A 72,089-nucleotide genomic window follows, 5' to 3' on the forward strand; every position below is an offset into this window, starting at 1 on the left:
GAGAAATGACAGAGGTGAATGGTTAATTGACTTCTGCAGGGAAAGGCAGCTGATAGTGGCAAACACATGGTTCAAGAACCATAAGAGGAGGCTCTACACTTGGAAATCACCAGGGGATAAATATAGAAACCAAATCGATTTTATACTGGTAGAAGAAAGATACAGGAATGGAATCAAGAAGGTGCACACATTACCAGGTGCAGATATTAATAGTGACCACAACTTACTTATGGCAGAAATAGAAATAAGAATGAAAAAACTGAAAAAGGCGACAATGGTGAAGAAATGGGATCTAGAGAAGATAAGGTCCAACAAAGAACAAAATACAGAAATGCTGTCTCGGGACTTTCTAAACACATTACGAGACAAAGAAGCACCTGATAATGCCAACGAGTACTGGAATATGCTGAAAGAAGGAATCATTAAAGCAGGACAGCAAAATATAGGATATGTAAAAGGGAAAAGGTAAAAAAAAACCCTGGGTCACACAAGAAATGATTTCCAAGATGGAGGAGAGAAGAAAATTGAAAAACAAGAACACTGAAGATGCAAGAAAGATATACCGAAGGTTAAATAACGAACTGCGAAGAGAAACAGAGCAGGCTAGGAAAAAATGGCTAAAAGAGGAATGTGATGAAATTGAAGAACTGGACAGGAAAGGAAGATACGACTTACTATACAACAGAGTAAAGACTATGACATGGGAACAAAACAGAGCAGGAAGTGCTACTATGGAAATTTTGAGTAAAGACGAAGAGGTAGTGTATAAAGATCGTGACGATGTCCTCCAGAGAGGGGAAGAATATATAAAAGAGCTATATGACACAAATAGCAAACCAGAAACTCTGGAACTTGAATCACACAACAGTGTAAGTGATGAAGAGAAAGGACCGACCATCGTAATGGAAGAAGTAAAGTCTGCTATTGCTGCAATGAAAAATGGCAAAGCAGTAGGTACAGATACAATACCGGGAGAAATACTAAAATGCTTGAACCACAATGGAATAAGAGAAATATTGAGGTTATGTAATAAAATATATGACAGTGGTGAATGGCCTGAGGACTTTTTGACAAAGGTAATGATTCCATTGCCGAAAAAACAAGGAACCAAGAAATGCAGCGAGCACAGGACAATCAGCCTCATTTCACATGCAGCCAAAGTGATGTTAAGAATAATTAATAAAAGACTTGAAAAAGTAATAGAGGAGAATCTCGGCGAGGAGCAGTTTGGCTTTAGACGGAATACGGGCACCAGATATGCAATAGGGCTCCTACGAATCTTAGGAGAAAGGTTTATTGAAAAAGGAAGAGACCTATATATGTGCTCCATCGATTTAGAAAAGGCGTTTGACAATGTGGTTTGGGACAAGCTGGCGACTATTATGAGGGAAAAGAGAGTGGACTGGAAAACCAGAAGACTTATAAACTCATTGTACCTTAATCAAAAAGTTTCAGTTAAAGTGAGAGGAGAAAGTACAAACTGGATCAGACTAGGGAAAGGAGTAAGACAAGGATGCTGTTTATCACCTACTCTTTTCAACCTGTACTTGGAAAATATGATTGACCAATGCTCATTAGATGACAAAGGAGTAGAAATTGGAGGAAGAAGAGTAGGGTGCTTGAGATTTGCTGATGACATGGTCCTTCTAGCCACAGGGGAAAAAGAATTACAGGATTTGGTGGACACCATTGCAACTAACGGACAAAAATATGGAATGAAAATTAACACAAATAAAACAAAAGTATTGGCAATAGGAGGAAATAAGGAACTAAAAATTGTGCTGAATGGAGAAAAACTAGAACAGGTGCAAAATTTTAATTATCTTGGAAGCAGGATAGACACCGACTGGAAGTGCACCACAGAAATTAAAACAAGGATAGCAATGGCAAAAGAGGCGTTTTATAAGAAAAGGAGAATCTTCTGCAGCGGTATGGACAGAGAACTCAGAAAGAGACTCATAAAATGTCTTGTATGGAGTGTTCTTCTATATGGCGCTGAAACATGGACTATGAGGAAAAAAGACAGAGAAAGGCTGGAGGCTTTTGAGATCTGGACATGGCGGAAGATGGAAGGAATAAGTTGGATGGACAGAGTAAAAAATGAAGAGGTACTGAGAAGAGTGGGAGAGAAAAGGCAGTTACTAGATGTAATAAAGAGAAGAAAAAGAAATTGGATTGGACATATATTAAGAAAGAATGACGGACTGATAAAAACAGTTTTAGAAGGTTATGTAGAAGGGAAAAGGAAGCGAGGAAGGAAGAGATTCCAGATACTGGATGACATGATGGACGGTACAACATACAGCAGCCTTAAGAAGGAAGCAATGGATCGCAGAAAATGAAGAGGCAAAGGACCTGCTAATATAGCAGATAACTGATGATGATGATATGCTTTTGTTTTACATGAAAAATCCTTCATTTTTTTGTCATTATTCTTTTTTGGCATCAGTTATCCTTAATACTAAATACATACAAGTTACATAGCTTTGTTTACACATACATTTTTAAACATGAAATTTAAATATCTTATCCTAAAGAGCTGAACTTTTTCCACCTTTGATTTTTCTTTCTTATTTTCTCTCTTTTAGGGTGAACTCCTGTTGTACATAAGTTCCATTCTCAAGGTTCAATTGCTACTTCGCTATTCACAAGGGTCTTCACCACTTCTTACTGCAAGTCGTGTTATTTTTACACTACAAGTAGAAAGTGAAGAAATATGATAAAAACTACCAATCTACAATACCCACAAAGAAGAACTTTTAACCATAAACATTTACATTCACTCCACATTTACTCTTTGTTTCTCACTTGTACATCAGTGATTTCTACAAGTTGTGTCAGTGCAAAATCAGTCTCTCAGTATATCTGAGTTCTGCATTTTACTTTAAGCAACGTTTGTGTATCAGCGTTTTTTCGTGTTACAAGCTTGAAACTTACCTAAATTTTACTCTCCATGCTTCTTCTATTAATGTATTATGTACACTCTTAACAAACAATATTTAAGTAGGTATATTTTCAGAGCTTCATGCTGTGCATGGCTATCCATTGCACGTTTCAAAAATCATGTCGTATTCACTGCTATGGCTATGTACAAGTCCTTCACGTGTGCTTCCCACTATAATGTGTGTGTGTACATGTATATAGTTTTGGGTGTAAAAGGATTTGTAGCTTAATATTGCTTAAACATTGCTTTTGCATATTCTTCCTGTTAACTGCAGATATGTCATACATTCTCTTAGTATTCCTGAGGTATTGTTTGCTTATTAACTTCATAGGTTAGTTACTAGTTTACAGTAAGAGCAATAATCTTATTCAGATATTAGTGGTTCTTTAGGTTTCATGTAGCTTATCTTATGATGTTAGCTAGGCTACAGAATGTTAATTTGTTGTTTTCTCAACTACAGATAACTGTGTGTATACACTTAATAAATGTTGCAAAAATGCATATTGCTTCTTGTGTTATTTTGTACCTTGAGGTGGACACTACTGAGTTGGCTTCAAATTTGAGCTATTCTCAACATAAGTGTGGTTATTTGTGGTGTATTCTGTGTTTTTCTAATGGAAAATTCTTTACACTTGCCATTGCTTATTATCATAACGTACCTGTATCATAACATACAGGTTCACTGTGGCTTCATACTCTCACACATATTCTATTCTCATTACATACTCATTCACCTTAAATCTACAATATTTGTGTGGCCCTCTCGTTAGGTACCAACACCTCCTTTTCCTCAATACTACCATTATTGATGTGGGCTGGGCTTTATCCTCTGGTCCCACTGTCCTCCTTCCTTTAATACTTAAAACTAAGTTAAGGCTCCCTGTAGGATTGCCTCAGCGTTCACTCACATACAAAATTCTCACAAAAATCCAAGTTATATCTCTCCCTGACAGTTACCATGTGTATGACATAAGTGTTGACTATAATAGTTCAACAGTTTGCCTTTTCCTTACAACAAGATATTACTCCTTGTTATTCAGCTTTCAGAATACTACCTTTTGCTCACACTTCAACTTATGTTACCTTTTGTGCTTTTAATATGCATTTATCGTGTCTTTATATTGTTCCTTACTTGCTTGGCACTTCCATCTGAAAGAAAAGCAGTGTATACTATATAGTTTCAGCTTTTTCCTCTCATTTACTGTAATCTGTGCTTAATATTGCTTCAGTTTGCCTAGGCTTTACCTTGCAAGTGTTTGTGTATAATGTTATCTTGAGATGACATTTGTTTTCAGTGTTAAGTGTTTTCCCTTCTCTTACTATCTGCTTTTTATACAGAATTAAGGTGGGTTTTGTAAATATTGTACATCATGTTCATAGCTATAGCTTCAGTGTTATGGTGGTGGGTTTTCCTTTCTCTTGTAATTTGTCATCCATCTTTTGTACATAGCTTTCCTTATTCCTATTTTTGGCTGTACATAGTGTGAACTTACTGTCTAACCTTGACTTGTTATGTACATGAAGTGTTTAGAACATGTAGTGTGTGTCTCTAGCACTCCACTATTCCTCCTGTTCTCTACAATACCTTACTTAGTCTACTTTCTTACTTAAATGTAACTTATTGCCTAAAGTAAAGTTTACTATTTACTCATGTGTCTTTTCCCTGATAATGTCATAGCTTCCAAATCAGATTATTCTTTCTCTCTCATACTAGGTTCTGTGTGCCTTAAATACTTCCTTAAATCTTTATGTGGATATAATCCCTTTATTTTTCCAGTTTTTGGATAGCTTAGTAAGTATGCTCCAGGGTGTGGAATTTTACTAATTTTAAATGGACCAGCATAAAGTATCTGCCATTTTTTGTTCAGTTTCTTAACCGTGGTAGACTTAGGGTGTGTCCTAAGTAGTACCTCCTCTCCTACCTTGTATTCTGTTCTGTTTCTATGTCTGTTGTCAAATGATCTCTTTCTATTTTGACCCTGTTCTTTTAAGTGTACCAGTGCTTCTCTGATCTTTTCTTCCAAAGTAACTTCATGATTGGTTAACTTAGGTAAAGGGTTGATCCATTCATTTCTTTCCTGTTGAGAAAACATTAGTTTGGCTGGTATATAGCCTGTAGATGTGTGTGGTAGATTGTTAAAAATTTCTTCGAATGGTGTAAGGTACTCTAACCATTTAGTCTGTTTATGTGGGATGTATGTTCTGATGAACCTGTTCCATTCTTTGAATACCCGTTCTACCAGATTTGCTTCTGGGTGAAATCGTGAAATGAGTATGTGTCTTATGTCTTGTTCTGTCATAAAACTCTTCCATCTATGGCTCGTGAAAGTCGTTGCATTATCAGTAAGAATTGCCTGTGGTTTTCACACTCGTGTAATGTAATCTTCTTTGATTCTCTTAATGATGCGTTGTGAGGTAACTGTTTTTGTGGCAAACAATTTCAAATATTTTGTGTATACATCACATAATCCAATCACATATTTAGTTCCTCCTTTTGATGTGAGTAAGGGTCCTGCAGCATCTAAAGCTACTATTGATGAAGGCCTCTCTCGTATTATAGGATGTAACTCTGTTCTTGTGTCCTTGTTGTCGTGTTTTACCTTTTGACAAATGGTGCAATATCTAAGTACTTGCTGAATGCGCCTACGCATGTTTGGGAAGTAGCAATAATTGGATATCTTACTCATGCATTTGGAAACACCATAGTGCCCCCAAATCCGATGAGTGTATTGTATAAAGTTCTCCACATGGGCTTCAGGTATGCATACACACCAATGCTTTGAAGTGGGTGTACGCCTATAAAACAAAACTCCTTCAGATAAACAGTAGTGTGTAGAGATCTTGTTGTTCTCTCCCGTAATTAGTTGTTCTTTTACTGACTTCCATCGTGGGTCTTTCTCTTGCAGGAGTTTCATATTTATGCAAAGTTTTAGATAATATGGTCTGTAATTACCATCACACATTAATAGGATTCTAAAGTCTGTTGTCTGTTCTGTAAGTTCTGTAAATTCTGTTAAATTTTGAGGTAACCTCGACAAAGCATCAGCTATAACGTTTTGCTTTCCATCCATATGGACTATTTCAAACTGAAATTCTTGCAAGTAAAGACACCAACGAGCTAACCTGGCATGTAATAGTCTGCATGTCAATAGAAATGATAAAGCTTGGTGGTCACAAAAGACTTTAGTGCGATTACCCCACAGATAGTATCTAAATTTCCTGAATGCCCATACAACAGCTAGTGCTTCTAATTCAGTGACTGAGTATGACCTTTCACATTCAGTTAATGTCCTGCTAGCAAAGCTTATAATACATACAGTTGATGTGTTGTCCATTAAACGTATCTGAAACAAGGTAGCACCAAGGCCTTGAAAACTTGCATCAGTGGCTAAACAGAAATCCTGTGTCATATCTGGGTGATGTAATAAGTCTGCATTTACTAAAGCTTATTTGATAGCATCAAAATCTTTCTGACATTCCTGTGTCCAAATTCATGTGTTGTTTTTTCTCAATAGGTTTAACAGAGCTTCACTATTTAAAATTTGGTGTGGCATAAACTTCCTAAAGAATGATGCTAATCCTAGAAATGCCTTAAGCTGTTTCTTTGTTTGAGGAGTAGGACAATTCCTGATTGCATCTATTTTACTTGATGTGGCCCAAAAATTTCACTTCCTGCCTGGCATATTTTGGCTTTTTAAGATTTACAGTAACTCCATACTCTGAAAATTTTGTTAACACTTCGTTTAGTAAATCTAAATGTTCTCTCCAAGTGGCTGTAGCAATGAGTAAATCATCTACATATACTGTTCCACGACTACATAATTCAGGCCCAAGTACCTGATCCAAGGCTGCTATAAATACTCCCGCGCTGACATTCAGGCAAAAAGGTACCACACAAAATTGATAGCTTCTCCCGTCACATACAAATGCTGTGTATTTACTGCTATCTACATGCATTACTATTTGCCAGTACGATGCTTTCAGATGGATAGTTGATAGAAATTTTACACCATAAAGCATTGGTAGTTGCTCGTCCAACTTACCTGGTTTTGTTCTTACCGGGATAATAATTTTATTGATGGCTCTAGCATCCAAAACAAGTCTTACTGCACCGTCAGATTTGGTAACTGGCAAGAGGGGACTGCAGTAAGGTGACTGAGATGGCTCTATAATTTTCCATTTCAGCATTCGTTCTATCTCTTTGTTTACTGCCTCCCTCTTGGCCCATGGTATAGCGTAAGAAGAATGGCAAAAGGTTTCATGTGGTTTAGCGTCCATTCTGTACACGTAATCCTTCACTACTCCTGGTCTTTTACTAAATACTTGTTTACGTGTACACAGTACATCACAAAGTTCACGTTGTTGCTCAGGTGTTAAGCTGTTGCACTCATGTACCTTCTTTATAATTTCGTGTGTGCTCACATGCTCTGTGTCACCTCCAGGATAGTGTTGCTGTTGATTTGTAAATATAATTTTGGGTAGTGTTAGATCGAGATTAACCAAATGACAATATCTACTATGCATTGCAGGTGTTCTTATCATGTGCACAGAAAATACCTTTCCCTCAAACTGAAATGTGCATTTACCTATGGCTATGTCCAGTGGAACTTGGTGTTGTCTGAAAAATTCCATTCCTAGGATACGGTTTACTATGAGCTTTTCAACTACTAAAAATGAGGATTTTATTTCTGTGTTCGCCAGTGTAACAGGTGCTAGTGTCTGTATTTTAACTCCCTTTGACTTATTTCCCATAGCACTTAATATTTTGCAATTCTGCACTAGAAAGGTAGACAACACTGTTGTCTTGTTAATCTGTTCGAACAAGCTGGTTGAGATTACATTCACGGATGCGCCTGTGTCCATAACAATTTTCACAGGTACGCCTCCTAGTGTCCCTTCAACCAACGCTTGTACGTCATCTTCTTGTCGATGTGTAAAAATTGTTCCGTCAAAACACAAATCTTCCTCCATCTCCGTGTCCATGTCATATCTGAAAAGGTTTATTATTTTCGTGTTATTGCCCTCTACTCCGCTGTCGACTACTGCTGCAGGGGTGAGCAGTGTCGCGTGCTGTTTTCCGCGGTGTTGGCAACGCTGCCGTTAGCTAGTACGGGTGTACCGGCTGTGTTGTTGTCATTCAATTCAATAATATTTACACTTGGCGTTTGCACTTGCCACGCATTGCCAGTTGCTGGATATGTGCCTGGCCTGTTTCTTCGGAAAGTCTTGTTGTTTCTGTTATTGTTCAGTGTGTTATTATTTTGCCAATGTGGATTTGGCTGAAATCTGTCCCCGTTCCTATTTCTGCCGCTTTGATACCTTATTCCACTACAACTTGAACCGACACTAATCACAAAAATGCGGGACATTTCAGCGTTTCCCAAAGATTTAAAGGCTAGAGGGACATTTTCGAAAAAAAAAAAAAAAAAAAAGCGGGACTGTCCTGCGAGAAACGGGTCAAATGGACACCCTTCCTCAGAGGGACCACTTTATCCCTCCTTTCCCCCATAATAAATATTGGCGCACTGTGGCTAACCGGTACCGTAATATGACGATCCTAAAGTAGAATGATGAATGGTGTAAACAGCTGAGAGAGAGCTTGCGTTTCAGAGACAGACCGAGTTAAGTGATAACTACGTAACTGTGGAGTAATATTCCAGCACTGAAGTATTACAGGGATACATGTGACACATATGGGAGCCGTGTCGGCTTTGACCGAAACGTAAGCCGAGGGTAGAGGGTAGGAGATGTTGTAAGTAGGCTGTTTAGGTTTTTATGTTGGTAACGCCACGCAGCGCTCTCTATTAAAATCGCTGATTGGGCTGTGTGCAGTCTGGGTGGTTGGACTCGTTGTTGGAAGTTATTCGCCAGTGTAGTGTTGGGCAGTTGGATGTGAACAGCCGGTAGTGTTGGGCAGTTGGAGGTGAGCCGCCAGCAGTGGTGGATGCGGGGAGAGAGATGCCAGAGTTCTTAGATGTTAGTATGAGCGGACGATCTAGACGTGTGTCCGTCAGAAAAAGAAATTTGTTAAACTGGATGTCAAAATGACTTTTGAACACTAGTAAGGTAAATACATTGTTTGTTCAGTATGAAAATCTTTCATTTGATAACTATATGCCTATTAGTAGTTAGTGCCTTCAGTAGTTAGAGTCTTTTATTTAGCTGGCAGTATTGGCGCTCGCTGTATTGCAGTAGTTCGAGTAACGAAGATTTTTGTGAGGTAAGTGATTCATGAAGGGTGTAGGTTATTGTTAGTCAGGGCTATTCTTTTGTAGGTATTATTGAAAGTCAGATTACGTTGCGCTAAAATATTGTGTGTCAGTTTAGAAATGATCAGGATAAGCAAAGAGAAAACTGTCTCAGTACGTTCAGTTTCACTCTGGAGTTTGAAAATAATGTAACGTAGAGGTTTTACCAGCACAGTCATTCTTTACATTCAAAGGGGAAGTTTCAGCGAGAGTGGCAGCCAGTGGCTAGCAACTGGTGTCTAGTGGCCGGAGAGTTATCTGCAAACAGCCACACGTGGCCGGCACCACTAGGAGTGGGTGGTGGGGGCGGAGAGAGGGGCAGGCAGGCTGGGCGCCCACTCCGTCGGGCCTCCCGTATAAAAGACGCCGCCGCACGTCCGCCAACGACTCGTCGTAGACGCACAGCAGTAAACGACGAGCGCCATGAAGACCTCTGTGACTTTGGTGCTGGCCGCCGTGGCACTGATGGGCCTGGCCGCTGGACACAGCCGTGAAAGACGAGACACAGGTGAGTTACATCATGAATAACTGTGGTGATGGGAGTGGAAAGGATACAGGATGAGAAAGAGATGGGAGAGAAGTAATGACTACCTATCGCACGGAGCGTGGTAACAATGCAAAGTCAGGAGCTGAAAATTTGTGCCAGCCTGGGTCTCGAACCCAGATGCTCCGCTTGTCTAGAACAGTTGCTATAACCGCCTCTGCCATCCAGACACACTTCCCGACACACACAAAGTCCCATCTTCCTGCTCGTCCCACCGCAACGTTCAAATGTTCAAATGTGTGTGAATTCCTAAGGGATCAATCTGCTAAGGTCATCTGTCCCTAGACTTACACAATACTTTCACGTATGCTAACAAGGGAACCTCCCCATCGCACCTCCCTCAGATTTAGTTATAAGTTGGCACAGTGGATAGGCCTTGAAAAACTGAACACAGATCAATCGAGAAAACAGGAAGAAGTTGTGTGGAACTATGAAAAAAGTAAGCAAAATATACAAACTGAGTAGTCCATGTGAAAGATAGGCAACATCAAGGACAGTGTGAGCTCAGGAGCGTCATGGTCCCGTGGTTAGCTTGAGCAGCTGCGGAATGAGAGGTCCTTGGTTCGAGTCTTCCCTCGTGTAAAAAGTTTAATTTCTTATATAATCAACTTCGCTCTCCAAAATTCCGGGACATGTTCAGATTTGCTTGGACATATGCAGGTTTTGACGGTCTACGCAAGGAAAAATTTGAAAACGTTAAAAACATATGTTTTGACAGAGCACAGGGAAAAATGTGCGACTGTGAAACTGTTGCATTCCATTGTTGCAGTTTATGTGACAAACTCTTATGTTTTCATCACTTTTTTGGGAGTGATTATCATATCCACAAGAAAACCTAAATCGGGCAAGGTAGAAGAATCTTTTTACACATTCGCCAAGTGTACAAGTTAGGTGGGTCGACAACAAATTCCTGTCATATGACACACATGCCGTCATCAGTGTCGTATAGAATATATCAGACGTGTTTTCCTGTGGAGGAATCGGTTGACCTATGACCTTGCGATCAAATGTTTTCGGTTCCCATTGGAGGGGCACGTCCTTTCGTCTACTAATCGCACGGTTTTGTGGTGCGGTCGCAAAACACAGACACTAAACTTATTACAGTGAACAGAGACGTCAATGAACGAACGGACAGATCATAACTTTGCGAAAATAAAGAAAATAAACTTTTCACTCGAGGGAAGACTTGAACCAAGGACCTCTCGTTCCGCAATTGCTCACGTTAACCACGGGACCATGGCGCTCCTTAGCTCACATTATCCTTGATGTTGCATATCTTGCGCATGGACTACTCAGTTTGTATATTTTGCTTATTTTTTCGTAGTCCCACATAACTTCTTTCTGTTTTCTCGATTGATCTGTGTTCAGTTTTTCAAGGCCTATCCACTGTGCCAACTTATAACTAAATCTGAGGGGGGTGCGATGAGGAGGTTCCCTTGTAAGAACAAGTAGTCCGTGACAAGGCGTCTCAGAGCGCACGGCCACTCCACGCGGCACAGCAACGTTCCCGCCCATTAAACCACTACTCCCAGATTTCGGACATTTATTGTGCATCTGGACTGGAAGATTTTGTCAAACAGAGCTACAGATATGAGTGACATCTTTTCTGTCGCACATGTGTGACAGAACAGACACTATCCATGTCCATCATGTTCGACAGAACAGACACCACTCATATCTCCATCGAGTTATATCAAGGCATGGCTCTCACCCACATGTTGTTAGAAGTACCTGCCAAAGGTGGACGTGTAAAGCGGGTTTTAAGCCTATGTTAAACGATGCACCTAAACCATATACTTATGCACCAGCGCCCCAAGCTTACATATCTGTAACTACATGCTGGTTCACGTAGACCTATTACACCATCCACTTGGGATATACCTGGCGCACCTGCCCGGTAGACAGTGATAACGCGCAAAACGCAAACAGAACCGTCTGATCTCTTGTTCTTCTACCTCGCGAAACACAAGGGGGACCGTGGGACATATTGGAACGTCATCCATTCGTATTATTTATGTGACTCGAGGCTCCTATTTCATAAGAAATTGTTTTTATCATTATTTGTTAAGTAATTGTTATTCTCTTATGTAGGTAACTACTGTTCGGAATTACAGACTTAACAATTAGTTTTATTTTAAGACATTTGGTTAAACAGGTATATTTATTTATATAGCATTTTGCACATGGAGGACCCACTTGTTTTTGGAGCTATTGCCCTGGCAGTGACAGTAAATCTTCGGATTAGGGCAGAACGACGACGAAAGCAAAAAGCCAGACGTTGCTCAAATAAATGGTTCAAATGGCTCTGAGCACTGTGGGACTTAACTTCTGAGGTCATCAGTCCCCTAGAACTTAGAACTACTTAAACCTAACTAACCTAAGGACATCACACACATCCATGCCCGAGGCAGGATTCGAACCTGCGACCGTAGCGGTCGCGCGGTCCAGACGTTCTTGAGTTCGATCCTGGCTGAAAAGAAGGGACAAAGGCAGGGAATTATATTCACTGCTTATGAAAGAACTGAGGCTCGAAGACCCGCATGAATTTAGTAGCTTCGTGGAGATGGACATGGCCTGTTTCGAGAAGCTGCTGTCAATGACAGAAGATGGAATTAGCAAGTGTGACACAGTCTGTCTCACATTCTCGAAAGTAAGAATTAAATCGTATGTTTAATCGTTTTGTGATCACACCAGCCTACATTATGAATAAAATACAGATAAATGCGCTGTTACGTGAACCAGTATGTAGTTATAGATATGCCCCTTTGGGGCGCTCCTGCATAGATGTACGGTTTAGGAGCCTCGTGTAATAGGGGCTTAATATAATACACATAGTACTCTTTCGTATAACATTCGCCATATATTCCTAGTCCAATGTCGTTCTCTTCGTCAACTTTTTACGGACGCCTTTCTTTACTTGATACGTCCTTATATTGGTTTCACATCCTATTTTCTACAAAAAAATCTTCCCTGCCCTTTTACTACTCCCACCAATTTTTATAATCTGTTCTACATCTTATAGCTTTTGACTGTGCTCCTCCAGTGCCGTTAAACTATTCCCAAATATTTTCCTTGTGTTCTTAATACGACTTTCCCCTTAACAGTTCTTTCTACGGGATACTTTTCTTCCCAGTTCTTTTTCAGTAGCATGTATTTATTATTTCCTCCAACTACATCAATTTCAAGTTGTTCTACTTTCTTCAATATTGATTTCCGTAGACAATGATTCACTTACAACATTCTCCTCCGATTTACAGTTTGCAGACACACACACACACACACACACACACACACACACACACACACGCACTCAAACGGACAGTGTGATTCAGCTGCCCCTACTCTTGGTTTGATGCAACCTGCAGTGCATTAAAATACCACATTCGGGATTTCGTATTCTCTCACTCGCTACATGCTAACTATTAGCCCTTCAGAAAATATGAACATGAGCTTTTTATAGGAAATGTAATGTAGGCAGAGTACTGGGTTGCGTTTTCGATTGATGACATAATTTTCAAATAATTCAAGAAAAACGTACAGAAATGACCTTCAAAATGTTTTTTCTTTAATAACTCGAAAACCGTGGCTCGCAGTGAAAAGTATCCCAGTACAAAATGTAACAATATTAAATTCGCAATAAAAAAGATCTTGTTCGTTTTATCTGTAGGAATAACAGTACGCGTGTAGCGAGTGAGAGAATACGAAAATCTTGCACATGGAATTCGAAGGTGTTGCCAGGCTGCATAAATCCCAGTGGTAGAGGCAGCTGAATCACCCTCTGTGATCAAAAGTATAAGGACACCTGCCTGAAAATCACTTATACGTTCGTGGCACCCTCCATCCCTAAGGCTTGGGGAATGGCAGCCCATTCTTCAGGGAGTGCTGCACTGAGGAGAGGTATCCATGTGGGTCGGGGAGGTATGGCACGAAGTCGGCGTTCCAAAACATCCCAAAGGTGTTCTACAGGCTTCAGGTCAGGACTCTGTACAGGCCAGTCCATTACAGGGATGTTGTTATCCTGTAACCGCTCCACCACAGGCCGTGAATTATGACAGGTGCCCGATCGTGTTGAGAGATGCAATCACCATCCCCGAATTGCTCTTCAACAGTGGAAAGCACGAAGGTGCTTGAAACATCAATGTAGGCCTATGCTGTAACAGTGCCACGGCCGGCCGGAGTGGCCGTGCGGCTCTAGGCGCTACAGTCTGGAACCGAGCGACCGCTACGGTCGCAGGTTCGAATCCTGCCTCGGGCATGGATGTGTGTGACGTCCTTAGGTTAGTTGGGTTTAATTAGTTCTAAGTTCTAGGCGACTGATGACCTCAGAAGTTAAGTCACATACTGCTCAGAGCCATTTGAACAGTGCCACGCTAAACAACAAGGGGTGCAATTCCCTCCATGAAAAACACGACCTGACCATAATACCACCGCCTCCGAAATATACTGTTGGCACTCACACGCCGGCAGAGGACGTTCACCGGGCATTCGCCATACCTACACCTTGCTATCGGATCGCCACATTGTGTACAGTGATTCGTTACTCCACACAACGTTTTTCCACTGTTCAATTGTCCAATGTTCACGCTCCTTACACCAAGCGAGGCGTCGTTTGGCATTTACCGGCGTGATGTGTGTCTTACGAGCAGCCGCTCAACCATGAAATCCAAGTTCTCTGACCTTCCGCCTAACTGTCATAGTACTTGCAGTGGATCCTGATGCAATTTGGAATTCCTGTGTGATGGTCTGGATAGAAATCTACCTATTACACATTACGATCCTCTTCAACTTTCGGCGGTCTCTGTCAATCAACAGACGAGGTCGGTCTGTACGCTTTTGTGCTGTACATGTCCCTTCACGTCTCTACTTCACTATGACATCGGAAACAGTGGTCTTGGGGATGTTTAGGAGTGTGGAAAACTCGCGTACAGACGTATGACACAAGTGACACCCAGTCAGATGACCACGCTCGAAGTCCGAGAGTTCCGCGGGCCTCCCCATTCTGCTCTCTCACGATGTCTAATGACTACTGAGGTCGCTGATACGGATTACCTGGCTGTAGGTGGCAGCACAATGCACCTTATATGAAAAACGTATGTTTTTGGGAGTGTCCGGATACTTTTGATCACATAGTATTTATATAGTCCATGTTCTGAGAGGTGTAGTATGGGCCAAAACAAAAAAAGTAGTCCAGTAAGCATGGACTCTAAAATCACACCGTAAATGCTATGAGCACTTGTTCAGTAGAACAGATGGATTTCACAATAGCGAAGATGGATAATGGCTCATAGCTCTTAAAGTAGGCATTTCAGAGATGTAGTTTACAGGACAAATTTTGTTTGTTTAAATCCATACTACTACCTTTCAAAATAAGGAATACTTTTTTCTTTAACACTCCGTATACGTGATGAGCCACGTAACACCCCTTTTATTCAGTGAACCTACCAGGTATCAGAGCCAGGTATCAGGATAGTACGCTAATGGGTGTGCTTTTTGGCATGTGATAAAGAGTCTTAACTCCTGCTTCGATCGAGATATTGAAGCAAGTATTGTTTTTTGAAACACTATAACATACTTTCTTTAATGGCCTCCGAAAGCGCTTGAGAATACGAGTACTATGCTTGTTACTGCTGATGTTGAAACTCGTCGCAAAAGAATTCGAGAAGTTTTGTAAAACTGAAAGGCAAGTCGGCCGGAATTCGCTATTGCACTGTAAATACTCTCATGCCAGTCTAAGTCGTTGTATCAAGCCTTTAGTCTGTTTACTTGTCTGCATTGTAGACCTAGCAGTAACTGTGCTGTCTATCGGCAAGTTATTGCTGTTTCAGCTTTCCTTGTATCCACTTGTACACCAATGAGAAGAAGTTATACATGCTACTTTTATACGACGAATGGTGGCATGAGACGTATTGCCAAGGAATGTGGGATCAGCGAGAGGAGTGCCATTCGCTTCTTGCAGAGACATAAATTCTACCCCCACAGTCTGTCACTGCATCAGGCACTCTGAGGACGTGATTTCGATAGTCTCATAGAATTTTGTTGGTTTTCTCTGCATCGCTTGAGAGACGATACTACGTTTTTTCCAGCGTGTGCTTTTTACCGACCAAGCAATGTTTACGAACCATAGTAATGTAAATTTACGTAACATGCACTACTGGGCAGCAGAAAGCGCACGCTGTGTTGCAGCGTAAATCCTGAATGAAAAATTTCCTGACCGTTGGATAAGATGGAATGCTGCAGTATAGTGACTGGCCAGGCCTCCTCTTGATTTCGTACTATGGGGAGTACTGATAGATGAAGTTTATCATGAAGCCCCAGCTACACCAAATGATATGCGTCGTCGAATCAAGGCAGCATGAAACGACATATCGTCCAATGTCCTTTCATCTGTTTATCTATCTCTCGTCCGCCCCCGGTAGCTGAGTGATAGCCGGCACAGTAGCTCAACGTGTTCGGTCAGTGTTTAACTGCCCTCTGCAATAAAAAACTGAGTTAATCGATTAACAACCAATTTAAAGGGATGCCTTACGACGTCCGCCCCGAGCAGATGCAACGAACAAAAGAGAAACAAAACGAGATAAAAAAAAGTAAAAAAAAAATGTGGTCAGCGCGACAGACTGTCAATCCTAAGGGCCCGGGTTCGATTCCCGGCTGGGTCGGAGATTTTCTCCGCTCAGGGGCTGGCTGTTGCGTTGTCCTCATCATCATCATTTCATCCCCATCGACGCGCAAGTCGCCGAAGTGGCGTCAAATCGAAAGACTTGCACCCGGCGAACCGTCTACCCGACGGGAGGCCCTAGTCACACGACTTTATTATTATTATATATCTATCTCTCGAGATGCGATTGCAAATGTGCCTTGCAGTCGATGGTAAACACTTTGAACGCATACTTAGGTAAAATGTAGAACTAAGTTAAGAAATGTATTTATTTTTTAGGTAACATGTCGTTAGTCACTCTGAATAAAACGTTTATTTAAAGTGTTTTATGTCTAATGACAGTTAAGAGTAGTATTTGTAGACTTTACTTTAAGAAGCATTCAGGAGTCTCCAGGCAAACGCAGGTTAGGTATTATTTTTTTTCAAATTTAAGAAAATTAATGTAGTAGTTTCCATTTTCTCTTGAATAGGGCCGTTTATCATTAAGAAGTATGAATGACTGACGTTTCTGATTCGGCTTTGACAGGTATGCAGCAATGGGGAGAGTTTAAATGAAAAACAGGCTGACGAAACTGTAGTTGTTTACACAATAATATGGAAACATAGAGCAATTTGAAATAGATGGTACTAAGCCCTGTCTGATGCGCCAGAAACTAGCATATACAAAATCATAGCTTACTCTGTATCTGTGTCCTATAGGAAATGAGAATTTGCCATACGAGGAGTAAGCGGCAAGTGCCATCATCACCCGATTTTCCAGGAACTTCACTCAGTGGAAGAGGAGTCAAAATAAGCAAACACCTGCCTCGGCTTCTCCGTAGATGCTCGACCGTTTCTGAAATAACGACAGTCAAAGTTTCCAATGTATTTTCGATATACTTTTCGTGCATTTTACCACCACGCATACTCAGACGGAAGGATAACTCGGTGGTTAGCATCGCGGATTCTTAATTTTGTGACCTGCGTTCGAAACCCGGTCATTGTTTTTATTTATTTCATTTTCTATTGATTTCATTTATTTAGCTATATCTTTAGAAGGTTACTACACAAATGTTTCTCGTCAAATTAGGGAATACAAGGCGTTAAATTAATTGTATAATTACAACTGGATTCCGCAATAAGTGTCACACATTTATTACACTTGTAATATATCTCTGTATGGCCACGCATTGCCGGGGTGGTAACACCAGTTCCCGTCGGATCACCGAAGTTAAGTGCAATAGGACTTGGCCAGCACTCGAATGGGTGACCGTCCGGTCTCCCGAGCCCTGTTGGCAAGCGGGGTGTACTCAGTCCTTGTGAGGCCAATTGAGATGCTACTTGTTGGGGAAGTAGCGGCTCCGGTCACTAAAACTGACAACGGCTGTAAGAGCCCCTCTATATCAGGAATCGTTAGCGCCAGGAACAAGTCCCCCTAGTCACTGGGCTGCTGATGACACGGCAGTCGGTCGGTACCATTAGGCCTTCATATCCTGTTCGGACGGAAATTAGTTTTGTATGTTGTATAGTAAGTTGAGCGGTTACAATCTTTTTAAATTCTAATATTCCTATATTTCATTCTCATATAAGTTATTAGATTAATTCTAATACACAAAAGCACCAAAGAAACTGGTATGTATAGGCAGGCGTATTGAAATACAGAGATAGGGAAAATACGGAGCTGCGGTCTCCGACGCCTATATAAAAAAACAAGTGTCTAGTGCGGTTGTTAGATCGCTTATTGCTGATATAATGACAGGTTATCGAAATTTAAATGAGATTGAACGTAGTTTTATGGGACATAGCATGTCCGAGTTAGCGATGAAGTGGGGATTTCCCGCGCGACCATTTCATGAGTGTACCGAGAATATCAGGAGTCTATAACACATCAAATCTCCGATATCGCTGCGGGCGGAAAAATATCCTGCAAGAACGGGACCAACGACCACTGAAGAGAATCGTTCATCGTGACGGAAGAGCAATCTTTCCGCAAATTGCTGCAGATTTCAGTGCTGGGCCATCAACAAGTGTCAGCGTCCGAACTATTCAACGAAACATCATCTATATGGGCCTTCGGAGCCTAAGAACCACTCTTGTACCCTGGATGACTACACGGCACAAAGCTTTAGGCCTCACCTGAGTCCGTGAGCACCGAATTTGGACTGTTGAAGTTGGTCGGACGAGTCTCGTTTCAAATTGTATCGAGCGGATGGACGTGTACGGGTATGGAGACAAGTTCATGAATTATGGACGCTGCAAGTCAGTAGGGGAATGTTCAATCTCGTGGAGGCTCTGTAATGACGTGGGGCGGCTGCAGTTGGAGTGGTATGGGACCCCTGATGATGACAAGTGACACGTACGTAAGCATCGTGTCTGGTCACCTGCATCCATTCATGTCCATTGTGCATTCCGACGGACTTGGGCAATTCTAGCAGGACAATGCAACACCACACAAATCCAGAATTGCTACAGTGGCTCCTGGAGTACTCTTCTGAGCTTAAACACTTCCGGTGGCCACCAAATTGCCCAGATATGAACATTATTGAGCATATCTAGGATACCTTGCAAGGTGCTGTTCAGAAGAAATCTCCACCCCTCGTACTCTTACGGATTTATGGACAGCACTGCAGGATTGATGGTGTCATTTCCCTCTAGCACTTCTTTAGACACTAGTCGAGTCCATGCCAAGTCGTTTTGCGGCACTCCTGCGTGCTCGCGAGGGCCCTACACGACATTAGGCAGATGTACCAGTTTCTTTGGCTCTTCAGTGTATTTTATTGATATGTTTATTCTTCAGGAAGATTTGGTGCATTTCCTTGGATGATGCCGATCGCAGACACTTTCGAAGCACAGATATTTCGAACATCACGACCGTCGGGAAAAGACGGGTTTGCCACAGTGACATTTCTTAGAATGAAACGCCGTTAGGATTAGTGAAGATTTCGCACATCGGAAATAATTTCGTGACAAACCATGTATAACGGATCACTTTTCCGATGCTTTCAGTTGATTTTGTACCTAGATACACTATAGGAATTTCATCGAAAACAATTTCAAATAATTTTTTCTTTCTTTCTTTTTTTTTAATTCATTCATTTGACCTACAATTAGTAGACGAATAATGCCAAGGTTGTATCGGTATACAGAAGAAAGAATTCGTGTAGCAATCTTCTTCAGACATGGGTAAATAAACGCAAAACATAAATGGAAGTAATATTCCGGTTTCAAACACGAGGCGCAAAATGATGAACCTGCGACGTTAACCACTGTGCCTCTAGCTCGGCTGAGAAAAATCATCCGGTAAAACGCACAATAAAATTCCTAAAAATACTACAGAAACTTTGACAGTCGTTTTTTCGGAAATGGTCGAGAATCTAAGGACAAACCGAGACAGATGTCCGTTTATTTTGACCCCTCTTCCATGAGCGAAGTTTCTGGGAAATCGGGCGATGGCCTTGCCGTGTTCTTCTCTAGGGTGGTCATGTCTTGCTGCATATAACGATGGAGCCACGCATGAGAGCTCTGCCTGGCGCTGTGTGCATCGTAATAGCTGACACTGGACGCATTGACTTCCAATTACCATACATTTCTCGAATTCCTTTACGAAGAGTTTCAGAAAATGGCTCAAATGGCTCTGAGCACTATGGGACTTAACATCTTAGGTCATCAGTCCCCTAGAACTTAGAACTACTTAAACCTAACTAAACTAAGGACATCACACACATCCATGCCCGAGGCAGGATTCGAACCTGCGACCGCAGCGGTCACGCGGCTCCAGACTGTAGCGCCTAGAACCGCTCGGGCACTCCGGCCGGCGGGACACCACAGGTGTCGCTAACTTCGACCACGTACTCTGCTACCAAGGCACCTACTAGTGTAAGCTACGCGGAGGATCTGTCCTCGCAGCAGTGGCAGTTGGAGACCTGTTCGCGTCGCTCGAGATGGAGGTCCAATTTGGAGACTGGCCGTCTGACCTCACCTCTTGGCTCTGTGAGTGAACATGTGGCCGTTCCTTCAGCAGGGTCCGAGGATGCAAACGTGGACAGGTGTTTGCTAGTTATCGACAACGCCAACTTTAGTCGCGCTGTGGATCCCTTTAGGAAGATAGCGTTCAAAGCTGGAAAGAAAACCAACGTGCACTCGGCATGTTTGCTGGAGAGCCTCATCCGAGGTGTTGAGGCGGCCTTGCCTGCAGTTATCGATCACGCAAGATGCAGTCCTCTGAAGATTGTGGCTCACATCGGTACCAACGTAGCCTGTCCATGGGCCATCGTCAGTTCATACAGGTGGCTGGCGGAGATGGTGAAGGCCGCTAGCCACGTGCGCGGGCTGCAACCACAGCTTGCAATTTGGAGCATTGCTCCCAGAGTTGATGGGGTCTTTTCGTCTGGAGCCGAGTGGAGTGTCTCAACCAAAGGATTCGTCGATCTGTGATGGTCTCAGCTGCAGATTTTCGGATCTGCGTTATGGGCGAGGAACTGTAGCACTCCCCTTGACAGGTCAGGGTGCACCACACAAAGGAAGCAGGTATTCGGAAAGCAGAGTACATGTGGAGTGTATGTGGCGCTTTTTTAAGCCAGACGGTAGTTCGAAATACTCTCACCAATCGATACGTGGATAGCGAAATCAGAGAGCGCTCAGAGCAAAAACATTTGACTGTCAAAATTATAACAGAAATTGTCGAACTTTTCACAACAATGTTACCGAGTTTGCTGCCCTCCATTTCACATTAGTCTTCGGACGAGAGCTGGCTGAAACCCGAAGTAGAAAGCTCTGAGATATTTAGCGAATCATGGAACATATATCGGAAAGACAGATTAGATATAATGGGAGGGGGAATGTTCGTTGCAGTTCACAAAAATATTGTCTCTATTGAGATCGAAAATCAGTGTGACAGTAAAGTTATCTGGTCGCGTATAAAAAGTCTAGGCGAAACCAAGTTAACTGTTGGATGTTTAGCCGGCCGGTGTGGCCGTGCGGTTCTAGGCGTTTCAGTCTGGAACCGCGTGACCGCTACGGTCGCAGGTTCGAATCCTACCTCGGGCATGGATGTGTGTGATGTCCTTAGGTTAGTTAGGTTTAAGCAGTTCTAAGTTCTACGGGACTGCCGGCCTGAGTGGCCGTGCGTTTCTAGGCGCTACAGTCTGGAACCGAGCGACCGCTACGGTCGCAGGTTCAAATCCTGCTTCGGGCATGAATGTGTGTGATGTCCTTAGGTTAGTTTGGTTTAATTAGTTCTAAGTTCTAGGCGACTGATGACCTCAGAAGTTAAGTCGCATAGTGCTCAGAGTCATTTTGTCTAGGGGACTGATGACCACAGATGTTAAGTCCCATAGTCCTCAGAGCCATTTGAACCATTTTGTTGGATGTTTTTACCGACCATCCGTTTTTTTGTTCTATAGTCATTCAAAGATAGCCTTCGGTCAGATCATACAATACTAGTTGGAGGCGACTTCATCCTACCGAGTAAAGACTGTGACCTCTAAGGATTCATTGCAGGGGGTTCAGACAGATAGTCTTGGGAAGTACTTTTGAACACGTTTTCTGAAAACTGTCTTGAGCAGCTTGTTCGGCAGCCCACTTTCAATAGAAACATCTTAGACCTTTTAGCTACGAAGGGGCCGGATCTTATCCATGGCATCGGTATACAGACTGGTATTAGCGATCACCATGTCATCATAGCTACCGTGCTAAGAAAGTTAATAAAACAGCCAAGAAGGACAGTGTTTCTGCAAGAAAGAGCGGATAAGCAATTGTTAGCATCTCACTTAGACAATGAATTGACAACATTTAGTTTCAGTATGAGAGGCAAAAGTTTAAATAGATTGTCAATCGTCCTCTGGACAAGTACGTGCCTAATAAGTGGATTAAGGACGGAAAACACACGCCGTTATTTAACATCGGAACTCGTAAAATGATGAGGAAACAAAGAATGTTGTACTCTCGATTCGAAAGACGCACAAAAGGTGACAGCATAGGATCATAGAGATTCGTACGTTTGTAAGAACATCTATGCGTGAAGTATATAACAACTACCATCATCATATCTTAGCAAGAGATTTGGCCAAGAATTCGAGAAAATTCTGGTCTTATATAAAATCGCTAAACGGATCTGAGGCTTCCATCCAATCACTCATTGACCAGTCTGGTCTGGCAGCTGGAGATAGTAAAACGAAAGCGAAAGTTTTAAATTCTGTGTGAAGAAATCATTCGCATAGGAAAATCGTAGGAACATACCTTCGTTTCATCATCGAAAAGAGTCCCGTATGGACGACATAGTAATAAGCATTACAGGCATATAGAAGCAACTGAAAGAGTTGAAAACAAATAAATCGCCAGGTCCAGGTGGAATGTCAATTCAGTTTCGCAAAGAGTCCTGTACGGCATAATCTCTTGCCCGACGCAAAGTTCCAGGAGACTGGGAAAACGCAGGTTACTCCCGTACATAAAAAGGGTAAAAGAACAGACTGCAAGATTTCAGACCTATATCCGTAACATCGGTTTGCTGCAGAATTCTAGAACATATTCCGAGGTCGAATGTAACAAATTTCTTAGTGACGGAAAAGTTTTGTGTCCACGAGTCAATAAGGATTTATAAAGCGTCGCTAGTGCGAAACTCAGCTTAACCTTTCTTCAAATGATGAAGGGCTACAGGCAGAATCCATATTTCTCGAGTTCCGCCACGTGGGGTAGCCGCTAGGTCTGGGCGCCTTGCCACGGTTCGCGTGGCTCCCCCCATCGGAAGTTCGAGTCATCCATCGGGCATGGGTCTGTGTGTTGTTCTTAGCGTAAGTTACTTTAAGTTAGATTAAGTAGTGTGTAAGTCTATGGACCGATGACCTCAGCAGTTTGGTCCCATAGGAACTTACCACAAATTTCTCGATTTCCGGAAAGCACCTTCACGGTGCCCCACCACAGACTATTAACAAAGATTCGGGTACGTGGAATATTTTCCCAGGTATATAAGTGGCTCGGACACATCTTAATTAATAGAACAGGTATGTTGTCCTTGACGGCGAGTGTTCATCAGAGACAAGTGTATCGTCAGGAGTGACCCAGGGAAGTATGACAGGACCTCTATTACTATCTATACACAAAAATAATCCGGCGGACAGGATGGGCAGCAATCTGATGATGCTGTGGTGTACGCGTAGGTGTCATCATTGAGTGACTTAGACAAAATTTCTAGTTGGTGACATGAATGGCAGCTAGCTCTAAATGTAAAAACATGTAAGTTAATGTGGATGAGTAGGAGAAACTAACCCGTAAAGGTCGGATACAGCATTAGTAGTGTTCTGCTTGACACAGTCACGTCGTTTAAATATCTGGGGGTAACTTTGCAAAGCGATATGAAATGGAATGAGCATGTGAGGATTGTAACAGGGACGCCGAGCGATGGACTTCGGTTTAATGGGAGAATTCTAGGTAAGTGTGGTTGGTCTGTAAAAGGAGATCGCTTCTAGGACGCTAGTACGACCTATTCTTGAGTACTGACCTTGTCTTTCGGATCCGCAGCAGGTCGGATTAAAGGAAGACATCGAAGCAATTCAGAGGTGGTCTGTTAGAGTTTTACCGGTAGGTCCGAACAACACGCAAGTATTACGGAAAAGCTCTGTGAACTGAAATGAAAATACCTGGAGGGAAGGTGACATTCTTCTCGAGGAACACCACTGAGAAAATTCAGTGAACCGGTATTTGAAGCTGACTGCAGAACGATTCTAGTGCCTCCGACATACATTTCGCGTAAGGACCACAAAGCTAAAAATGCGAGATGTTACTGCTTATACAGAGGCATACGCTGAGGTGACAAAATTCATGGGAGAGCGATATGCATATTTACAGATGATGGAAGTATCGCGTATACAAATCATAAAAGGGCAGTAGATTGGCGGAGAGTTCATTTGAACACAAGTGATTGATGTGAAAAGATTTTATATGTGATTATCGACGCACGACGGGAATTAACAGACTTTGATACATTCCATTTCGTAAGTCGTTCCTACATTCAGTATTTTGAAATCCACAGTGTTAAGAGTTTGCTGAGAATACCAAATTTCGGGCATTACCTCACACCATGGACAACGTAGTGACTGACGGCCTTCACTTAACGACGGAGAGCAGTGGCATTTGAGTAGAGTTGTCAGTGTCAACAGACAAGCAACGAAGTTTGAAAAAACTGCAGAAATAAATGTGGAACGTACGACGAATATATCCGTTAGGACGGTGAAATTTGGCGTTAATGGGCTATAGCAGCAGACGATAGAAGTGAGTGCCTTTGCTAACAGCACGACATCGCCTTTAGCGCCTCTCCTGGGCTCGGGACCATATCGGTTGGACACTAGACGATTGGAAAATCGTGGCGTGATTGGATGAGTCCCGATTTCGGTTGGTAAGAGCTGATGGTAGGGTTCGAGTGTGGCACGGACCCCACAAAGCACCACGGACCCGAGTTCTCATCAAGGCGCTGTGCAAGCTCCGTAATGGTGTTGGTTGTGTTTACATGGGATGGACTGGGTCCTCTGCTCCAATTGAACCGATCATTTAGGGGGAATGGTTATGTTCAGCTACTTGGAGGCTTTCTGCACCCATTCATCGACTTCAGGTCCCCAACGACGATGGAATTTTTATGGTTCGGAGAACATTCTGGACAGTTCGAGCGAACGATTTGAGCACTCAGATCGACCGATACGAATCCCATCGAACATTTGTGGGACACAATGGAGAGGTCAGTTGTGGTGCAAAACACTGCTCTGGCAACCATTTCGCAATTATGGACTGTTATATCGCCAGTATGGCTCAGTATTTTTGCTGGAGACTTCGCTGGGCAAATGGAGGTATCGCATGACTTTAGTCATCTCAGTGTATAGATAGTCGTTTTTCCCTCGCTCTCTTTGCCAGTGGAACATGAGAGGAAATGACTACGGTAGCTTGCGGAGTATGTATGTAGATATAGACATAGATATCGCTCTACTGGTCTTTTCAAATGCTTCTGGATGCTGTTAAAAAGTATATCATTATATTAAAAAATTGTACTTGCTTCATTATCTCGATCGATACAAGAGTTAAGACACTTTATCACATACCAAAGTAAACTTAGCGTACTATCATTTGCCGAAAACCTCGTTTCTATCCCTGGAAATAAAGGTGGTGTTACGACTTACGTTAATATCATTGCAGTTTGAATATATGTACAAATTGAGTAACGTAAAACGTAAAACACACACACACACACACACAAACACACACACACACACAAACACACACACACACACACACACACACACACACACACACTGTCTATATATATATATATATATATATATATATATAGACAGTGAGGTGTACTTGGAAAAGACCCAGAGGCAGTGAAACATACCACTGAGTTACATCACGGTCAGAGATTCCGAAACTGGATTGTGAGGAATACTGATATAAATTCAAAACTCTATATGACATGGATGCAAACAATAAGATCGCCCCACGCTGGAAGCCAAAAATATAGTAAATTCAGAGACCATATAATGAAATCCAGCAGCACAATACAAACCTCAGTGTCGATTTGACAGGGCACGGACACGATGGAGTCGTTAAGGGACAGGAGGGGCGATCGAATCATCTCACCATTCAACATAGTCAGTTGTGTGTTGGTGAGGGTGGCAGACGCTGAGTCGGTACGGCTCGTCCCCTTTAAGCTGCATGATGGCGAGTTGCAATCGGCTTGCGTGTACTCCGGCTTTGCTGCAAGGCCGGGACGGTCTCCGCGTTGACTGGCCGCGGTGGTTGTGTTGTGAAAGAAGCATTATTGCAGTTTTTGGAGGTGGATGCCGGGCGAGGAAATTTCCAGGTCCTGTGGAGTGCTTAAATCCAAAGCAATTGAATAAAAGGGTTCGTCATTCAACATGGAACAGAGCAAGAATGAGTCACAAAGTGATGGGCGAAAATTTAGACGGGAGTAAGGATCAGAATCAGTCAGCAGACTAAGTAGGCTGGCTCTGAGTACTATCGGACTTAACAGCTATGGTCATCAGTCCCCTAGAACTTAGAACTACTTAAACCTAACTTACCTAAGGACGTAACACAACACCCAGTCATCATGAGGCAGAGAAAATCCCTGACACCGCCGGGAATCGAACCCGGGAACCAGACTAAGTAGGCAACGGTTTGACAGTTTCCATGTCCTCCTCTTTTCACGCTGTCTGCCCAACTCTCTTCTGATTCTCCTTAGCTCACAGATTGCATAAAGTTTTCATCCTTTCAGCATTGTCATTGGTGGTCCGAATCTGCATCGCCACCCAATGACTGATCGCCGTGTCATGACCATGCCTTCCAGTGCAGGGTGGAGATTTCAGGTCTTGTGTGAGCTGGTGCGTGTCTGGAGTAATGGCGTTTCATCTCACGTTTTCTCTGCCGATGCCGTTCTCAGTGGTGGTCACAATCAATCCAGCACATTGTTCCGGTGTTTCGCCACATTCCCTAGTTGTTGCGAAAGCAGCAATACTACAGAGTCATTTCTTTGCAACAGGTGTCTCCCTATGAGGCCTGAACCGTCTTGTGTCTGTGCTTTGCCCTATAATCTGCTGGTATTCGTGATTTACAAGCATCCTTCTTTTCAGGCAGGCCAATTTTTCTGCTGCAATTCCAATGCTTCGCTCGCCTCCCTTTGTGCATTCTCGGCGCTTTCGTGTCTACGCTCCCTGTCAGTGACTGCTGGGATCCGTGAATTGTCAGCCCTTTCAAAATGTCCATCAAATTTGTTGAGGCAGGCCAATTGTTCTGCAGAAGCCAGATGTTTCACGTGTCTGGCTTCTGGGCGCTCTCGTGTCTAAGCATCTCGCAAATGTCAGTAGGTACACAGAGGGCTCTGGCCCAGATTTACAGGAATCGCGTCATGATCAACACTGTTTTATCCGCGGTGTCATATTACAACTGACACAGTTGTGCATGTCGTATTGCTGACGTCGGTACCAACACTTTCTTACCTCCGAGGTCATTCCAGGAATCGCACTTGAAGAGTTGGCAGTTGGCATCTGTGTTTCGCAGCTTTGCAGCGAGCCGAGTCGCTTTTCATGTCGCCCTGCTGTGGTAGTTGCGATGCGTAAGCAGCATTATCAGCGATGCGAGGCGGATGTAAGATAATTCAAATGAGCAGTTGAGTGCTTAATTCCCAAACACTGGACTGTAGGGATACGTCCATTCAACATGTAACAGCAAAAGAATAGCTCACAAAGTGGCACTGAACATCCAGATGGAAGTGGACAATGATTTGTCGAGCCACCATATCCTTTTGTTCTCGTGGCCTGGCAGATAGTCTCTTCATCTCTCCTGAAACTCCTTAGGTCACAGACTCTAAGCATTGTTACTGGCAGGCCGTTTTCAAATGCCCCTAAAGACTCTTACCGTTTTGTGACCAGGCCTCCCAGTGAAGGGTAGAAATTTCTGGACTTGTATGAGCTGTTTTGAGACTCGGAAACTGGCGTTTGTCTCACATTTTCTCTGTCGAGGCTGTTCCCAGCGGTGGTTGCATTCGACCCATCCCACTGTCTCAGACCGAAACACAGTATGAGATGCAAAGTTATTTATTTTACCCTTTTGGGGCATCATCACATTTTGTAAAAGTAACTGGGTGTAAAACCCATCTGTTATGGACTCATACAGAATGAGAGGTGGACCACTATTCACACCAGCAAACGTTCACCGTAGCATGGGGCCTCCATTACAAAAGTGTAAACGCGGTATCAGATGTGGGCGGCACAAAAGTTCCATTTAGCACTCACACAGATATGACTATGACCTACTAGATAAATACCTTAGCGGTATGTGTGTTTCCTAGTATGACACACTCATATCTGTGGGAGCGCTAAACAGGCCTGTTGTCCCATGCACAGTTGATAGCACAGTTATAATTCTGTAAGCGTAGTCCTATGCTGTGCTGCTATGGCGAAGATATTCTGGTGAGATTAAGGTCCACCTCTCACTCTGTATGAATCAATGACGGATGCGTTTCATACCCAGTTATTTTTACACCATCTGACGAGGCCCGAAATGGGTGAAACGCGCTCATGAATGAAGACCTTTGCAACACAGACTGTCTTTCAATCTGAAATGTTTCCAGACGGTTGCTGTACCAACCGGCCAGAATGAAATGTAATTAATTCTCAATACCATTGTGTAGCTGTTTGGCCACATTCCGTATTTGCGAAAGCAGCTATAAAAAAAGACTCATTTGTTTACAAAGACTGTCTCCGCGTGAGACATGGCCAGTCTTATGTCTGTGGTTCGTTTAAGAATCTACTGATGTTCGTAATTTATGAGCATCCATCTGACTGTCTGTCAAACTTGTTTACCCAGGACAGCAATTACAAAGTTTCACATGTCTCCCTGTGTGCATTCTTGACACTTTTGTGACTAGGCTCCAACTCAGTGCGTGTGTGTGTTGGTGCTTATGGGCGCTCAACGCCGAGATTATCAGAGCCCTGACACATAGTAAAGGAAACGAATGTGGACAAAATTAGTAAAATGAGGTTATACCCGCAAAGACAACGGGAAAAGACTAAAGATCTACACAGAGACTAAAACATAAGTAAAACGAGAAAGGAGCTAAAAGGACGCCACAGGAAATTGTCACTGGCTGGCCACCTCCCGACTATACTGCAGTATCGCGATTAATAGTGAAAGCTCAAATGGGATCACATGGAAAAACAAGCAAGGTGGACTTTGTAGCAAACCGAGCGCGAGTGCTGTTGAGGACTTCACTATAAAATTGATAGGTCCTACAATGCCTAAGCCGCAAAATACGTTATCAATCCTGAAATCTATAGCAGGTCGTCGGTAGGCAGCGTTCTGATGATGCAGGCCCCGGCTTGTGCTGTGCAGCAACTCTGTTTCAACCCCTGGCCTCGAAGGCTGTCCGAGAATTCTAAATTCTGCCGAAAAAGTGTGACTAAGTCACAAGGCCGTCCGACTCCAATGAAGATCTGATCCCGAATGCCCTGCGCTCGCACACGCAAGTGCAAAGCCAACATTGCTCAACTCCCTATTACCCTCGAAAACCGCGAATCAGCATTCAGTGCTGATTCCAAAATTCCCCCAAGTGTCTCAGAACATCATTCGCGCCAATAGCGACCGTTCCTTCCAGTTTCGAGCGGGGCTTTATGACGTCAACTAGCCTCAATTTAAGTTGACCAATCATGCCTCTGCTGTTCAGCTGAGGGCACTGAACTTGCCGTTTGACCGTCTATGAAAACAACATTCCTAGACCACTGGCCATTCGGCATCAGACAGTCGCGCCCAGCAGGGCACGGTCCACAAGTATTCTCAGAATCATGAGGACAATGCAGTCAGTCGTCGCCAGCAGTGTTCATTCCAGACATGCCGGAACGGTAAACACATAAACTCTGGCGCCACTCAGACGTCTCGCAGGTCGTTTCACCCTGCATACAATAGGCGAAACTTGACCGACGTCAGTCCCGCCAGGCGCTTAAGCCCACTGATGTACGAGCCTCTCAGTATTCGTCGAAGTGCAGACCCCAACTGAAAACGCAGTGTGTCACGTCCTCCTGTGCTCGCCTCGCACAGGCTACCCAGGGAAGTAACCCTACATGCATAGGAATCAAGTGAAAAGTATTTTGAGCTCTCAGTACAAATACTCTCATTTCAATAACGTTATTCGGCCTGTTAGCCTGTTAACAACATGCAATGACATAAAAAAATTAATAAAATTGATGAAAATGAGAGGCAACGTGCAAAAGAGGGCATGGAACCTTTCAACCCTGTGAACAAATTAAAACCCTCCCCCTAAAATGGTATTATAAACATTGAACAATTCACAACCACAACTCTAACCACATTCGTTTGCTTATTACCTAAAAGAGGTGGCAGATCCGCCAGCAAGTCAGCAGTGGCCCGTTGGTCAGAAAATAAAATGCAGTCCAACAAAACGTGGGACACAGTGATCTGTACGCCACAAGCACTACACATTGGAGGGTCCTCTCGCCAATGCTAGTAGCCAGGGTCATAGGGCTGTGGCTGTGGCCTCATCCCGTCAACGTGGCTGGAAGGAAGTACATCACAGCCGCGTTGTGGGTTTCACTAATCGAAGCTTATTGTCGGTCACTTCCAGCCACTCATCCTCCAACCGATGCAAGACTCTTGAGCTCAACAGTGAGGTGAGAGCATGTGGGAAGATGGCACACTGAAATACCTGCTGATCAATACATGCCTCCTTGGCTGCTAGATCTGTCCTTTCGTTCCCAGCAATGCCGATGTGCCCTAGTACCCAGCAGAAAGCGTTCTCTTTCCCCAGTCGTTGTAGTAGGACTGCGTGCAGGGGTTCGCGAATTATCGGGAGTTTTTGAATATCCGCCGAACGTTTTGAGACAGGAAGTTCTTCTGCAGCAAGCCAGAAGTTTCACATGACGTTCAGGGCACTTGCATCTAAGCATCCTTTTAGCGCCTGCAGGGGTGTACAAAAAGGGGATTTTACTCATTGTCTGCCTTCTCTACGCAAAGGTGATTAATCTTAAGAGAGCCAAAGGCATCCATGGCGCTTCTCCCTGCGTGGGGGAGGGGGAGGCTCTGCCCATAATGCTGCAGACGTTCTCAATTGGGGAGAGATCCGGTGACCTTGTCCGTCAAGGAAGGGTTTGGCAAGCACGGAGAGAAGCAGTAGAAACTCTCGCTGCGTGCGAGCGGGCTTTGCCTTGCTGAAATGTAAGCCCAGGATGGCTTGCCATGATGGACAACAAAATATGGTGTAGAATATTGTGGACGTACGGCTGTGCTGTAAGGGTGACTCGCATGACAATGGTTCCTGCTATAATACGAAATGGTACCACAGACCATCATTATTTCTGATGGTCAGGTTGGTATTCCACTGCTGTTCACGTCTTCTCTAGGTACACCTTCGCTGTTCATCGGGGCTGAGTTCGAAGCGGGAACACAGCCGTGCTGAATGGCAAAGCGGCTTGAGGCACCTTGTCACGGGTTGCGCGGTCTCTCCCGCCGGAGGTTCGAATTCTCCCACGGGCATGGGTGTGTGTGTTGTTGTTAGCGTAAGTTAGGTTAAGTTAGTTTAAGTAGTGTGTAAGTCTAGGGACCGATGACCTCAGCAGTTTCGTCCCTTAGGAATTTACACACATTTTAAGATTTGTTCGCAGCGGGACTCATCACTGAAGTCAATTCTACTTCATTCAGTGAGACTCCAGGTCGAAGACGTGTCTGGAGTCGCCCAGGACAGTGGTGGGATACCAACCTGACTGTCGCTCGCCATACGGCCCGACCAGGAGTGATGGCCTGGGATGCTATATATATATATATTTTTTTTTTCATAGCAGGACCCCTTTGGTTGTCATCGGCGGCACCCTTACAGCACAGCGTAACGTCGACGATATTCTACGCCCTGTTTTGTTCCCCATCAATGGCAAGCCGTCCTAGGCTTATGTATCAGCAAGATTATGCCCGCTCGCACACTAAGAGAATTTCTACTATTTGTCTTCGTGCTTGTCAAACCGTATCGGATTCCTGAGCGAGAAAGAAATGAAAATCGATATGGAAGACACAAGGGATCCATTATTAGAGTCAGAGCATAACAGAACATATGAATCCAAGTTGCTGACAAGAATAACGTACAGAATAATGGAAAAGAAAATTGAGTATATATTAGATGATGATCAGTTTGGCTTCGGGAAGGTAAGGTCACTACAGAGACAGTTATGACATTGCGATTGATAATGGGAGCAAGACTTAAGAAAAGACAAGAGATGTTTGTAGGATTTGTCGTCCTAGAATAAGCGTTCGACACTATACAATGTTGCAAGATGTTCGATATTCTGAGGAAAATAGGAGCAAGTTGAAGGGAAAGACGGGTGAAATGCAATAAGTGCATGAATCAAAATGGAACAATAAGACTGGAATAAAAAGGGTGAAACACAGGAATGTATTCTTTCGCCCCGACTATTCAATCTGTACATTGAAGAAACAATGACGGAAATAAAAGGAAGGTTCAAAAGTGGGATTACAATTAAGGGTGGAAGGATATCAATGATGAGTTTAGTTGATAACATTGCTGTTCTCAGTGGAAGTGGAAAAAAATTACAGGATATGTTGAATGGAACAAACATTCTGATGAGTGCAGAATATGGATGGAGAGTAAACCGAAGGACGACGAAAGTAGTGAGGAATGGGAGATATGAGATTAGCGATAAACTTATCAGAATAGCGGACCACGACACACAAGAAGTCGAGGAATTTTGCCATCTGAAGCTAACACAGAATGGACGAAGAAAGGAGGACATAAAAAGCAAATTAGCAGGTGAAGAGGGTGTTCCTGCCCAACAGAAGTGTGTTGATATCAAAGATCGGCCATAGTATGAGGAATAAAATTCTGAGAATGTGCTTTTCGAGTACAGTATTGTATGGTAGTGAAACATGGACTTTGGGAGAACTGGAATAGAAGAGAATCGAAGCATTTGAGAAGTGATGCTACAGACGAATGTTGAAAATTAGATGTGCTGATAAGGTAAGAAGCGAGGTAAAAAAAAAGAAAGAAAATAAGAGGGAAAAATCAAATATTGCATTCTTGAAAATATCATACACAAATGACAGTCCTGTAGCCTAACGTGAAAACAACACACTACCTGCTAACGTAGCATGGTGGCCGAATAAGCATTTGTATAAGATCAGAATTAAGTACTCAATAAGTGTATGCACATAAATTGCAGTGTAGTGATATAATTACAATATCAAAGTAACGGTGATTATATTACATACGGATATTACCACAACAACCACAAAAAAACATGGCAGCTCCATTTGTAGGTGTGAACTATGTATAGTACACAGCCATTTGCATTAGGAAGTACATCAGTAATGTGATGAATGCTAATGAGATGTACAGCTTTACAGTATTGGACTCACATAATACCAGAGCAAATTGGAATACCAAAATTCCTTCGTTAAAAAAGTTATTTTTTATTTTTAAAAATTAAAATTCTTATAAAATTGTAAAGAATATATCGTATATCAGTTGTACTACATATGTCTCATATAATCGGAATAGAAAGGAGTGCTAGTTCTGCAAGGTCTGCAGGAGAGCTTCTGTTAAGTCTGGAAGGTAGGAGACGAGGAACTGGCGGAAGTAAATCAGTGATGACGGGGCGTGAGTCGTGCTTGGGTAGCTCAGCTCGTGTTCGGTCAGAGAGCTGGTTGGCCCTGTAATAAAAAAACTGAGTGGAAGGATCAGCAAACGAACTTTAACGGATGTCATGTGACGTCCGCAACGACCAAACACAACGATCAACAAGGAAAAAAAAAAAAAAAGGTGGTAGAGCACTTGCCCGCGAAAGGCGAAGGTCCCGAGTTCGAGTCTCGGTCCGGCACACAGCTTTGGCTGGTTCAAATGGCTCTGAGCACTATGCCACTTAACTTATGAGGTCATCAGTCGCCTAGAACTTAGAACTAATGAAACCTAACTATCCTAAGTACATCACACACATCCATGCCCGAGGCAGGATTCGAACCTGCGACCGTAGCGGTCGCTCGGCTCCAGACTGTAGCCCCTAGAACCGCACGGCCACTCCGGCCGGCACACAGTTTTAATCTGCCAGGAAGTTTCATATCAGCGCAGACTCCGCTGCACAGTGAAAATCTAATTCAGCCAAAAAATTGTTTCATTACATAAAGAAAATGTTTATTTTTTGTTATGGTGAATGGTATTACTTAATGTAACTACTGTGCATTAATAAACTGACCACATCATAATGCATTTTCCAGCTAGGAAGGAGTTCCTCCTCCGGCAGAAGAAACTTCTGCAGCTCATATGGCATGTCGGACAACCTGCACTGCAACCTGAACTGAAGGAGATGGCCAGTTCCTTTAAGTTTGATGAGCACGTTGGAGACTTCAAGGTAGATAAAGCAGGGAAATTTGTAAATATGATACAGCCGGAGTCGAGGTGTCTTACAGAGAATATCGTTTGTTCCAGGATCCAGAAATTGTCAACAAATTCGTCAATTACTACACACACGGCTACATCAAGAAGCGCGGCGAACAGCTGCCGGCCCACTTCAAGTACGACGAGCTTCAGGTCAAGGCACTCGTCGATCTCCTGTACTCCGCCAAGGACTTCGACACCTTCTACGAGGTGGGTACCGGCGTTCATTCAAATACGACCCTTCAGGAGAACCATTCTGACCCCTTCTGTTCATCCACAGACAGCCGCCTGGGCCAGGGAACACGTGAACGAGGCTCTGTTCTGCTACGCAATCAACGTCGTTAAGCTGCACCGCGACGATCTTTTCCACCTCGCGCTGCCGCCCTTCTACGAGCTCTACCCCCAGCTCTTTGTCAGTAATGACATCATCAAGGAGGCGTGGCAAGCTACCCTACAAGGTAAGCGTGACCCTCTGCTTTCTTCACCATACTTTGTTTACAGTGCAAAATTCCCCATTTTATCAGTCACGCGCTATAGTTTAGCATCCTCCTGGTCCCAATAATGGTAGTCTGTGAAACACTTTGGAACTGCGGGAACGTTACGCCCAGACTGAAATGTTGTTTGTGCTACCTTAACCCATCAATAGCTGTGGTGGGATATATTAAATAGATGTCTTCAAATTTCGTTTCTTTACGAAAACGTACGTGAATACCCCCCAGGTTACAGCAAAGTATCTTCTAGAGGCTAATTTGTACCGTAATTTGTCCCTCTCTTTCCCTACACAGTTGTGGAATATGAAACTAAACCTGCGTGCCTCCATACTTGTCCTTATCGGTGTTGTATTGTCTCATACTTCAGTCTCTCCGCAGATGTATGATGGAAGTGGAATGGTTTTGCAGTGACTCTTGAAAAGTGTTGAACAGTATTTGATGAGAAGAAACCGTCGTTCTTTAAATGATCATCATATAAGGCCCCTGAATATATCATCCTCATACAATGTATCCTCAAAGTCTTCGATATTTCGGTTTGGAAGCCGCAGCTCTTGATCTTGCGGTAGCGTTCTCGCTTCCCGCGCCCGGGGTCCCGCGTTCGATTCCCGGCGGGGTCAGGGATTTTTCCTGCCTGAAGATGACTGGGTGTTGTTGTGTCGTCTTCGTCATCATCATTCATCCCCATTACGGTCGGAGGAAGGAAATGGCAAACCACCTCCGCTAGGACCTTGCCTGGTACAGCGGTGTGGGTCTCCCGCATCGTCCCCTACCCTCCTCGGGGTATGGGACCTCATCATCATCATCATCATCATCATCATTTGTAATAAAGGACTCGAGCGTTCGATAACTGTCTCCGCCATCTTCATCAAGAGCTGAATCACTGACTTCCGGGGGTTAGCACGAGATGTAATGGTAGCATCTGGGACCTTCCAGAGAGAGCTGGAATAGCGCATGCGCGAAGGGCAAGTTGGCCAGCTACTAGCCGCTCCGCCCCTCCGCGAGACTCAAGTGACGTCACATGAAGCGAGACGAGGCCCACGAGAAAGACAGGCCGCGGGGCATACATCAAGACGGTAGACCGGAGCTCGCTCGCTCAGCTACAACGTGCTGACATGAGGAAAGTTTCCAACCGATTTCTCATACACAAACAGCAGCTGACCGGCGTTGCTTGGTGAAACGTTGTTGTGATGCTCGTGTAAGGAGGAGAAATGGGTACCATCACGTTTCCGTCTTTGATAAAGGTCGGATTGTAGTCTATCGCGATTGCGGTTTATCGTATCGTGACATTGCTACTCGCGTTGGTCGAGATCCAATGACTGTTAGCAGAATATGGAATCGCTGGGTTCCGGAGGGTAATACGGAACGTCGTGCTGGATCCCAACGGCCTCGTATCACTAGTAGTCGAGATGACAGGCATCCTATCCACATGGCTGTAACGGATCTTGCAGCCACGTCTCGATCCATGAGTCAACAGATGGGGACGTTTGCAAGACAACAACCATCTGCACGAACACTTCGACGACGTTTGAAGCAGCATGGACTATCAGCTCGGAGGCGGTGGCTGCGGTTACCCTTGACGCTGCATCACAGAGAGGAGCGCCTGTGATGGTGTACTCAACGACGAACCTGGGTGCACGAATGGCGAAACGTCATTTTTTCGGATGAATCCAGGTTCTGTTTACAGCATCATGATGGTCACATTCGTGTTTGGCGACATCGCGGTGAATGCACATTGGAAGCGTGTATTCGTCATCGCCATACTAGCGTATCATCCGGCTTGATGGTATGGTTACACGCCTCGGTCACCTCTTGTTCGCATTGACGGCACTTTGAACAGTGGACGTTAAATTTCAGATGTGTTACGACCCGAGGCTCTAGCCTTCATTCGATCCCTACGAAACCCTACGTTTCAGCAGGATAATGCACGACCGCATGTTGCAGGTCCTGTACGGGGCTTTCTGGATACAGAAAATGTTCGACTGCTGCCCTGGCCAGCACATTCTCCACATCTCTCACCAATTGAAAACGTCTGGTAAATGGTGGCCGAGCAACTGGCTCATCTGAATACGCCAGTCACTACTCCTGATGAACTGTGGTATCGTGTTGAAGCTTCATGGGCAGCTGTACCTGTACACGCCATGCAAGTTCTGTTTGACTCAGTGCCCAGGCGTATCAAGGCCGTTATTACGGCCAGAGGTGGTTGTTCTGGGTAGTGATTTCTCAGGATCTATGCACCCAAATTGCGTGAAAATGTAATCACATGTCAGTTCTAGTACAATATATTTGTCCAATGAATACCCGTTTATCGTCTGCATTTCTTCTTGGTGTAGCAATTTTAATGGCCAGTAGTGTATTTACTAACGAGAATTGCATCTTCTACTGGAATCTTCTGTAACGAAGTCTTACTGATTACTAGTGCTGCAGCAAATACACAACTTAGCAGTATGCTGAAAGTTAATAGCTTGTTTATAGCATTTAGTCTCTTCTGCTTAACAGTCCTCATTTCATAGAAGATGTGCTGTCTCATGAACCGATAATCATTTTGGCATGATTTTAATTTTATTGTACGCAGTTCAGCCATAACAAAGCCGATGGATTTGCGATCGTTGTAGAACTGGTAAACCACAAGACTCCACAATAAAGGATTCCAGTAAAAGATGAAGTTCTCGTATGTACAAAAAGACCCAATTATGAGCAACAAATGTAGAAACTCAGTTTTGTTTGTATGCTGAGCTGAACAAGCGAGCGAGCTCAAGTCTACTATTGTGACGTACGCCCCGCGGCCTGTCTTTCTGTGGGCCTCGGCTTGAGCGGTTGGCGCTTCATTTCAAACTGCCGCCCCTACTTCATTATAAACGTCTGGCCTACAGCTTTTCTTTTGCTCAATGTGCAAAGCGCGCCCGCATGCCCTAATAAGTGTGTGCACCCATTCTAATTTCGGCCGCTTCTTTGAGAATAAAATCTCCGTATGATACTGTTTGAGCCAAAACTCTCGTTTTGTTTCCAAATTTTATTTTATGCCGTTTTATAATGTTCAGCCACGCCGATTCACGAGGTGCCTTTCTTCCGTATAGGGTCTGAATTTCAGCATTTGAAGCGCATGTTCAGAGAAAATGTTTACAGAAACGAACAAATTGCTTTTAAAATGCCACAGACGAAGGACGCCTCGTGAATCGGCGGAAGAGACTAAGCCAGCTGCAGTCCTTCCATAATGTGGAGCAACTAGTAGGGAGCGTGTTGAAGAGACGTGGACTGAGTTCAGTGTTCCTGCCAGTCTCCAATATAAGAGATATTTTACGCCCAGTTAAAGAAAATATAGATCTTCGAGTTCCTAGCGTGTATGGTGTCCACTGTGAATGTGGTAGTATTTACATAAGTGAAACCACTCGCACTGTTGCCGAGCGTTGTGCAGAGCATTCACGACATATCATACAAAGGGAAGTTGTGAAGTCGGCCGTGGCTGAAAACTGCGAAGAAAAAGGTCATAAAATACAATTTGAAAAAACAAAAAAAACGAGAGTTTTGGCTCAGACAATATCATATTGGGATTCTGTTATCAAGGAAGCGGCCGAAATTAAACAGCAACAATTTTAAAAGAAACCCAGGATACTCACTTAGTAGGCCACGGGGGCGGGCTTTGGACGTTGAATGGAAAATAAAATAGGTAGGCTTGACGCTTGTAGGGACGCGTAGGGACGCAGGCGCGGTAGTTTAATCGTAGCGCCGGACGCTCGCGCCATGTGACGTCACTCGGTGCCGCGTGGGGCCAACGAGATACAAGGGCCCTGCAATGAACTTGTGACCTCACACTAGACAGCTTGTCGGCCACACTTCGTGAAATCTCGGCTTCATGCAGGGCCCACGGGGAATCAATATTTAATCGAAAAGGTACCGACTAAAGGCCTTTACTTTTGTCGTGTGCCATCGAGACCTGGTATGTATTTAAGTACGCAGTCAAGACTTATGAAACTCGTCTGGAATAGTTACTCACTCGCCGCCGGAGGAGGCTGCTGCCACTAGTAAGACCTGCAGCGTCACGTGCTGTGACGTACGCTGCCACGGCCTGTCTCTCTCGTGGGCCTCGGTGCCGCGCCGGGACGGAGCCTCTAGGAGCTGCCCAACTTGCCTTCCGCGCATGCGCCACTGAGGCCCTCTCTGGAAGATTCCAGACGCTTCCATTACATCTGTATAAGCAGAACACCGTGCCACCCCCTGCAGTCAGTGATTTCAACTGACGATGACGATAGCGGAGACAGTTATCGAAAGCTCGAGTGTTTTTTTCGAAATGACGTGGCTTGTAAATCGATAAGATTTTGTTGAGACTCATAAAATACCCATTGAAGTTGCGATTATACAGCAAACGCAGCGCAGTTGAGATGCAGCCAAGATACGCGACTTATAAATGATGATTACGTCATAATAATCACATTTTTTCTGTATTATATTCGTACTGAATAGCACAGATACACATATGTATTACACAAGCTGAAGACGCAATTGCTTTACGTAACTTATTGTAAATGTGGACGAATTAAAATGATCACTTATTTCCTCATGTAGAGTAACAGATCAAATTTAATTTTTTTTCTGACTGAGCGGATGGAAAAAACCCCAACTAAAGAGCAGTGACATTTCAGTTACGTATGGATGGTGTAAATTTTGGTAGAAATGAGTTGTATTCTACAACATAAAGGGGGTAGATAAAAATATGGGAACACGAAGTAACACAACACATTACCATGCCTCCACGCCTAATACTGTGAAGAAAAACAGTTGGCAGTCGTCCCGGAATGGATAAATGCAGGTCCTGTATGGTTTTCAAAGGAATGTTATACCACTCTTCATGCAAAATAGTGAGAAGTTCAGGTAACGATGATGGAGGTAGATAGCGGTCACACTCCATAAAGGCTCAATAATGATAAGATCGGGTGACTGTGGTGGTCAGGGGAGACACGACAATTCATCCTCGTGCTCCCAAAACCAGTCCTGGATGGTGCGAGGCGTGTGGAAAGGAGCCCTGTCGTCTTGGAAGACATAGTCACAAATTGGAAACAATCATTGTTCCATGGGATGGGCCTGATCAGCCAAAATGGTCACATAATCCTTGGCAGCAATGCGACCTGGCAGATTAATTATGGGGCCCATTTAATACCATGATATGACTGCCCAAATCATCACCGAACACCCGTGATGTTTCACTCTTGTGACTCGTTAAAGGTAGTCTCGAAAACCAGTTTATGTATGTTGGCCACAGATGAATCGGGTATACGATTGGAGTTAACCCCCTCAGACTAAAAGGTAGTCAAGTAATAAATAACATAGTAACGACAACTGTTGGTGTTCGATTTTATTACAGAAGTAAGGGACCAAAGTCCCTCAAACCTCCAATCAGAAGGATGGACATACATGAAGGATTGTCCGGAACAATTCATGTCGACTTCACTTTTTTTTCATTTCTGCCAATGCCAGCGACCTAGCAGCTCCAGTGTCAAAACTGCGTGGTGAAGTTAACACAACCCTAGTAGCCAAGTGTCCCATAATACACCCAGTACTGTAGCGTTCGTTTTTATGTCTCGTCCTTGGACATTTGATACTTCGTTCAAGAGTGCTGCATTGTTCCCCACTTTGACAATAGCAACCCTATTTGTTACATCAACGAGATCATCTCACAGCAGAGGGCCACCAACCCGTCTTGTCCTTTGGTTTCACCCGCATTGTCATTCATGTACACATTCTTATGTATTAAGTCTGCAACTGTGGTGCCCGCCGCGGTGGTCTAGCGGTTCTAGGCGCTCAGTCCGGAACCGCGGGACTGCTACGGTCGCAGGTTCGAATCCTGTCTCGGGCATGGATCTGTGTGATGTCCTTAGGTTAGTTAGGTTTAAGTAGTTCTAAGTTCTAGGGGACTGATGACCACAGATGTTAAGTCCCATAGTGCTCAGAGCCATTTGAACCATTTTTTTTGTTTTTTTTTTTTTTTTTGTTTTTTGCAACTGTGGGAAAATGTGGCTTGTAAGTGGTTGCCAGTTCCTTGATAGTAGTTCCTGAAAGAAAAGGACTGCATGTAAGACCGAAAGGAAGGCGGTTGAAGCGGAGAACTGTCGTCTCCCTTGTTTGAACTAATTGTGAAGTTTCATTTACAGGGACCTTATACCATAGGAATCCTCTGAGGCCTCGATCGTCAGACTAAAGAGCAGGCTGAAGGAAAGCGCGAGTGATATCGGCTATAATGGCCAAACATCGTAGGCAGGACCCTGCTGGAAGCAGGGCTGCGACTAGTCTTTAAAACGTCATTAAGCAATGATGCGCCTTCTTCATGAGCAAATCCATAAAAAATATCTCATTGTTTTACTGTACCTTGTGTTTGTTTTTTAACTTCGTGACGTAGCATATACAAGGTGCCTGCGTATGTGCTCCAGAAGAAGCTAACTCATAGTGGTCCTCTCTTATGTACTCTATGTCGTAAGCGTGTCTCGGCTCGCTGGGGTTTTTCAGTAGACGTTTTCCAATGCAGCACCTTCGATGGGAAAAGATGCACCGAACTCTTCCAAAAGTGCGGAGCCTCTCCTGCTCATTGATTCCTGTTCAGAGCTAATTCTCTCTCTCTCGCTTTTTTATTTTTTTATTTTGTAGTCACGTGCCTTATGACTGGTTTGGTGCGGCCCGTCACCAACTCCTCTCCAGTGCCAACCTCTTCATCTCAGGGTAGCACTTGCAACCTTCGTCCTCAATTATTCGCTGGATGTATTCCACTCTCTGTCTTCCTCCACGGTTTTTATCCTCTACAGCTCCTTTTAATGCCATGGAAATTATTCCGTGATGTCTTAACAGGTGGCCGACGATACTCTCTCTTCTTCTCGTCAATGTTTTTCATGTATTTCTTTCCTAGCCGATTTAACGGAGTATCTTCTCATTCCTTACCGTATTAGCCCACCTAATTTTCAACATTCTTCTGAAGCACCACATCACAAATGCTTCGATTCTCTTCTTCGCCGGTCTTCCCACAGTTCATGTCTCACATACATACAATGAAGTGGTCCACACGTACATTATCAGAAAATTTTTCCTCGAATTAAGGTCTATGTTTCATACAAGTAAACTTCTCTTGTACAAGAATGCCCTTTTTCCCAGTGATAGTCTGCCGGCCGAAGTGGCCGTGCGGTTAAAGGCGCTGCAGTCTGGAACCGCAAGACCGCTGCGGTCGCAGGTTCGAATCCTGCCTCGGGCATGGATGTTTGTGATGTCCTTAGGTTAGTTGGGTTTAACTAGTTCTAAGTTCTAGGGGACTAATGACCTCAGTAGTTGAGTCCCATAGTGCTCAGAGCCATTTGAACCATTTGAACCCAGTGATAGTCTGCTTTTTATATCCTCCTCGCTCCGTGGTCATGGTTTATTTGCCGCTCAGGTAGCAGAATTCCTTAACTTCACCCACTTCGTGATCACCAATCCTGATATTAAGTTTCTCGCTAGTCTCATTTCTGCTTATTCTCATTATTTTCGTCTTTCTTCAGTTTACTCTCAATCCATATGTTGTACTCATTGGACTGTTCATTCCATTCAGCAGCTCCTGTAATTCTTGTTCACTTTCCCTGAGGACAGCAATGTCATCCATCGAATCTTATCACTTGTATCGTTTCATCTTGAATTTTAATTCCACTCTTGAGCCTTTCCTTTGTTTTTGTTATTGCTTCTTCGATATATCGATTGAACATTAGGGGCGAAATACAACACCTGTATCTTACACCCTTTTTAATCCGCGTACTTCGTTTTTTGTCTTCCGCTCCTTTTGTTCCCTCTTGGCTGTTGTAGATATTGTATATTACCTGTCTTTCCGTATGGCCCACCCCTATTGTTCACAGATATTCGAACATCTACATTGCCGAACGCTTTCTACAGGTCGACAAATCCTATGAACTTGTCTTGATTATTTTTTTCTTGCTTCCATTATCAACCGAAACGTCAGAACTGCTTCTCTGGGACCTTTACCTTTCCTAAAGCCAAACTGATCGTCATCTAATATGTCGTCAGTTTCCTTTTCCATTCTCCTGTACCTTATTGTTGTCACTTACTTGGATGCGTGAGCTGTCAAACTGATTGTCCATTAATTATCGGACTTCTCAGCTCTTGCAACCTTAGGAATTGTGTGAATGATGTTTTTCCGGAAGTCAGATGCTGTATCGCCAGACTCATACATTCTGCAACCCAGCGTCCACTTCCCCCAGTTATTTTAGAAAAACTAATCGATTATATATCCCAGAAACTCCTGGTGTTGCTATCCGTTGGCTCTTGTGACGTGAGATTGGCAAGGTAAAAGACAGTGTAGCTCGCTGAAACACCTACTTGACATCTGCTAAGTATCCAGCAGGACTTCGAGGACATTAAAACAGAATCGAAAATGTTCGTTGAGGCGGTGTTTCATGAACATTTTGCCAGTGCTGATCGGCTCCTATAAGTAGATCAGTGGGAGCATCCGTATGTTTGTCAGTAGAATCGGCGAGTGACAGGTTATATGCCTGTTGTGTAATTGTGGGCCGGCCGCGGTGGCCGAGCGGTTCTAGGCGCTTCAGACCGGAACCGCACCACTGCTACGGTCGCAGGTTCGAATCCTGCCTCGGGCATGGATGTGTGTGATGTCTTTAGGTTAGTTAGGTTTAAGTAGTTCTAAGTTCTAGGGGACTGATGACCACAGATGTTAAGTCCCATAGTGCTCAGAGCCATTTGAACCATTTGTAATTGTGGCATCTCGTGATACAGACGAGTTGTTGCTGAAGGAATGTTAACTCTCAAAGACGTTGATGGTAGTGTGCTTGTTATTCTATATACTTCTTAAATTAAGGTGGACCAGTCTGTGTGATTCAGCTGTGGTAACCGTGGACTCAAATGCGTCGACCGTCAGGGTGCGAGAGTCAGTCACTTGAAAATTTGAGGCAATCAAAGATCTGCTAACAGAAGTTGACTGGCTGCCAGCGACCAGAAAACAACGTATAAGTTTTCTCTTGCCCATGGGTTCTGTATCATAAACGCGATCACAGACGCGTGCTATCTGCAGATGAGTGAAGCCGGCCCGTCCTGTGTTTACCTCTCACTGAACTAGAACTCGTTTGTTCTGTAGACGTCTAGAAGACGTAAATGTTTGGTGGTCACAGACAGATTTGTGATGGTTGCCCTTACAAAATAAACAGAAAGCCTTGCCTCTTCTCAAGAAATTCTTAAAAGTATAGCCTTGCTCGACATAAGGAAACAGTCCGCAGCTCGTGGTCTAGTGAGCCGCCACGGTAGCTCAGCGTGTTCGTTCAGAGGATTAGCTGCCCTCTGTAATAAAAAAACTGAGTTAATCGATCAACAACGAACTTAAACGGGTGTCTTACGACGTCCGCTCCGAGCAGATGCTACGAACGAAAACGAACAAAATGTAGCTAACGTTGCTATCTCTGGATCACGTCGTCCCGTGTTCGATTCCCGGTCGGGTTGGGGATTTTCTCTGCCCTCGGACTGGGTGTTTGTGTTGTTCTACCATTCTATCATTATTCATGAACGTGACTAGATTGGACTGTGTACAGATTGGGAATGTGTACGGGCGCTGATGACCGCGTAGTTGAGAGCTCCACAAACCAAACATGATTATCTCACAAGGAAACAGCTGTTACACTACCTCAGTATCGCTTCTGTCCCTCTTTTCGGTTTGGCAGTCCTGATCCCAATGACCGCATTGTGCGCTGAACATGCGATATGGTTTAGGCATCCGCTCATTATTGCATTTAGAACAAGTTCGTTTAGACTGTACATTATGAGCTGAAGCCGAGGGTAGCGCGTTTGAATTTGGTTGTAACACACCGCGGATCTTCTGAGCAATGAGCGCTCCATCTACTTCTTCCGCTAGAAACTCCATTAACTTCAAGATGTCTGCTTCTGAGAAGTACTGTGTTTTTATACGGATTACCCAGCGACGACAAATTTCTTCTGGGAAGGCGTGTAATACCTTCGGAGCTGAGAATCTCTCATCAGGCGTTCACATCTTCCCCTGAGGATTGTATTGCCTGTATTCTTCGGTTACGCGCGGAGTGGCCGCGAGGTTTGAGGCTTCCTGTCACGGACTGCACTGTCTCTCCCGCCGGAGGTTCGAGTCCTCCCTCGGGTATGGGGGTGTGGTTGTTCTTAGCATAGTAGTGTGTAAGTCTAGGGACCGATGACCTAAGCAGTTTGGTTCCTTAGGGATTCACACACATTGAGTAGCGCAATCGCTTCCAAATAATCTAGATGCACCTGAATGGTTCTGTAAAATTTCTGCAGAATTTTCTTCACAGGTCGGTTCAAAATGGCTCTGAGCACTATGGGACTTAACATCTGTGGTCATCAGTCCCCTAGAACTTAGAACTACTTAAACCTAACTAACCTAAGGACATCACACACATCCATGCCCGAGGCAGGATTCGAACCTGCGACCGTAGCGGTCAAGCGGTTCCAGACTGAAGCGCCTAGAACCGCACGGCCACACCGGCCGGCTCACAGGTCGGTTGCGGCGATGCTTTCTCGGGTTTCGGCACACAAAAAATATTCGATGTAGCTGCGAGTTCAAAAACTAAGACGTGTCGCTTGCTTTCACAACAAGAACATTTATTTACATCAAAGACGAAAAGAGTCATATAGAGATGCACTCTAAGACAGAAAACAAGACGCACCACGAAGGAATTATCCGAATGAGACGGAAACTGGTAGATGCGGCATAAACGTACAGACATCTAAATGATAAAAATTTCAGGAAAAATTGGATGATTTATTCAAGAGTAAAAGCTTCACAAACTGAGGAAGTCGGTAACACGTTGACCCACATATTGCCTTTATGCAAACAGTAATTAACCTTGGCACTGATTGATGGAGTTGTTGAATGTCCTCCTGAGGGATATGGTGCCATATTCTGCCCATTTGTCACTTAAATCGTCAAAATCCCGAGCTGGTTGGAGGGCCCTGCTCTTAATGCTCCAAACATTGTCAATTGGGGCGAGATCCGGTGACCTTCCTGGCTATGGGTTTGGCATGCACGAAGGGAAGCAGTAGAAGCTCTCTGCTTGTGTCGGCGGAATTTATCATGCTGAAACGTAAGCCCAGGATGGCTCGCCATGAAGGGCAACAAAATGAGATGTAGAATATCGTCGACGTACTGCTCTGTTATAAGGGCGCCAAAGGCGTTCTGTTATGAAATGAGATGGCAGCCAAGACCATCAGTCTTGGTTGTCAGTCCGCGTGGCGGGAGGCAGTAATGTTGGTACCCCACCACTGTCTCGGGCGTCTTCAGTCTCACGTAGGTCAATGGTGGTCGGCGTGAGGGCACTGTCAGCTCAGCCCCATTTCTGCGAGCCGCCTATTAATGGTCCTTGTGGTCGCTGAAACCCCAGTTGCACGTCGGATCGATGATAATGATGAATCCGGTGCTCTGAAATGCCTCTATGACGATTGGTCGGTCTTTGGTTCTTTCGTGTCTCTACGTCGACCGCTGTGTTCGGCCATGGTTCACCCATTCCTGCCAACATTGTCTGATAGCTGCATTGCTCCTATTCAGTTGTCAAGGGATTCGCCGATTACTCCAACCAACTTCTTTGAGCCCAACTGCACGTCCTCTCTCAAAAGTCATCTGCATATATTGTTCACGTGCCTGTCTGCAAGGCGTAGTTACTGTCCAAGTGAGTGCACGGAATGAAATCAGCAAAGACTTAATGGTCTGGTATCGAGGTGTCCCCTGTTTACCATCCCTGTCAGCTGCAAGGTGAAACTGCGCTGCAGCGTTACACATTCACCGACAGCAGCCAAAGTTTACAGTTTTGCATTTTCTGTACATGCCTGTATGAATATCAATTTGTGACCAATTTGCATAAATACTTCGTGGTGCGTCGGTTTTTTTTCGTCTTGGAGCGTAATATAATGCATAATTCTACTGTGTATTGTAATACACAATTCTACTGCGCTACAACAACCTAAGTCTTCGTTACTTTTAGAAGCAGAAGTCTGTCTTTACAGTTAATGATTAACTACCTTAAACCCACAACAGGGAAGACTTTCAACAAGGGGCACCCGTACGTGATCCATGCCAACTACAGCGGCCCCCCTTATGCTGACGAAGCTGACGAGCTGCTGTCCTACTACACTGAGGACGTGGGCCTGCTCGCCTTCCGAGACTTCATGCACTACCGCTTCCCTTTCTGGGCCAAGATGGAGGACTACAACCAGGCCAACGACACCAACCGAGGTGACCACTTCTCCTACGATATCAAGGCCACCCTCAGCCGGTACTACCTAGAGAGGCTCTCGAACCACCTCCCTGACATCGAACCCCTTGACTTCGAGGAACCAGTCCCAGGAGTCGAGCTGGACAGCTCACTCACACGGTACCTCAGCACAGTGGAGGAAAGGCTTTGGGAAGCAATCGATTCTGGATACGTACTTGACGTAAGTGAAACTTGGTCTTATTTTACAAAAATGTTTAAAGCCAGTTCATAAGCTATTTAATATCTCTCGTTTGCAGACCGAGCTCAAGAATCACTCTCTTCATGATCCATCGAGCTTTGAGATGTTCGCTCGAATCGTTGAAGGTAACGCAGACTCCATCAACAAGGGTTACTACGGTTCATTCTACAACCGGATGCTGGAGTACCTGGGTCACAACGGCGGCTGCTGCTTTTACCACCTGGTACGTCCCATCAGTGATGATTTTGTCTCTTATAATCCGTTTGACTTGACATTAATGATATCAGCCTGCTTGTTTCCTAGACAAAACCGTCCATGTTGGGCACATCAGCATCTGCCTCCAAATCTCCTCTGTACTACAAGATTGTTAAGCGAGTTGCTCTGGCACTGGACGAGTTCAAGAGCCGCCTGGGACCTTACTCACAGAAAGAGGTAGGAAAATCAGAATTTTACGTACAGATTGCTTAGAATTAAATAAATTCGCTCCTGGCTGTACATTGGGATGGCTAAAGTCGTGGGATAGCGAAATGCACACATACAGATGACGGTAGTATCGCGTACAGAAGGTATGAAACGGCAGTGCATTGGCGGAGCTGGCATCTGTACGCAAGTGATTCATACAGAAAGGTGTCCGACGTGATTGTGGCCGCACGACAGGAATTAATAGGCTCTGAACGCGGAATGGTAGTTGGAGCTAGATGCATGGGACATTCCATCTCGTACATCGTTAGGAAATTCAGTATTCTGTGATCCACAGTGTCGAGAGTGTGCCGAGAATACCAAATTTCGGGCATCACGTCTCACCACGGACAACGCAGTCGCCGACGTCCTTCACTTAACGAGCGAGAGCAGCGACGTTTGCGTGAAGTTGTCAGTGCTAACAGACAAGCAACGCTGTGAGAAATAACCGCAGAAATGAATGTGGGGCGTATGACGACTATATGCGTTGCGACAGTGCGGCGGAATTTGGTGTTAGTGAGCAGACAACCGACGCGAGTATCTTTGCTAACAAAAAAGTCGTTCAAATGGCTCTGAGCACTATGGGACTCAACATCTGAGGTCATCACTCCCCTAGACTTAGAACTACTTAAACCTAACTAACATCACACACATCCATGCCCAAGGCAGGATTCGAACCTGCGTCCGTAGCGGTTGAGCGGTTCCAGACTGAAGCGCCTAGAACCGCTCGGTCACAACTGCCGGCTCTTTGCTAACAGCACGACATCGCCTGCAGCGCCTATCCTGCGCTCGTAACCATGTAGGTTAGAATCTAGACGACTGGAAAATCATGGCCTGATCACATGAGACCCGATTTCAATTGGTAGGGTTCGAGTGCGGCGCAGACAACACGAAGCTGTGGACCCAAACTGTCAGGCTGAGTTTACGTGGAACGGCTGGATCCTCCGGTGCAGCTGAACCTATCATTAACTGAAAATGGGTATGTTCAGCTTCTTGGAGACCATTTGCATTCATTCATGGAGTTCGCGTTCCCAAACATGTCACCGGGCCACTGTTATTCACAATTGGTTTGAAGAACATTCTGGACTATTCGAGCAATCGATTTGGCCAACCAGATGGCCAGACATGGGACATAATCGAGAGGTCAGTCCGTCCGTGACCAAAGTCCTGCACTGACAACACTCTCGAAGTTATGGATGGCTATAGAGGCAGTGTGATTAAATATTCCTGCAGGGGGCTTCCAACGACTTGTGGGGTTCCAATGGTTCAAATGGCTCTGAGCACTATGGGACTTAACATCTGAGGTCATCAGTCCCCTAGAACTTACAACTACTTAAACCTAACTAACATCACACACATCCATGCCCGAGGCAGAATTCGAACCTGCGACCGTAGCAGTCGCGCGGTTCCGGACTACAGCGCCTAGAACCGCATGCCCACCGCGGTCGGCTTGTGGAGTTCATGTAACATCGAGCTGCTTCACTACGCCTGGGCAAAAGCAGATCTGACACGATATTAGCAGGTATTCCATGACTTTTGTCACCTCAGCGTATAGATAACATCCTTACTTGTTCAGTAGTTTACGGAAAATACACGTGTCATTGTCGAGATAAATTTTTTACACCGCTACCTTGTAAATATTTGATATTGTTGGTTGGTTGCGTTACATTACTCAAGGGCCTTGCATGGATCACGCCTCTAGGTCTCCTGTGGAAACAGAAGGTACTAGCACAGCCAGAAATTCCACTGGCTTCAAGGTTAACCATTTTCTTTTACAACAGGGGAGCCACTGTATTTTCTAGTTATGGTTTCAACGAAATGTAATGTGAGACGAACAACGTATCCGGAGCTCCGAATTCACGTCCTTGTTTATGCAAGACTCATACAGCCTGTGATTATTTTTTTATGGATGCTCAAATGTACCCAACTGACTTAATAACGCAGTGCATAAGCGCTGAAATTGCCCCATGTTATTTATTTTTTCACACAAGCTGTTGCTGCCTGGCGTGACAGTGGAGAGCCTGACCGTTGACAAGCTGGTCACGTACTTCGAGGACTACGACTTCGAGCTGAACAACGCTGTTCCGGTGGCGAGCCTGGAAGAGGCCGCCAGACTGAATGTCGTGGCCCGCACCCAACGTCTGACGCACGTTCCCTTCAACTACAACATTAAAGTTACCAGTGACATGGAGGTGGACGTCTTCGTTCGCTTCTTCATTGGCCCGGTCTACGACGCCTATGGCAAGGAGCTGCCTCTCGACGAGAAGAGGCACAACATGGTCTATGTCGACTCATTCAGCGTAAAATGTAAGTTATTTACAGCAAACTACTTGTTAAGCAGAATATAGGGTACCGTACCTAAAGATTTAGTAAGCTTTACATGAGTAAAATGACAGTTTTCATGCTTTATAGTAGGTTAACACTAGTCGGATTGGAACTCGAACCTGGTACCTTGCCTTTCGCAAACAGTGGTCTTACCTACTGAGCTATCCAGGCGCGACTCGCGGCCAACCACTGAAGCTCCAGCTCTGCCAGTATTTAACTTATCACATGCACTTCAAACTAGAAATCAGCCGCAGTCTGTACCGCCTACGTTTACTATAAATATGGGTGAACACTTCTGAGATTAGGCTGTAAAGATTTTGCTCTACACGTATGCTTCAACCATCCAGCAGATATGAGCTACCATTGTAGATTCACATTGATCTCGTATGTCTTCCACCGTCATAGCAAATACTCATTTTATAAATTCAGAAGTCTTTTTCTTGATGCAGTCTAATATTTATTTACATTTCAGACGCGTTTCGCTGTACTAAATCGTCTTCGGTGGTTTCAATAGGTTATTTGTTTGTCTTGCCAAAACTTGCATTTCCTCTTATCCGGTCACAGCATATTTCGAAACGACAAATGAATAAATTATTAAATGTACTGAAGACATATTAATACTAAACGCGTTTGGAACGTAAATAAATACTAGAGACCAATAAAAAGGTTTCTGAATTTATAGGAAGAGTGTATATTTGCCGTAGAAAATTGTCACCTCATTTGCCAGTCCGGACATTCAAATAATTTCAGGGTAGTTCTTTCAAGGGAAGCGGAAGCGCTGTTTTACCTCTTCTTCGAAAAAATTCAATCTAGTACTCTGACGTTAAAATAGGCCTTCCCTATTTATACAAATTACATTTTAACTGTTCTGTCTCAGTGCACTCCTATCACTCCTGTAATAAACACAGACCATAAAAACAATATCATGTGTAGGCATCTTTCTATCTCTCTCTCCTCCTCCCCCCCCCCCTAAAAAATCAGGACCACAACTATTCCTCTTAGCTTTCTTTGCCATCAGTTTCTGAATGGTTTTAAGTGCCACACCATGAATTCTCTCCTGTCTTTATCTAGTAATAGAACTTGCACCAGACGTCCTCAACTATTTGATGTTAGATATCCTATAATATCTCTGTTTTCCACCAGTTTTTACTGTCCACAGATTCCTCAAGTACCATGGAAGTTATTCCTTGATCTCTTAAAACATGCCAATCAGTAGCTACGAAATAAGAGTACTGGCACAGTCTACTTTGTTGCCAAGTTTCTGATGACACCTTACAACTTTTCCAGATTCCCCCGCATTCTTCTCCCACCCCTCTGACGTCACAATCAAAGATGGCTCAAGTAGGCCAATTGTCCATGTTAGTAAACTGGAAAAATGACAGGGAATTCCCAAAACTCAGTTCGAAATGGTGGGGAAATTAAAAAAAAAATCCATCATAGCCATTTGTCCTAAGTATAAAATGGCGGTAGGTCAATTATTGTCCTAAGTTTAAAGTGTCGAGAAATTAAACAACATGACCACTTGCCCTAAGTATAACATGGCAGGACATTAGAAAGATCCAAGTTGGGCAATTGTCCTAATAGCAGAAAATTTATATACTTCACGAAGCCCAAGTGCTATGTTTTTTTAAACTCCCAACAAGAAATTGATGTGAGGGAAGGGTGGCAGCTATTAAACAAGCAGTATGCTGTTTAGTTGCATGAAAAATCAACGAAAGCGATTTGAAATTAGCACCATAAAATGGCTCTAGCCAGTCTAAATCAAAAGTTGCAGTAGTGTGAGGTTTCAACCCACAGAAGCATCAAACACAAACTAAACTTTTATCCAACCAGCGTATGCCCTCTGCAGCTGAGAGTGAAACAAGCTTGTACTAACTGACAAAGAGAATCGCGCCCATCAAAAACGTTGCAAATATGGGTGTCAAAAAGAACAACTTGTTACACAGTAATGGTCTATAGCCTAGCTGTGCAATGGACTTCGTGAAGAAAAACTGTCGGTAGTGGTAGGTGCTGGATCCCGCCTTCATTAAGTGGACGAGAGCCACGTCGATCCAGGGGCTCATACAGCAGAGTATTTATGCATGAGCGTATATGGCCTGGTCCAGTGAGGTGCGGTGCGGTGCCGACTTGGCAGCTGTACTCTTCGCTGGTTGATGGGGTCATTTGGAAGCATATTCAAAATCTGCACTCTGTCACAGACAAACCTTACTTTGTGCAATAGTCACTCAGCTTTGGAGACAATTGAGGGATCTGTAGGAGTGGCTGATTAACGCACTGTCGAGATCAAAGTGCTCACTTCATTGGTATCAGTGCTGATGCACCAAATCACTATAACCACCTATTTAATAGAGTGTTCGTCCGCTTATTGTAACTAACACGATGGCTATTTTACGTGCCTGGACTGGACAACACTTGGTAGGTTTCCAAAAGTATGTGACACAAAATATTTACGAAATTCTTGTAAATGTGGGTGCAGAGCTGACGTCTCATCATGTCCAGACCAGGGAACTTCGTGGCAAAGGCATCAATGTAAATGCTCCTCAAACCACTATACCACATTTCTGCCTTCCTTATGTTATGGATCGTTATCCTGCTGGAAAACGTAAGGCATGAAGGGATGTAAACAGCAGGATAGAAATCAACTGGAATGAAGAAAGACAACTATCCAAAATGGCAGATGACGAGCTGAACAAGCGCTGTATAGTCCGCATATGAGGTGTGCATATGACCATGTTCGAGCTAAGGGGTCGTCCTTAAAGCAGAAATGAACAATTGTCAGAATTCATAATGTGGGTGTGGCGATGATTTAACACAGTTATGTAATCCTCAGACCTATATTTTAAAGTAATAATGTGCCTCACAGTGGTGCTTTAGCCTGCTAGAGTCACGCCTGTGATCAGTGTGTGGACATTAGACATGTCCACAAGGTTTCTAACAAGTGCCAGTATGGTTCCTTCAGCAAAGTCACTACAGACAGCAAAGTCACTACAGATTTATACCCTCGTCAGTCGGAGGTATGCATATGTCTCTAATGATGTCGAGGTGGACCGTACCTACATTAAACTCCAATCCTCCATCTTAAAAGCAGAAAGCGATCTAGTTTTCAGGTCAGCACTGCATCTTCTGTGATTTTTAAGCGATTTATCATAAGTTCCAATGAACGTCTAGGTTTCTGTTTAAGCTGCTTGCAAGTATGTCAGATATGGCAGAGAAATAATGTAATTCACATGAGCCCTTCACTTCATCGCTTGACAGGCTCTAACGTCCACAGGAACTCGATTCACAGTGCTTGTGCAGAATACTTTGGTAAATATCTCTCAGCCATTCTGGATTCCCATAGTAGTTATATGTCTTTTTATCTTCATATTTCCACAGCAGATTTAGTATTTTACATAACCTATTGTTGTGGACCTCAGTAGGAAATAGATTTTATAGAGCTTTCGGCAGTAGTCTATTCTCCACAAGTATTTAAGCTACAGGGAGAGATGTGTTTGAGTTTTATTCTTAAATCAGTCTATTTTGCGCTGAAATCACTCAGTTTTGAGTTTAAATTGGCTACTTTTGTGTTAAAATCGGTGGATTTTGTGTCAAAATCGGCTTGTATTACAGATTCTTTTAGCATTTCCGATGGGGTAGCAAAAATTGCAATCACTTAAGTGTCTTTTCTCTGTAATTGTCGTGGTATGGTATAGTTTCATGTAGATAATTCTCAAATCCATTATCACTATGCAATACGTATGGTCATGAAACGACAGATTTACGAGATAGATTTCCTCCTACAGCTTTTTGGAGTTTCATTCAACATTTGACCATTGTGAGGCTCTTCTTTGGAGGGTACTTTCTGATTATATGATTGGCACAGAACTGGTCCTGCAGTCATCTGTAGTAGTCAATGTGACTGCTACTGTTATGGAGTATTAATAAACCATAATACGACGCCTCACAGCTTCTCCTAGAGAGAAAAGCATCAGTAAAATTGGAGAAAATCGCCACAAATTTACTAGAGGCATATTATCGTGGTACTACATCAAATGTTACGGTAGCATATGTTGATCACGGAGAACCTCATTTGCTAAATGTAATATAGGAAGAATAACTGAATTTAGTTATAGACACAAGACAGCCTTAAAGATTGTGACCCGTCTATGCCATGAACGTGATGTCTGGGCTTAATGTGCATCTAGAGAATGGTGCCAACAAAAACATTGGGATATGGACTGCAGAAAGCATATATTCATGGTAGTGCTACTACTGCCAAACCTCTGAGAAACACATAATGTTTCAGCAGCACTAGAATCACAAATGTCTGAAACTGGTTTGACAATTGTGAAATTGAAAGTCTTCCCGAGCTTGAAGTATTACATCACAGTGGGAGACATCATGTTGGACTGAGACCACAGCCCTGACTCCCTAAAATTACACATACATCACAATATTGGAACAAAACTGTAATAAATTGCTCCATGTTACAGCAAAATTGTAAGGAAGTGCTCCATAAATCAATATGCTTCAGCAAAATCGTAACAGATTGCTCCGTGTGCAAAATGTTTGTCATCTTCTGCTCATAATCCTAACTTGTGCTATCGCTTTGTGGAGAGTACATGGCATTTCACGTTACACGTCACCATGTTACAGCAGAAATTGTAATATATTACCACATACATCGCTATGTTACAGCAAAATGTGAGAAATTCCCAAATATATGTTTTGATAAATATTACTCAAAACAGTCATGAAGGCATCTTACTTTTAATTACATGCACTTCAACTATATACAGAATTTGATTCAGTCGATATGTAGATGTACTAGAGTGTCTTATGTAGAATTCAAGCACACATTCTTAAATGCCATATTGCTTTACTGACGTGATGAAATTCTGTTAAAAGTGAAAATTTTCCCAAGGAGACAGGCAAGTTAAATTAGATTGAGAATGATGATCTCTGCATTGTGTATGGACTTGTTGGTATGGATTTCATGCAAAATGTTATCAACTTATTGTATGGAATTAGTTACATGGTATGTTTATTGGGGAATATTAATGGACTTCTCGGGGGTGAGCTATGAAGTGAGCTATGAAGCAACTGAACAGTATTGATCGCCTCATGTGGAAGACACACTTTGTTGTGCTCCATGATATAACTCTTATGTTTCTACCACTTTAGCAAAGAAATTGCTACTAAATGTATATATTTCATTAGTTTTTGAACTCTGAAAAGGTTAGCACAAATGGACATATTGGATTTGTTTGAATTTCTCATCTTTTGAGGATAAGATTTTTTAATTTTTTAAATTTTAAGTTTTTTAATTTTTTTTGAACTTACAGTCTGCTTCCGCCATCTAGGGGGACTGGGAATTGTCTGGAAGCGTTGCAAGATATCATTGGGTGACATTATCAAAAATCTCACAGCAACGCATGCTTCAACCATACTTTCATTTCCCCACCACTGCTATCATCCTTTACCTTCTTCTTGTCAATATTTTCCACATATTGCTTTTCATGTTGATTCTGAGAGAACTTACAATATTCTTATCTGTCCATCTCATTTTCAACATGCTTCTATAGAACCACAGCTCAGATGCTTCGCTTGTTTTCCTTTCTGGTTTTCCAACAGACTTCTGTACAACGTTGTACCCCAAAAATATATTATCAGATATTTCTTCCTCAAATTTAGACCGATGGCCGTTACTAGTAGACCTCTTTTGGCCATGAGTGCCTCCTTTGCCTATGCTAATCTGCTTTGGACTTCTTGTTTCGTGTCGGCCCATGTGGCCGAGCGGTTCTAGGCGCTTCAGTCTGGAACCGCGTGAGACCACCACGGTCGCAGGTTCGAATCCCGCCTCGGGCATGGATATGTGTAATGTCCTTAGGTTAGTTAGGTTTAAGTAGTTCCAAGTTCTAGGAGACTGATGACCTCAGATGTTAAGTCCCATAGTGCTCAGAGCCATTTGAACCATTTGTCCCCAGTTCCCCAAGAATGGCCATGTCGCATGTTGCACATCTTAATCCCAACAGTAAATCTGCGTTTAACCCGCCAAGGCTTGCTGGAATTTCATTTAGTTTTACACTGTAGAGCGATTATAGCAGAGTGTCAACAACACGGTGATGTACTTTATGTGTGGACCCAAAAACGGAGTAAATACCAATTTTTGCACTGGAAGATAGGGAAAAAAAATGAAATATCGAGGTCGAAAAGGGAAAATGTGTCTGAACCTTCTTGCAGTATTTGGTTCTTAAACTCTATGGGGTGCCAATCAGCGTGACCTCCAGACAGAGTTATGAGTTCAATAGTCCAGGTGCCACGGTTACACAACAACGTGCCAAAACAGAGAGACGTTCAGTCCCAGGCTGTTACAAGTTGGTTCTACAGACCAATTCGATGGCTGTTTCCGTAGGTGCCTCTGCCCATATTCATATTAATAATAAAAAAGATGTATTTTGGATTTAACAAAATTGCTTACCTTTAAGGCAAAACAGTGATCTACACGGTGAATCACTAGCTATTGCCACCTAGAATAACTCCGAAAGTATGATAGGAGCTGAAAAGTTTGTGGGACAAATGTTGCATGGGACAAGGGGGGCCATAATATGACGTTGGTTTTTTGTTACTAGGTGGGGTCGCGTCGGAGATATGACGGTCGCAGGTTCGAATCCCACCTCGTGAATGGATGTGTGTGATGTCCTTAGGTTAGTTAGGTTTAAGTGGTTCTAAGTTCTAGGGGACTGATGACCTCAGATGTTAAGTCCCATGGTGCTCAGAACCATGTGAACCATTTGAGCCACTCTTGTTTCGACTGTCATGTGTTAGAAGAATTGGAAATTTGTGGTAAGTTCGTATGGGGCTAAACTGCTGATGTCATTGGTCCCTAGGCTTACACACTACTTAATCTAACTTAAACTAACATACACTAAGGACAACATACACACCCTTGCCCGAGGGAGGACTCGAATCTCCTCAGGTGGAGCCGCGCGACCTGTGGCAAGGCGCCATTAAACCGCGCGGCTACTCCGCGCGGCTTGTCATGTGTTATTTTGCTTCAGTGGCAGCAGGATTCATTCACTGAATTGGTCCCTACTTTTGATGTTAAGTTCATCGCCAATCTCATTTCTACTACTGCTCCTTACTTTCGTCTTTCTTCAGCTTACGCTCAACCCACGTAACTCTTTTTGCAGTGAAACAGGGAGTGAATAAGCTGCTGAGGAAGTCGAAGGACATCAGCTCGTACAGCCAGCTCCCGGTCAGCTACAACAAGCTGTACGAAGCTACGGAGGCCGCCCTCGCTGGTGGGACACAGCCGCTCCCCGACTACATCTTGCGCATATTCGGAGACGTGGATCGCCTGGTGCTGCCGCGTGGAACCCGAGAAGGTCTCCCGCTCTGCACCTACGTCATCATCAGCCAGTGCTCACCCAGGAGCATCAGAAACACTGACCCAGTCATCGACAACATTTGCCCCAAAAACTCCCTATTCCCATTCGACAGGCCCATCGATGAGCTTGAGTTCAACGTGCCCAACTCGTTTTTCGGCGAAACTGTCGTCTTCCACAGGAACGCCGACGAGATCGTTAGGATCTGAAGCTGCGCACTGTTGTCTGCCAAATTAAAGCGTGTATAGGCTTAGTGTGTGGATGCTGTGACTTTGGTGGTAATTCAATAAACTGAAGTTGTTTGATCGTCTGATTACTGCATTATTTCATTACCCTTTTTACCATACTTTTCTTTTAATTATTGTTGCATGACATTTCAGTATCGATGTCACCAGAGATGATGTGGTAATTCGGACAGGATGGTGAAATGATTCAGCAATGATTTTATTAAAAGAACAGTTCTGTCATTTATCCAGTGGGTAGCAACACTAAACTCATTCAAAAATCCCAGCCTGTGGATTAAATGTAAGACTTACTCATTTAGCTTCTCGTCGGTGTTCGTTGCAATCGTTGTTCATACATCCAAAAGATATACTTTAATGAATTATTGCTTCCTTTTTTCTTTTCAAGAAGTAATCGAACATACTCATGTTAATATGATTACTTATGCACACTGTATTGTTCTGAAAGAAAACGATCGTAGAACTGAGTGCTTAATCTTCCATGGTTTTCGATATGTATATACAGGGTGGTCCATTGATCGTGACCGGGCCAAATATCTCAAGAAATAAGCGTCAAACGAAAAAACTACAAAGAACGAAACTCGTATAGCTTGAAGGGGGAAACCAGATGGCGCTATGGTTGGCCCGCTACATGGCGCTGCCATAGGTTAAACGGATATCAAATGCGTTTTTTTTTAAATAGGAACCCCCATTTTTTATTACCTTTTCGTGTAGTACTTAAAGAAATACGAATGTTTTAGTTGGACCACTTCTTTCGCTTTCTGATAAATGGCGCTGTAATAGTCACAAAAATATGGCTCACAATTTTAGACGAACAGTTGGTAACAGGTAGGTTTTTAAAATTAAAATACAGAACGTAGGTACGTTTGAACATTTTATTTCAGTTGTTCCAATGTGATACATGTACCTTTGTGAACTTATCATTTCTGAGAACGCATGCTGTTACAGCGTGATTACCTTTAATTACCACATTAATGCAATAAATTCTCAAAATGATGTCCGTCAACCTCAATGCATTTGGCAATACGTGTAACCTCATTCCTCTCAACAGCGAGGGCAATACGTGTAACGACATTCCTCTCAAAAACGGGTAGTTCGCCTTCCGTAATGTTCGCACATGCATTGACAATGCTCTGACGCATGTTGTCAGGCGTTGTCGGTGGATCACGATACCAAATATCCTTCAACTTTTCCCACAGAAAGTAGTCCGGGGACTTCAGATCCGCTGAACATGCGGGCCACGGTATGGTGCTTCGACGACCAATCCACCTGTCTTCAAATATGCTATTCAATACCGCTTCAAGCGCCCTCGAGCTATGTGCCGGACAACTATCATGTTGGAAGTGGATCGCCAATTCTGTCGTGTAGTGAAACATCTTGCAGTAACATCGGTAGAATATTACGTAGAAAATCAGCATACAATGCACCATTTAGATTGCCATCGTTAAAATGGGGGCCAATTATCCTTCCTCCCATGAACCGCACCATACATTAACGCGCCAAGGTCGCTGATGTTCCACTTGTCACAGCCATCGAGGATTTTCCGTTGCCCAGTAGTGCATATTATGCCGGTTTACGTCACCGCTGTTGGTGAATGACGCTTCGTCGCTAAATAGAACGCGTGCAAAAAATCTGTCATTATCCCGTAATTTCTCTTGTGCCCAGTGGCAGAACTGTACACGAAGTTCAAAGTCGTCGCCATGGAATTCCTGGTGCATAGAAATACGGTACGGGTGCAATCGATGTTGGTGTAGGATTCTCATCAACACCGACGTTTTTGAGATTCCCGATTCTCGCGCAGTTTCTCTGCTACTGATGTGCGTATTAGCGGCGACAGCAGCTAAAACACCTACTTGGGCATCATCATTTGTTGTAGGTCGTGGTTGACGTTTCACATGTGGCTGAACGCTTCCTGTTTCCTGAAATACCGTAACTATCCGGCGAACGGTCCGGACACTTGGATGATGTCGTCCAGGATACCAAGCAGCATACATAGCACACGTCCGTTGGGCATTTTGATCACAATAGCATACATCAACACGATATCGACCATTTCCGCAATTGGTAAACGGTCCATTTTAACACGGGTAATGTATCACGAGGCAAATACCGTCCGCACTGTCGGAATGTTACGTGATACCACGTACTTATACGTTTGTGACTATTACAGCGCCATGTATCACAAAGCGAAAACAGCAGTCCAACAAAAACATTCATATTTCTTTACGTACTACACAAATATGTAATAAAAAATGGGGGTTCCTATTTAAAAAACGCAGTTGATATCCGTTTGACCTATGGCAGCGCCATCTAGCGGGCCAACCATAGCGCCATCTGGTTTCCCCCTTCAAGCTATATGAGTTTCGTTCTTTGTAGTTTTTTTCGTTTGATGTTTACTTCGTGAGATATTTGGCCCGGTCACTGTCAATGGAGCACCCTGTATATATATTAGATCAATAGATCGTTACTTGTTGCTCATTTTTGGTCATGTTCCCACCAAAGTACATGTAAAAAGTTCCCAACGTAAACTTTCGTGTCTCTCGGGATCGTGCAGGCCGTAGCTGTATTCCTAAACGAGACTACATCCTATACTCTGCAGACAAACATATTAAGCATAGCCAGTAAATTCCTTCCTTGTTTAGAATTGGAAATTTGTGGTGAGGTCTTATGGGACCAAACTGCTGAGGACATCGGTTCCTAAGCTTTACACACTACTTAATTTAACTTAAATTAATTTACGCTAAGGTCAACACGTACACCCATGGCCGAGGGAGGACTCGAACCTTCGACATGGGGACCTTGTTTAGACTTTTCGTATGTGGACATCAGTCTCCTACCATTACGCCATAAGTAGGGGACTTCGAGACACTTCTCAAACTTATCGCCTGTAACCAGTTCTGTAACAGAAGTTTAATAGATTTTCTTATTCCATTTTTAAATGATGGCATTCATGATTTATGCGTCGTATTGTTTCTGTGAAATTACAAGAATTGCTCCAGTAAGTTAAGGTTTTTTTCCAGGTATAGAGAAATGTTCCAAGGTACAAAAAAATCGGAGAAATACGCAGTACAAGGCGGGTGGGCGTAATACGCAACAAACTGATTTATGTTTTAAATTTTAATCCGTGGCTGGATTTTTTCCTTAGCTGCAGTAGGGCATGGGTTGGGTGACATTGGATGTTAGCCATATGCCATCCACTGGACGCACTGTTCACGTGATGGATGAGTGAAATTGTGCTGACAAAGTAACGCCACGGTTAAGCATGATTGACACTGTCAACCGACGAATCGTATGCGACGAAACGAATCACGGGAACGGAATCAGTCACGTGGAGCCCTGGGACAAGCTGAGGTGGACGGGGAAGTCCGGTCGGCTCTTCTCACTGCGAGCTAACATCCCAAAGATGTTCGGGCTCACCTGCGGTTCCTCTTCGTCGAAATGTCTTGGCTCAAACTCGTCTAGGGGTTAAACCGCGTGTGTAGCATTACACGCCCTAAATTAGACACTTGTGACCCCTTTGTTAAATTGTCTGGCTGATGGCAAGTTTGCAAAATTGTGTGAAACAAAGTTAATGTAACATCTAGTAACAGTAATAATAATATCAGGAGCTAAGTTAACGACCTGTAAATGATGTAAGCCACACAGTTGCGATTTGGTTAGAATAACAGCGAAGGTGGTGGTATTTAGAATTTCTATTACACTCGAGCGCAAATCCATTTGACACAGTTCGATCATTCACAATCTCATCGCGAAACACAAGTCCAATACTCCACCTCGATATTTACATGAAAAGTTCACAACAGGCGCGCGGCTGCTCACCGCTCAGAGTCTAATCCCGCGATCCTAGCTGCCTAAATATCGACCGTCCGTTTTTGCGTCTCAATCCGTACTGTACCTTTTGGTGTCTCCAGCCAAACTGTCCGCTTTCGCGTCTGCACCAGCATTCCCTCTGCCCGTCCCCGGCAGCTTTTCCCGCGCGCCGAACATACTCGCTCAACTGACTAGTCCAGTTCCCTTTCCTGAAAGCGTCCATCTGATTGGCTACAGCTTATTCTACATTATTTTACATTTTAGTATATTCTTCATTAAAACGATTATATTACAAAACGTTGTTAACCTTCAACAACTGGCATCCCGACACACCCAATTTCATCAGGAGCACAAACCTACATTGAACCTGGCACCTGAGCGCTACTACTGCGATGAGGGACAACTGAAGGAGCTAGTAAAGAAACCAGAGAAGGAAGGCACAGTCGCTTCCTCCTCGCTACACAGAAGGAGGGCATTGTATCCTCTTACTTACATATTCACTGTGCGCTCAGAACTGAAAATACGGATGTGACGCAATCTTCGGACATACTAGAGACACTGCCCGAAACATCTGTGCGAAACTTCATCGGATTTTCACAGTGGTTTCCATTTCGCGCCCGATCGGACCTTACTTTCCGAGTAGCCGTCGTACCTTCCTACATAATGTTAGTGATGAGGGTGAATAACTCCCTAGTGAGGAAGAAGTCGAATTCATAATTAAAGAACAACGTTTGAGATCAATGACAGTGACTGGCTGAGCGTGCTCTGAGATAGGATCAGGAATCTCACGGTAGGACAGCAAAAAATAAAACAGCCGCCAGCTGTTGCAGAGAGTTTACCCCCAGTTACATTAGTCCCGTCATTTGTAGGCCAGACCGATGAAAATGTACACACCTTTCAGCGAAAAATCAATGATACCGGTCGTTTTTGTTCCTGGCCTGATGATTTTCAGTTATGTGTTACAAATTTAAAAGTGTTAGGTGATGTTCGTAATGTGTGGAATCCAAAGATGCTTGAGAGATGAAGTAACATTCGATGCATTGGGGCACGGATTACCAAGAATATATTCCTATAACTGAGTAGTGAGTTATTGCAAATACAAGCCGTCCACACTCCGGCAAAAGACGGGTGAAGAATTTGAAGCATTTGCAGGAATATACCCCCCACAAATTGGTAGTGAGGTGAAAATGGCATCGCTCACGTCATTGCATGAAGCTGCTGGGGTAGCGATGCTGCCCGAAGAGGCTGAAAGATGTGAATCCATGCTGTCGTGTAGTATGGAACCGTGCCAAATGTTTTCTTGTGATGCACATTGTGGGCGTTGCGGAAAACCCGGACACCCTGCTGGTCGGTGTAGGGCGCCTTTTTGCCCGAATTGTCGATAGACAGTACGCTTTAGCAATTGCTGTCCCCAGAGGCGAGGGCAGTACAATCGGCAAAGGAATGATTGCAGACGATACGACGAACCACAACGGGGAAATGGGCGAGGGGTCTGCTCCCGCCATCCAGTCCCGCCCCCTGTTAAAACAATAATCCCGGTCCACTACAAGTATGTAGATGAGGTGACTAATATAATATTAGAGCCGAAACTCCAAGGGAAAACTGTCGCTATTTTGACTGAGACAAGTGTAAAAGTAAGCGTTTTATTTTTGGTTAATAGTGATAAGCCAGCGCTAAAACCGGCACGTTGTCACATCAGGGGATCAGGCGATGAAGCTATAATACCAGCGGGTATATCCTCTTTAAAGTTACAAACTGATAACAGCAATTACCATTGGAATGTGGAACTTGTGAGGAAGAACAGGACATATTTTGATATTATTTTAGAGAATGATTTCCTACACCAGTATAGAGGTGTGATAGATCACGGCACACAAACAGTTCGATACAGTGACCAAACTCAATGTTTTCGGCAGAAGTGCTCGCGCCCCACAGCCGCTAGAAATCCGTGACAAAAGCACTGTTTCCCAGGTACCTTCAGATCGTGCACTTGAATGTTGAAAACTACCACTCTGATTACAATATTAAAGGTGGTAAGAGAAGATTTCTCTGCATCGGAGTCAGAACTCGACAGCAACCGAGATCTGTCTTTCTGGTTGATCTGTTCAGCCAGAACGACATTCTTGTCAACCTTCAGATCCACGTGGAAAGAAGTGAGAGGAAAATAGATGTTGTGGGAAACAAGATTAATGTTCCTGTGTGTGTTAATAATTTTGGTCAACGAGAGGTAGAGATACCCTGTGGAACCGAACTTGCATGTGGGCAAGAGTTAGGTGAGAAAGGATTACAGTGTGACAAGCTTTTAAAAATTAAGAAAAACAAGCAATTACCCGTCAAAAAAGCTCATGTCATGTCAACACTTATCAGCAGGCATGCAAACAGATGCCTGCTTTAATCATGAATATATCACCGAGTGATGCTAAATGTTATTGTCTTTACAAGCTGCGCGAAGTGGCCGTATGGTTTCAGCGCCATGTCACGGATTGAGAGGCCCCTCCCGCCGGAGGTTCGAGTCCTCCCTCGGGCATTGGTGTGATTGCTGTTCTTAGCATAGGTTAGTTTAAGTTAGCTTACGTAGTGTGTAAGTTTAGGGAATGATGACCTCAGCAGTTCGGGCCTTAAGAACTCACACACATTTGAACATTTGTCTTTACATAAAGAAAAGAAGATTGTATACTTGGAAGACTCCTGGAGATACTGACAGCTTTCAGATGGATTATATAATGGTATGACAGAGATTTAGGAACCAGGTTTTAAATTGCAAGACATTTCCAGGGACAGATGTGAACTCTGACCACCCTATTGGTTATGAACTGTAGATTAAAACTGAAGAAACTGCAAAAAGGTGGGAATTTAACGAGATGGGACCTGGATAAACTGACTAAACCAGAGGTTGTACAGAGATTCAGAGAGAGCATAAGGGAACAATTGACAAGAATGGGGGAAAGAAATACAGTAGAAGAAGAATGGGTAGCTTTGAGGGACGAAATAGTGAAGGTAGCAGAGGATCAAGTAGGTAAAAAGACGAGGGCTAGTAGAAATCCTTGGGTAACAAAAGAAATATTGAATTTAATTGATGAAAGAACAAAATATAAAAATGCAGTAAAAGGAATACAAACGTCTCAAAAATGATATCGACAGGAAGTGCAAAATGGCTAAGCAGGGAGGGCTAGAGGACAAATGTAAAGATGTAGAGGCTTATCTCACTAGGGGTAAGATAGATACTGCCTACAGGAAAATTAAAGAGACCTTTGGAGAAAAGAGAACCACTTGCATGAATAAGAAGAGCTCAGATGGAAACCCAGTTCTAAGCAAAGAAGGGAAAGCAGAAAGGTGGAAGGAGTACATAGTGTCTATACAAGGGCGAGGTACTTCAGGGCAATATTATGGAAATGGAAGAGGATGTAGATGAAGATGAAATGGGAGATGTGATACTGCGTGAAGAGTTTGACAGAGCACTGAAAGACCTAAGTCGGAACAAGGCCCTGGAAGTAGACAACATTCCATTAGAACTACTGACAGCCTTGGGAGAGCCAGTCCTGACAAAACTCTATCATCTGGTGAGTAAAATGTATGAGACAGGCGAAATACCCTCAGACAGATATAATAATTCCAATCCCAAAGAAAGCAGGTGTTGACAGATGTGAAAATTACCGAACTATCAGTTTAATAAGTCACGGCTGCAAAATACTAACGCGAATTCTTTACAGACGAATGGAAAAACTCGTAGAAGCCGCCCTCGGGGAAGATCAGTTTGGATTTCGTAGAAATATTGGAACACGTGAGGCAATACTGACCCTACAACTTATCTTAGAAGCTGGATTAAGAAAGGGCAAACCTACGTTTCTAGTATTTGTAGACTTAGAGAAAGCTTTTGACAATGTTGACTGGAATACTCTCTTTCAAATTCTGAAGGTGGCAGGGGTAAAATACAGGGAGCGAAAGGCTATTTACAACTTGTACGGAAACCAAATGGCAGTTATAAGAGTTGAGGGACATGAAAGGGAAGCAGTGGTTGAGAAGGGAGTGAGACAGGGTTGTTGCCTCTCCCCGATATTATTCAATCTGTATATTGAGCAACCAGTAAAGGAACCAAAAGAAAAATTCGGAGTAGGTATTAAAATCCATGGAGAAGAAATAAAAACTTTGAGGTTCACACATGACATCGTAATTCTGTCAGAGACACCAAAGGACTTGGAGGAGCTGTTGAATGCAATGGACAGTGTCATGAAAGGAAGGTATAAGATGAACATCAACAAAAGCAAAACGAGGATAATGGAATGTAGTCGATTTAAGAGGGGTGATGCTGAGGGAACTAGATTAGGAAATGAGACACTTAAAGTAGTAAAGGAGTTTTGCTATTTGGGGAGCAAAATAACTGATGATGGTCGAAGTAGAGAAGATATAAAATGTAGACTGGTAGTGGCAAGGAAAGCGTTTCTGAAGAAGAAAAATTTGTTAACATCGAGTATAGATTTAAATGTCAGGAAGTCGCATGTGAAAGTATTTGTATGGAGTGTAGCCATGTATGGAAGTGAAATGTGGATGATAAATAGTTTGGACAAGAACGGAATAGAAGCTTTCGAAATGTGGTGCTACAGAAAAATGCTGAAGATTAGATGGGTAGATCACATAACTAATGAGGAGGTATTGAATAGAATTGGGGAGGAGAGGAGCTTGTAGCACAACTTGACTAGAAGAAGGGATCGGTTGGTAGGACATGTTCTGAGACATCGAGGGATCACCAATTTAGTATTGGAGGGCAGCGTGGAGGGTAAAAATCGTAGAGGGAGACCAAGAGATGAATACACTAAGCAGATTCAGAAGGATGTAGGCTGCAGTAGGTACTGGAAGATGAAGAAGCTTGCACAGGATAGAATAGCATGGAGAGCTGCATCAAACCAGTCTCTAGACTGAAGACCACGACAACAACAACTGCGCCTAAAGAGTAAGTAATCTTTACATGAGTAACATTACAATTTTTAAACTTTAGATTTAAGTGCCAGGAAGTCGTTTCTGAAAGTATTTGTATGAAGTGTAGCCATGTATGGAAGTGAAACATGGACGGTAAGTAGTTTGGGCAAGAAGAGAATAGAAGCTTTCGAAATGTGGTGCTACAGAAGAATGCTGAAGATTAGATGGATCATATAAGTAATGAGGAGGTACTGAATAGGATTGGGGAGAAGAGGAGTTTGTGGCACAACTTGACTAGAAGAAGGGATCGGTTGGTAGGACATGTTCTGAGGCATCACGGGATCACCAATTTAGTATTGGAGGGCAGCGTGGAGGGTAAAAATCGTAGAGGGGGAGAGCTAGAGATGATTACGCTACGCAGATTCAGAAGGATGTAGGCTGCAGGACGCACTGGGAGATGAAGAGGCTTGCACAGGATAGAGTAGCATGGAGAGCTGCATCAAATCAGTCTCAGGATTGAAGACCACAACAACAACAACATTATTATTATTGCTAGTATTATTAGTTGATAGTCTCCATTTCCTTCCTTGAGATTTTCCTTCCTTGATATTTATGAACTTAGCGAATTTACTCTTGGCACTTTCGTTGCCTATGTCTGTGGGTCCTCTCAGAACTCATTTTACTAAGGAAATTAACTAATTTGGTGAGTTTGAACCTCAAATTATTGGTGTATCCATGTATTACCATAAGAAAATAAAAAACGGTCAGTAGTTAGGGAGTATGAATCATAACAGTGGCGAATTTGAGTAAAAAAAAAAAGTCTTCACTGACCTCTACTCATTGAATCTCGTGTATTAACTGTTGTGTGGGTCTGGTAGTCAATCCAGACAAAACACCGAGGTTCCCACGCTGGGGGAGCAAACCTGTGCTTCACAGATCCTGAGAGGAGCCAATCAGTGACTCAAAATCTCTCTTGTTGCAAAAAGAACATTTTAGACTAGGGAGGCGTCATTCTCATGATGAGCATGGTCATGTTTTGGCAAAAAAAAATCTACCTACACGGGACCACAGTCCCTTTTTTTGTGGAGAGATCTAATTTTTCCAGGCCGACCACTTTCAATTTCTGAAAGAAGGCTGTTAAGCTTCCCAAACTGTCGTCACCATGAAATATATGTTTTTACCACTCGCTAAAAGAACTTGGCGACATCCTGTCGTCAGGGGAGTTATAGTCTTGCTTCACACGTACCAGTCACTCTGTCTGTATCGTCCCAGCTTCTAACATGAGAATGCTTGGAGTTTTACGACCACCCCACCATTTGCACAAAAGCTCAGATTACAGCAGTCGTTCTTAAATGGCTCCCTCCACCCAATTTCCGCCATCTAACCGTATTTGCTGCGGTCTGTCGCCTGACCCAGGTAAAATGTTTTGCAAACCAGCATCCTCCTGCTCCAGCCGTAAGTGGGAAGAGGGCAGTGGCATGGCCCAAAGCACCTCTGCAGATACAATACACAGAGCGTTGCTTCCCAGAATCACTTGTACAACCAGGACGCTGGACACAGCATTTATGGCCGGGAATCCATCTTTCTCCCTGTTCTCTGTCGCCTCCACTACGGACTCTCGAGCACAAGTTCTCTACAGGTTACACATGCAGTTATATGAACATTCAGCCCACTATTTTCTCATGTAAAAAGTCATAAACCACACATACCAAATGTAGTACTGGGAAACACCGAGATCATGGCCTGAAATATGAATATTAATCTGACTGACAGTGTTGTTAAAGTGAGAGAGTGGCGTGCCACCTCTCAAACAGTTATGGGAAGAATAAGGGAACTCACCTGTCTCACAGAGAAACATCTACATCTACATCTACATCTACATGTATACTCCGCAAGCCACCCAACGGTGTGTGACGGAGGGCACTTTACGTGCCACAGTCATTACCTCCCTTTCCTGTTCCAGTCGCGTATGGTTCGCGGGAAGAACGACTGTCTGAAAGCCTCCGTGCGCGCTCTAATCTCTCTAATTTTACATTCGTGATCTCCTCGGGAGGTATAAATAGGGGAAAGCAATATATTCGATACCTCATCCAGAAACGCACCCTCTCGATACCTGGCGAGCAAGCTACACCGCGATGCAGAGCGCCTCTCTTGCAGAGTCTGCCACTTGAGTTTGTTAAACATCTCCGTAACGCTATCACGGTTACCAAATAACCCTGTGACGAAACGCGCCGCTCTTCTTTGGATCTTCTCTATCTCCTCCGTCAACCCGATCTGGTACGGATCCCACACTGATGAGCAATACTCAAGTATAGGTCGAACGAGTGTTTTGTAAGCCACCTCCTTTGTTGATGGACTACATTTTCTAAGGACTCTCCCAATGAATCTCAACCTGGTACCCGCCTTACCAACAATTAATTTTATATGATCATTCCACTTCAAATCGTTCCGCACGCATACTCCCAGATATTTTACAGAAGTAACTGCTACCAGTGTTTGTTCCGCTATCATATAATCATACAATAAAGGATCCTTCTTTCTATGTATTGGCAATACATTACATTTGTCTATGTTAAGGGTCAGTTGCCACTCCCTGCACCAAGTGCCTATCCGCTGCAGATCTTCCTGCATTTCGCTACAATTTTCTAATGCTGCAACTTCTCTGTATACTACAGCATCATCCGCGAAAAGCCGCATGGGACTTCCGACACTATCTACTAGGTCATTTATATATATTGTGAAAAGCTATGGTCCCATAACACTCCCCTGTGGCACGCCAGAGGTTACTTTAACGTCTGTAGACGTCTCTCCATTGATAACAACATGCTGTGTTCTGTTTGCTAAAAACTCTTCAATCCAGCCACTTTGTTTATCAGGCGACATTGCGGAACTGTATCGAGCCTGTCATATCCTGTTCTGGAAGAGTATTCTTGATTGTTAGAGGAACAGCAATAGTTCCCAGAAACTGACCTCATACAGCACGAAATTCCAACGGGAGATGATAGGCCAATTACGTGGAAACCACACTGACTACTTTTATATCTACAATTAATTGTGGAGGATAGTATCAAAAATTAGCCAGATGCGTGAGTCATCCAGTCTTCAGCTAGCCCCTGGCTTTCAGCAATTGTTCTGGTCCCAAAGAAATCAATCAATGAGGAGAAAATCTATCATCTATTTGTCGATAAGAGAGCAATAAACAGAGTAATGACTCCGGATATGAACCCTACTACCCGTATCGACGAAACACTGGACAGATTAAGAAACTGTAGGTATATTACCACCCCATTATGCATTCTGGGTAACACCAAATTCCAATGGCAACCCACAACCGATCGTAAACCGTCTTTGTAGTACTACCTGTTTTGAACGAGTTTTTGTGGATGCGTTTGGGTCTAAGAAATATGCCAGCTACCTTCCAAGGCTTTGCTAACTTATTGTTGAGAGGACTGAAGCCTACCATGTGTCATGTCTGTCTTGATGAAATAGTCGTTATTTCAAAGACTATTAACTAACATGTGCATAGATCGAGGAATGCATCTTCAAGGTTGCAAAATGTGCACCCAATTTTAAAGACAGAATAATGTTCTTTTGCAGAGTCACAGGTCAAGTACCTGGGGCATATCATCAGTCCTTCTGGAGTGAAGCCACATCCCCATTTACCGGATGCAGTAAAGTGGTTTCCAGTTTCTGCCAACATAAAAGAATTGTAGTCTTTTCTCAGATCAGCAAACTACTATGATCATTTCGTGAGAGACTATGCCGCGATTAATAAGATGTTAACAAGAGTACAGCAAAGACATGCAGTTTTTGAATGGACAGAAGAATATGATTTAGCTATGAAACAGGTGTTGATAAACTCAACCCTGTTAATTTTCCCAGATTTATCAAAACTATTTATCCTCGAATTTTGCTGTTGGAGCAGTTCTAGTCAAGAACACAATGCTGAATGGTCTATTAACTATACTTCACGAAGGCTCTATCAGGTAGAAACTAACTACAGAACAACTGAAAAAGCATTACTTGCCCTTGTATTTGGAGTGAACTATTTTAAATGTTACTTGTATGGAAGAAAATTTACTGTGCTGCCATTTTGTGGGTGTTGAGTTTAAAGGACACCAGTAGTCGTTTAACCTGCTGGGCATAAAAATCACCGGGAAATAATCATGACGAGCACCACAAACCGGGTCGCTTGCACTCTGAGCTGAAAAGGATGGCGGACAGACGATCTTTTAATAGAAGTTCCGGAAGCACAAGAAAGACATGTGGATTGTCACCTGATTTCGTTGCAGAGGACGGTATTATAATATTCCGTGGCCAGATAGTGGTAATTCCCGGAGAGGTACCATAGCTCAGTGCCATGACAGTTTACAAGCATGCCACAGTGGACGAAGGGCTACAGACACACCTTCGTGGGGGGGAGGTAGACAGAGTGATGTGTAAAAGTACATCCATAACTGATTGGCCTGTGCACACAGAATACAACCCACCCCAAACAATGGATCCTCTGAATAAACCCTTCCCAGAAACAACAACACCATTTCAAACCATTGCCGTCGACATTGTCGGCACTTTTCCACAAAGTACACAAGGTAATAAGTGCATTTTGTCCATCACTGATCATTTTTGCAGATATCTAATTTTGGCACCTCTGGCTGATATGAAAGCACAAACTGTATCTCGATCATTTGTTACTCATCTGGTCTGACCCTTTGGCACTCCGAACGCTATCCTTACCGACCACGGAACGAATTTCATGTTCTCCCTTTTTGTACAGGTATGAAAGCTATTGCGAATAAGGAAACTGGAGCGACGACCTTCCATACGGAGGCGAATGGCACCATACTACAGTATGAATGCTATCTTATTACGTAAATCACACGCACAATGATTGCGACTGGTATATTCTGTATGTAGTTTCTGCATATAACAGCTGATTCCGTTAGTGACTGTACATTCCCTCTACGAAGACCTATGAAATCACCGCTCAAAGTGGACACCAGGCGTCGAGTGCAACAGAACAATGTCAAAACTGCTGCCAGACGATTGTAACATAGCAACAAAGGAGCTCTTCCTTCGCCTTACAAAACAGGTGATTTGGTTTTGCTTCGAAAACCAGTCATTAATAAGGGGAAAACAAAGAAATTTCATCCCCGTATGAAGGCCCTTATCCAATTTTACGTTTAACATCCCCTGTCAATGTCGAAATTCAGCTTCCTGACCGTGCTGTTATTATCCACTTCGACAGATTAAAGCTATACCACGGACAAGTTCTGCCGCCTCCTGTTGCAGCTTCAGGCCCATATCAATGAAAACACACTATAATGAAGAAACTAAGAAGAAAGTGATTAAATAGCCTCCTGCCCGGCCATGTGTCTGCTTCGAGAAACAAAGCATGAGTTTCTTGGAAGTAGATACCTTAGGGGTTGCGAAGCAACTCAAATCGCTTGATACGGGCAAGTCTTCCGGTCCAGATTGTATACCGATTAGGTTCCTTTCAGATTACGCTGATACAATAGCTCCCTACTTAGCACTCATATACAACCGCTCGCTCACCGATAGATCTGTACCTACAGATTGGAAAATTGCGCAGGTCACACCAGTGTTTAAGAAGGGTAGTAGGAGTAATCCATCGAACTACAGACCTATATCATTGACGTCGGTTTGCAGTAGGGTTTTGGAGCATATACTGTATTCAAACATTATGAATCACCTCGAAGGGA

At 43.5% G+C, this 72,089-nt stretch overlaps 1 protein-coding gene across 1 annotated transcript; it reads left to right on the plus strand.

Moving 5' to 3' along the window:
- Positions 1-9,615: 9,615 nt before the first annotated feature.
- On the plus strand, positions 9,616-57,609 carry LOC124594493 (allergen Cr-PI-like). Its single transcript, XM_047132869.1, has 9 exons — positions 9,616-9,700; positions 34,140-34,273; positions 34,351-34,509; positions 34,580-34,757; positions 46,834-47,231; positions 47,308-47,472; positions 47,553-47,681; positions 49,700-50,015; positions 57,206-57,609. Exons 1-9 carry the CDS (start codon positions 9,616-9,618, stop codon positions 57,607-57,609), a joined length of 1,968 nt encoding a protein of 655 aa, XP_046988825.1.
- Positions 57,610-72,089: the final 14,480 nt, after the last annotated feature.

Source organism: Schistocerca americana, chromosome 2 (assembly GCF_021461395.2).
Source record: "Schistocerca americana isolate TAMUIC-IGC-003095 chromosome 2, iqSchAmer2.1, whole genome shotgun sequence".
Lineage (NCBI taxonomy): Eukaryota > Metazoa > Arthropoda > Insecta > Orthoptera > Acrididae > Schistocerca > Schistocerca americana.

What these genes read in the sequence shown, in the direction of transcription:
- LOC124594493 (XM_047132869.1), top strand. Translation starts at nt 9,616, where the DNA reads ATGAAGACCTCTGTGACTTTGGTGCTGGCCGCCGTGGCACTGATGGGC. An exon ending in GTGGCAAGCTACCCTACAAG is followed by an intron (nt 34,758 to 46,833) that starts GTAAGCGTGACC and finishes AACCCACAACAG; the next exon opens with GGAAGACTTTCAACAAGGGG. An exon ending in GCTGCTGCTTTTACCACCTG is followed by an intron (nt 47,473 to 47,552) that starts GTACGTCCCATC and finishes CTTGTTTCCTAG; the next exon opens with ACAAAACCGTCCATGTTGGG.